Source organism: Dermochelys coriacea, chromosome 13 (genome assembly GCF_009764565.3).
Source record: "Dermochelys coriacea isolate rDerCor1 chromosome 13, rDerCor1.pri.v4, whole genome shotgun sequence".
Lineage (NCBI taxonomy): Eukaryota > Metazoa > Chordata > Testudines > Dermochelyidae > Dermochelys > Dermochelys coriacea.
Genome location: NC_050080.1, coordinates 12,198,110 through 12,262,155, shown reverse-complemented (window position 1 = coordinate 12,262,155; position 64,046 = coordinate 12,198,110). Strand labels below are relative to the sequence as shown.

General features: G+C 41.3%; 1 long non-coding RNA gene across 3 annotated transcripts; it reads right to left on the bottom strand.

Moving 5' to 3' along the window:
* Positions 1-4,209: 4,209 nt before the first annotated feature.
* LOC122456382 lies at positions 4,210-26,255 on the bottom strand. 3 transcript variants are annotated; one of them, XR_006275297.1, is made up of 3 exons: positions 23,158-26,255; positions 12,056-12,245; positions 4,210-4,364 (listed from the first exon to the last, which is right to left on the bottom strand). It is a non-coding gene; the product is annotated as an uncharacterized LOC122456382 (long non-coding RNA). The 3 variants fall into 3 exon arrangements; XR_006275298.1 differs by having other exon boundaries at positions 26,029-26,254; XR_006275296.1 differs by having other exon boundaries at positions 12,056-12,242; positions 26,029-26,247.
* Between the last annotated feature and the right edge of the window lie 37,791 nt (positions 26,256-64,046).

The window sequence follows — 64,046 nt, the reverse complement described above, 5'->3', positions numbered from 1 at the left end:
CAGCTATCCTCAGCCGCAGTAAAGAGTCTGAAATCAAAGCTTAGCTGCCAATTTGCTGAAGATGCGTGGGGCAGAAAAGAAACCAGTTCACTCCCTTTGGGGGGGGAGGGCATTGGCGCTGCACGGCTGACAGCAATAGACATTTGGGATGGGGTCCTTCTCCCACAGAAGTCAATAGGGAGTTTTGCCATTGGTGTCACTGGGAGCAATGTTAGGCCTCTGTATCTGTCAGCAGAGTTTGCCCAGCTGTCAGGGGAAAAGAAAATTGCTGGACTGTAATGAGGGGTCATTTTTCCCATCCCCCCCAAGTCCATTTTCAGACCATCCCCACATTTTAATGAATAAAAATTGCGATTTTTAAATCCATGCAGATCTGTTGTCCCTGCCAAGCCTGTTTTTCTTCTGGAAAGACAGATGGACGTACTCACATTATGGTGGTTGTTTTTTGCGTGCCATATATTTTCAGTGATGTTCATGAAACTAGAATTAGTGACACTAATAATGACAAATCAGAGGGCTAATGTTGTTTAACCCTGTTAAAGTGTGTTATTACATTTACATGTTCCCACAGAGTAAATGCTGTTTGGCTCAGACATATGTCTTGCTATCTGTTTATTTGTATGAATCAGAAATGAATCAGCAGTCAGTCTAAGAGAGTCCTGTCCTGATTTATTTGTCTCATATACCATTTTGGAAGGGGGAAAAGGGCTTTAGGATTGTCTTGTATCCACTGGAGGCATAAACATACTATGAAATTAATAAAAAGAAAAGGAGTACTTGTGGCACCTTAGAGACTAACAAATTTATTAGAGCATAAGCTTTCGTGAGCTACAGCTCACTTCATCGGATGAAGTGAGCTGTAGCTCACAAAAGCTTATGCGAAGTGAGCTGTAGCTCACGAAAGCTTATGCTCTAATAAATTTGTTAGTCTCTAAGGTGCCACCAGTCCTTCTTTTCTTTTTGCGAATACAGACTAACACGGCTGCTACTCTGAAACATGAAATTAATATTAAATCTAACATTGTCAAGGGTTGATATAAAGATGCTGAACTATATATAGATTTAGATGGCGTAGCTCTTGGTCAGAATGGGGTGACATTCATTCTTAGCCGGGGATCAGAACAAAGGCAATGCATCAATTAAGTCCTCATAATAGAACTTATATGGTACATAGACCTTGTGCTGCTGACTGAGTTGCAGCTGTTTGTTATCAGTTACTCATAAAAGTAGTCCCACTCAAGCAAATGGGACTTCTCTTATAAGTACTTGCCAACACAATGGTTGCATGGTCGATCACATAATATGTAAAAGTCCATTGGAAGAAGATAGATAATGACACACCCTTTCCCATGTGCACCCCCTGCACACATGTGGACATTTTTTGATAAATATTTTGTTTTCACCAACATTTTTTCTTTGAACATTTTCAGGTTTTCAGATAAAGGCAAAGGACTGCTTGAAGAGGGCTATCAAGGACAATTTGGATTATTAGCTCCCCTTCTCGAACCTATGTCGTCTTTCATGTTACTTGTAAAATATTGGAAAGAGGTGTGGGCATCTCAGGTGGTTTTTTTAAAAAAAGGAGTTCAATATGCTGCTCCAGAGATTTGAAAAGAAAATTATGTAACAGGAAAAAAACCCATCCCACTCCCCTACAGTGCTAAACATTCCAACAGCTACAGAAGGTGATTTAAATTCAGCTCAGCAGCTACTGTTCCAGCCTGGATGTTTTAAAGTCAGTTTATTTATATTTTAATTATGCAGTCTCCCATAAGGCACGGTCAAAGTCTTTAACACAATCGTTGGCATTAGCCATTTTCGTCATCTTCTTCCCTTTCCCCTTATCGAGTGTACTTTGTTTCCTGCAATGGTTTATAGAGACCATCTGCACCTCCTCCTGTGTTCTCTCAAGCATGGAGATAAGATTTCACCTTTGGATGTCTGGTTGAAGTCCAGCTGGCAGACTGGATGTGTTTGCTGGTTGTGGCTCAGTGCCTGTTGGATGCAAGCACTAATCTCACATGGTAGTGATGGGAGAACCCATGTGAGAGCCACCCTTCAAATTTAGCCAGAACTCTGTGGTTCTAGGGCCAATATTTTCAAACGTGGCTGTCTAAAATTAGGCCCCTAGATCCGTATTTAGGAGACTAAATAAATGGCCTGATTTTTCGAAGGTGCTGAAAACTTGCAGCTCCCACGGATGTAGAAATCTGTGGCAAGACTCACCTCCCACTCAGGAAAGCTGGTACACACCCTCCCCTTAGCCAGCTACAAAGCCCACATTCAAATTGCTCTCTTGGTTTTCAAAGCTCTTTATACCAGCCATGGCCAAACTGTGGCTCGTGACTCTTACAATTAAAGTGCGACTTGCGGAGCCTCCCACGTCCCCCACATAATTCTCTTCCTTCCAGACTGCGGGCGGGGGGACGGACTCAGGGCTTCTGCCCTGTAGTGGGGTGGTGGGACTAGGGGCTTCGTTCCTGCGGGGGGAGGAGGGGAGTCTAAAGGCTTTAGCCCCATGCCCCAGCAAGTGCCACCATGTGGTGCCTTGTGCGTGTCTTGAGGTTCTTGAACTTCTGAACATTACTAAATGTGGTTTGGAGGGTCAGTAAGTTTGGCCACTCCTGCTTTATACATTGGATGTAACCAGCTTCTGTGTTCTCAAAATTGCTTACTCCCTTGCTAAATCAGTCCATTCAACACCATGCTTTCACGCATGGAGACAAAGCCCAGCTGTCTTATTAACTGACAACAGTGCAGTTCCTTTCCTTGATCCCTTTCTAACAAACAGAGCGAGTGCCCATAATAGTGTTTGACCTCATCAAAAGCAAGAGGGGCCTGCCAGAGTCACTCCTCTACCTCATCAGCCCATCTAGTCAGATAGCCTGACTCTGGGGCAGTGGACAATACCCAGATGCTTCTGAGGAACAGCAAGGATAAAAGCCTAACCCATAATGTTTCCAGCCAATTATGCAAAGGGGTGGAGTGGAGAGTTCCTTCTTGACCTCTGAAGCGATCAGCTCCTTTTGCTCTGAAACATGAGATTTGACCCAGGCATCTGCAGATTTCCCTCTTGTGAATGGCTCCATAGCTATAATTTCCAGGAAAAGTCATTGCTAAATCATAGAATATCAGAGTTGGAAGGGACCTCAGGAGATCATCTAATCCAACCCCCTGCTCAAAGCAGGACCAATCCCCAATTTTTTTCCCCCAGATCCCTAAATGGCCCCCTCAAGGATTGAACTCACAACCCTGGGTTTAGCAGGCCAATGCTCAAACCACTGAGCTATCCCTCCCCCCATCTGCATTAGAGATGGGCCCAAACCAACCCCCCCCCAGGCTTTTGGGGAAGTTTTGGCTCCAGATCTGAATATTACAGTTGGCCCCTATCATGACAATGGTCAAAGCCTAAAGAATAGATCCCAGTACTCTCAGACTACTGGGAGGTTCCAATCTAGGTCTGACTTTCACAGCTAAGAGCTCTCTTTTATCCATCCAAAGCCTCCTCTGCATCTCCAAGGTCTACCTCTATCATCCTTGCCACATTCGTCAGCACTGTCACAGCCCTCCTTTTGGGGCTCAGGTTGATACTGTCTGAGTTACTCTGGGTGGCTCTGGATAGTCACAAGGAGCTCCTCCTCTCCTTGGACAAGGTCCCCGGCAGAGTGGCACTCAAACAAGACTTAAACTGGGATCCTTGTGAAGCAGCTCAGATCTTGGATGATCTCTCTGGTAAGGGCACAGTAAGTTACTGGGTATTGTAGCTCCAGCATCAAGATTGCAAAAGATTCCTTGGATACTGCCCAGGGCACAATAGATCCTCTATCTCCCCAGACTTTTGGGGACAGACCTTTTATTTTGAATAGATTCCCTCTGTTTCCATTCCCTTATTTATCTGGACCTCGTGCTTTAACACAGGAATAGCAGATGGGCACATAAAACAAAGAGAAACCTGAGTCCCTGACCTCTTTCTCCAACTCACAGTCTGTATAGGAAAAAAAAATCTAGCAAACAGAGAAAGCACTTTTACAGATTGTTTCTTTGGCTTTTCTACCACATCAAATAGGCAGAGCAAAGATGAGCAATTTCTTTTGCTGCATGGGATGACAGAAAAAAAATCAGGATAAAAATATTCACAGAAGAAAGAAAGAAAGAAAGAAAGAAAGAAAGAAAGAAAGAAAGAAAGAAAGAAAGAAAGAAAGAAAGAAAAAGAAAAAACTCAGCATGAAAGGTGTTTCTTTGGCTGCTTGGGGAGATGCAGGCAAAGATCAGAGGTGGGTTTTCATTGTACAGTCTTCATGTTGGGTTTTTGAAAGCCGTTTTGTCTAAGTAGATCTCGGGCCCTGTTTGAAGATGACGTGTCTCTAAAAGGAGAAGAAAGAAAGAAGAATGCAGCCTTTCTAAATGCTTCCTGCATCTCCAAAGACTAGAACGTTTTTGCAGCATCTCCCAAGAATGCGAAAAAACACACAAACCCAAACAAAAGCCCTCCTTTGGTTTCGTACGTCTGATTGTCCCCTCACCCTGGTTCAAAGCTGATTTCCCTTTCTCGCCATTAGCTGCTGTGCTTTTACAGAGTCTCGGCTGCAAGCACATCACATTACGCCCGCTAGGACTGATCCCTCCTAAGGACACCACCAGCCTCAGAGATGGAGACCAGACTTTTTTATTTTTTTCATCGTCGTACACTGAACACGACAGGAAGCAGTAACATGGCGGAGGAGTAAGAGTTATTTATGATGTCCTCATATTCAAAGGTACTAAGTACTCATTGACATCAGTGGCTAGTGGGCATGCTCAGCACCTCTGAATAGCAGATGGTTAGTATTTAGCATTAGTCTAGACAGCTTGTGTCCTCTCAGAGTGGTCTCTCTCACTGAGTCTTCAGATGAGCTGCAGCAGCGAGCCGTGCGCTTGCACTCTTCCTTAGCTCCCATCTACTCTGTGGCTTCCTGTTAGTATCCTGACTTGTTCTTCAGCTCTCAGCATGGCTCAGCCTCTCCCTTTGTTAGCTCATGATACACTGGGCAAGGCTGCTGTTGGCATACCTCTTCCGTGCCCTGGTAGGTCACATGATGGGATTAGTCTTTTCTGAATCATCTGAAAAAAAGTTTTAGTCGTGGTGTGTGTGTGTTTGTTTATGAGAGACAGAGAGATGTAAAAGTGTCTTACTCCATGTAATCACTTCCTACAGTGCACACAATCTTATCTGGATGCATTGGGAACAGTATTCCCAACTTCATGACTTTATTGTGAGTCTCACAATCTCTGGTGTTTTTATTAAAGTCCCATCTTCTGGGCTCATGTGATTAGCTCAGAATTTTAGATTTCTTTTGAAAGGAAAAAAGCAAATGTCTAGCCCTCACAGGTATGGAGAAAAGCTAGAAAAATATGAAAAAATGTCACCAAACGAAAGTGTCCCTTTTTTCACAGTAAGATTTCTAATTCTTCAACCAACCTGAAATCTAAATGAGATATTTGCGGCCCAGCTCAGCCCTCAGAACTGGATGTACAGATCACATTGAGTCATTGCGAGTTACATGGGTGGGTCTGAAGGCAGTTTGGAACCTTTAAAACCAGCATTTGTGATTGCATTATATGTGGAAGCAATAATAATACATAAGTTACCATAACAATACCTCAATATTGTGCATACATAAATATCTAACATATCATAGGAAAAAGGAATACTGTATCCCAGCTGGGTGAAAAACATTTCTCTCTGGAAGGATGGTCCATTTAAGCAGATGATGAATGAATGAAAATGCTGCAGGAGGAAATCTTTGCCTGGGTGAAGGTCTTGGCATATTATTTATTGAAATTCCATTGCAATGTAACCTCATTCAGACCTGCGAGTAAGCGACTGAGCACTGGGTTGGCTATACTCTAGAATACAGCCCAACACCTGCTGGGGTGACTGGGATGCTTTCGGGCCATGGAATAAGGTAGCATGCAATTTCATTATTATTATTAATCATGTTTATTACGATAGTGCCTAAGGGCCAGCCAAGAATGGGAGCCCATTGTGCTAGTTGCTCTACAGACAGAGTAGCAAACAGTCTCTACATAAGAACAGCCATAGTTGATCAGAATAATGGTCCATCTAGCCCAATATCCTGTCTTCTGACAGTGGCCAATGCCAGGTGCTTCAGAGGGAATGAGCAGAATAGGGCAATAATTGAGTGATCCATCCCCTGCCACCCACTCCCAGTTTCTGGCAGTGAGAGGCTAGGAACACCCTGAGCATGGAGTTGCATCTCTGACCATCCTGGCTAATAGTCACTGATGGCTTGAACTTATCTAATTCTTTTTGAACCCTGTTATAGTTTTGGCCTTCACAATATCCCCTGGCTGTGTGTTTGACAGGTTGACTGAGTGTTGTGTGAGGAAGTACTTCCTTTTGTTTGTTTTAAATCTGCTACCTCTCTGCCTTGAAGAGCTTACCGTCTAAATAGACAAGACAGACACAGGGTGGGGGGAAAGTGGGATAAGATCTAAGCAAAGTGAACAATGTGATAGCAGCAACCTTTGTGTTAGTGCCATGATTTTAGCAGGAGATCAACCAAATGCAGAGGGGACATTGAAGGGAAGGGGGCCGAGAACAACAGTGCAGGGGAGAAGAAGGTAAGAGGGACAGGTGTGAAGGGAAGTTGAGTTGAGGAGACTGGGAGGGAGAGAGGGAGAAGGTGGGAGGAAACAGCCACTCAGAACAGGGCAGAGCAAGTCCAGTCAGAACTGTAGACAATTCTCTGAGAGCTTGTCTTCACCACAGACCAAACTCAGACTCAACTGCCAGTTTTTCCCTTAATCTGCCCCAAGTTCCACATCTATATTTCTCTGTCAGTGGTACATGGCAAAGGTCATCCTGAGCTATAGGGAAGACTGCAAGGGAGCTGTTAACATGCATTGCTACCCTGAGGTAACTGCATTGGTAATGAGAGCCATGGGCAGTCACAACGATCGAGTCATGTTGGTCTGCCAATCCCTTCCCTTAAGCCCTCTGACTGGAAATGGACTATCAGTCTGTGTCTGCATAGTTCCCTGCAGTTGGCAGTTTCTCCAGCTTCAAACAAAGCTCCATGTTGTTGTAGCTGAGACCCCAGCTGAAAGTGGAGAAATTGAGGCAAATAAGGAGGATTTCATGTGTGATTCCTACCCAAAGGTGAGAAAAGCCCAAGTTATGTGTGCAGCAGCCACGAGGATGCTGCCTATAATAAAGGATCCTTTTCTGAAAGTGGCCATGAATACTGGGGAACAAGGGACTTTGACTTGCAGCCCACATACAGGTAGGGCAGAGAGTGGAATCTGTTCCTGGGGAAGGAACACAGGGTTATCCCAAAGCAGGGAGATGGTTTCCACATCTACACAGGGGTAGAGGGCATGCCAGGAAATGAATTCCACAGGCCTAGACTATATCCTTCCATGAGCCCCAGGCTGGGCAGATGTGTGCCACGAGACCCTGGAAATGTGAGTTCAGAGCAGCATAGTGAGTTGTGGCACTTTGAATCTTGGGATATGTGCCCAGACAGCTGCCTGGTTTGTCACAGCTAGATATGGCACCATGGCAGACAGAGGTCGTGACAGTACAGTAATGTAATTGTGCTATCATGGGTTAGGTTACCATGGGGTAACTTACCCCATGCTTAGCATTATGCAGTGAAGGCATGGCTTGAATGTCCGCAGGTCCCCGCTTCAGCAGTTTCTGCAGCCGCTCCTATCAGTGCGTGACTTTGGCTGGTTCCTCTCTGCAGTTTTTCCCCAAGGCCACAGGGCTGGGCTATGTAAGTGGGCAGTGGGAGGGAAAGGAGAGGCACCACCTGGGTCCTAGCTTCCCCAAAGTAGGGTGGGGAGGAATCTCTGCTGCACTGTTCTGAGTGTGGAAGCGTGGGGGAGCGGTGGCCCTGGCTGAGTGCCATTTTACCCCCTCTGTTCTTCCCTCCCTCTCTTTCTCCCAGGGTTTCTACTGGCTGGAGCACCCTAATGATTCTGGGGCTGCTCTAGTTCATGGCCTTCTCTCCCCTGGCCCAAGCTGCCCTATAGCACATACACCATGGGGATAGCCTCTGTAGCCAGCATCTGTTGGAACTGGTGAACATAAAGAGTTCTTGCCCTATGCCCGGATCTGAATGTCAGCTACCCCCTTTTTTTTTTTCTTCCTGTGCTGGCATGTCCATGATTAATCCCTGGTCATGCATAAAATACTTCTTTACAAAAGACTATTGGCCCTGCTGACAGGTTTTTTCTAAGTTAGACTCTTTGTTGTTGTCAAACTTTTTGCTGCCTTAATCCCACAAGACATTTTGTTTAGAAGTCAGGTATCTAGAAACAATGCAGTCCCTTTTCCCTTCAAAGAATTCTTCCCTCTCCGCTGACTATAATGAGATAAACTGCTCTTAATGCAGAGCGGAGCAGAATACTCAGTTGCTTGAGACAAACTTGATATGAAAACCTTGCCCTACTTTAATCACCACATCTCCATTATCTTTGTTCCTCTGGCTGACAAAATATCAGGTCTCAAGTATCCTGGGTTTGTACTTATAGAGTTCTCAGCCCTTTTATTTATTCCCAGAAGAACTGGGACATTGGGCCAGATTTTTCTTAGGCTATTTTACTGCTGTTACAAAAAGAACTGAAGTTGTTTTTCTTCTGTTTGCTTTGATAGATACATTCAGCAGCCAGAGCCTTTGTGCAGGAAATGCAGGAACTCTGACAGTCAAAGTATTTTATTTTTGTATTATCATTTGTTATACAGAAGTGTTGAAAGGCCACAACCAAGATCAGGGCCCTGTTCTGTTAGGCTCTGTACATATACATTATAAAAGACTGTCCCTGCTTCAAACTGCCCACAATCTAAACCAATAAGACAAACAATGGGTGGAATAAGGGGATACAACATATAAGCAGAAGATGGGAAATCAAGGCACACAGAGACTAAATGAGTTGCTGACGATCCCCCAGGAAGTCTGTGATAGAGCGAGGAATTGAATCCAGGTTTTCTGAGTTCAGCCTAGGGCTTTACCCACAATACTAGCATTTCTCCTGAGCAAATCCTTAGACTGTTGAGTGTGATTGTATATTTTTTCTTTTCCTTTCCAGTAGTTGCAAGTTACCTCTTCACTTCAAACTTTGCAGAGTGACTGGAAGGACAGAAACTCAATGGAAAGAACTCAATAGTTCAGCTCATGCAAAGTGTCCAGCAAATATAAGTAAAGGGGGACAAAGAATGCATTGTGCAGATACTATTTTGAAAGGAAATACTGGAATTTAATGAGAACAGCAGATAGGTGCATCATGCGGAGAATAAGTTAAGTGAGCTAGGAATAGCATGGGCTGTTGAGGTTCAGGAGTTAGCATGAAATCCAAGTTAACAGGCGGGGGGGTTCTGTGGCACTCAAGGGGAAGTAATCCTCTTTTGTGGGTTAGCAGCAGTGCTTCTCCTCAGCCATTGCTGCAGTTACAGGACTGTCTCCATACCCTTACAACTTCTCTGCCACCTCCAGGGTGGGAGGGTTCTCATGGTGGATGCGAGTAATGGTAGATCCACAGAACACCCCGCTCCTGGTCCCCCACACAAATCCCTGAGTCCTGGGATAGAGGGAGGGACTCACTGCGGATCGGAGCTCCACAGGGCAGAGAGGTTGCAGACCCCGTGGTAGCATGCCAGCTTCTTGCCCCCGTCCTCTGCAGTGGAACACTACCAGTTCCACCACCTCTTAGGTCTGCTCTGCTCATGTACATCTGCAGAAGATTTGCCTCTATGGAGAGAAGCCAGAGCAACAGGGTTATCTGCAGATGCGGTCAAATTAAACTTCATTCTACAGACCTTACTCATGTAAAATTCCCCACTGTAGTGAATCAGTACAGACTGCAGCATCAGCTCATTAATGTTTCTTCCCTTGTGTTGAAATCATCCCAGCTAGGACTTGCACCACAGGCTTCTGTTTAGTTTGTTGGTGCTGATGTAAGTATGTGGGTGGTAGCCTGCAATGAGAGGTGCATGTGCTCCATAGCTGGGAAAATATGGTCAGTTTTATATAAGTGCTTAGCACTTTGGGCACTCAAATTTAAAAATTTTGGTCTAAACGATTTGCCGCAGATCACGCAGACAATGGAAGAATGAGATGGCTGATCATGGGGTTAAGCCTTGCAACTGGGATTCCAAAGGTCCAGGTTTCATTGCCAGCTCTGCTGCAATCTGCCTGCGTGAGACGGAAGTCAGAGGGCCTGGCTTCTGAACTTATCTTCAGTTCATTAGACCAGCATGATTTAGCCATTAAGGCCTAGTGTACTCAACTTCACATTCAAAAATATTTGACTCACCACCATTGTAATTTTCAGCAGTGTGGTTAGAATGTATTCTCTTTCTAGTACTACTACACTTTAACCCAACCCACATCACAGTCTAAGGACTAGACCCCAAGTGTCCTATGGCTAGCCCCATCTATTGAGCTAACCCTGTAATATCACCTGGAAAGTGGTCTCTATGTCACAGTAGAGCAAACGGTAAAGAAAACAAGTTATCAGTGGGGCCTCAGGAGACCAACCACCATGAATCTTTGCTTCGTTCCAGAAGTGTTTTGGAAGCAATTACTTCATTTTGCTCTTTATTCATGGGATTCACTTAAGCGATGACATTACAGCTCAGTCCATTAAGTAAATGGGTTATATATTGTCTCAAAGTTTCAGTGAAGTAATGTTGCATCCTACACAGATATCATTGTCAGCAGTAAAACTCAGGGAGATGTCCTCATTTGTTTAGAGAGGATTACCTCTGCCAAGAACTTAAATATGACACATCAGTCTCTAGGTCCTTTATAATACTCAAGCAGGATTTTCAAAAAGCAAGTGTTATTTTCACAAAAATTCCTGGCAGTCATACAGTTTATTATGAGAGGGAGAGGGAAAAAAAATTGACATGTCATTTCCTAAATGAATTTATATTCTCATTTCCTTTCGAAAATGAATCTGTGCTCCATCTAGCTCTTTTCCATTAGTTTGCAGGGGCAAAGTTTGCAGAGCACAATTGAAATATACAGTTATAGCACAGGCCAGTGTGCCATATATGGCCTTCATAACAAGATCCTCCCCTACCCCCACTGCCAGTAGCACACATAATGGTTTTATTTTCCACCAGCTTATTTAAAACCATACAGTAGGTCTTAAAAGTCAGCAGCAGCTCAGAAAATAAGCCCAGGCACATGATCAGAATTCTGGTCAACCTGCACCAAATAATTCTGAAGGCTGCAGAAGCCTCCATGTTGTTACAAGCTGATTTGCTGAGAAGTCACTGTTGAACTGTATTATACCTTGTTTTTTCTCTAGTTTTTTACAGTATCTCAGTAGCTCTGGGAATGTCAGATGTGCTAACAGACTGGAAGAGGATATTTGAAGGATGCTATGAGATTTTGGGGAACATAATCTTGATAACTGCCATAGAATGGTGTCAGTCAGAGGTGGGATTGTCCCACCTTGTATTTAGCTTGAACACTCTGGTTTCCTTTTCCAGGCCTGAAGAGAGCTCCAGGAAGCTCAAAAGCTTGTCCCTTCCACCAACAGAAGTTAGTTCAGTAAAAGATACTACTTCACCCACCTGGTCTCTCTCATATCCTGGGTCCAACACAGCAACAACACCACTTTAAATATAAATGGGAAGATAAAGTACCGTTTACTTATATTACAGCAGATCTGGGGCTCTTCCTGATCCAGTTAAAATCTCACTAGAGCTGTCCTGATCCACATGTTAGTCGTTGCATGAGAAAGCAGCACAATTGGCATCATTATCAGGGTCCCTCAGTCACAACAGAGCATCAGTGCAAGTGTGAAACATTTTAACTGACAGGGTGTTGGGTCTGCAGGTCCTTCAAACACTGTATGATGTCAATGGAACTATTATGATTTCACCCAGGCTAGAGACTCTGGCTGCAAATTCTCTCATTCCCTGAACAGCAGGGGAGGTCTAGACTGGAGCTGCGGAGTGTTTTCCCCCCCTCCCCTGCCAGTTTCACCAAGCATGAAAGCAATTCAGAAAGCACGCGAGAGGCACGTTGGCTCTTACCTGCTAGGCTGTCTTTTCTTGGCATTTCTGAATGACTCCATTAGATTTACCATGAAGAGACAGTGCAGAGCATTGAGCTTCAGAAAATATAATGGTGTGGGAATGTGTGCAGGAGGCAAGGGCACTGTGGAAACCGAATATATCTGTGTATCAGAATCTCTTCTTGTGGGATGGCAGGGAGACAACCCTGCTAGAAAAAGAGAATACTTTTAGGAATCTTTTATTTTGAGGGGTATAAGAATGGTGCAGTCTGCCAGCTTCTGTGAACGATAAGTCCTTGGAATATCTCTAGTATTCCTGTTAGTTTATGAGTCTATCCCAAAAGGAGGAGAGGCCAGAGAGAGCAAGAAGAACTGTGCAGTGATTCAAGCCACCTTAGCCAGTCTGCGGAAAGCTGCCATGGCATCAGCACACCTGACTTCTGTAAGTTCATTTCCCCTGAAATGGGCTGATTTTAGTGTAAACAATAAACATTATGACAAAATCCTGCCTTTAATCAACCTTGAGGTAAAAGTTGGCTGAAAATACCAAAACCAACCCAAATAATAAAACCACAACCAAAACTGGAGAAAGGCTCTGGGAGTGTCAGCTTGATTGTGGAAGATACAGCGTCTCACAAACACAGGCTTGTTTTGTTCACATTTTATTTTCAACTTTTCTAAAAAAAGAAAAAGAAAAACAAAAACAACCAACTCCCCCCAAAAAAACATGGTAAAGAGATGTAAAAACAAAACTAAGGGGCAGATTTCTAGTACTGAAATGTCAAACTTAAGGAATAATAAACTCAAAGAAGATCAAACCATCAAATCTCCTGCTGCCCATGTTTTTTAACAGAGTAACTTAACACGGAGTATTTCTCTCTCTTTTGAGACACAATCATAACAAAGGGAGAGATCAAAGATTTCTTCTTTCCAGCTTGCTCTGGGTGCTCTTCCAGTCCAGTCCAGTCCAGTCACTTCTGTTATATATAAAAAAAATCTCTAGCAAGGGAAGGTTACAAAGAATGCCTGATTCTTTTAATTATACCTCCTACCCTGATATGTTTAACATATTTGCGTCAGTTGTTACTGTTGGAAGCAGCTGCTATTGTATTGGCGAATATTTGCTTTTCTCTTTGGAGTGTGCACAAACTCTAGTTTCATAATGATGCGTGGCAACAAGCTCAGTGCTGGAAAACACAGAAATAAACATAGAAACTACTGTTCTACAGGACTGCATAGCGACCAGAGACAAAGATTTTTTTTCTTTTCTCTCCTAATGACTCACACCTTCCAAAAGCAAATAATCTAAAGTCCAAGCACCGTGCCTTTTCTCTTAGAAATTCCTCCTCTAGTTCCCCTGTCCAACTGACTACCTTGGTAAAAGTAATCTGTGTCCTTGCCCCTTTTGTTCTCCACCTCTCCCTTGGATTGAAGTGACTTGATCTCTTTGACAAGTGAAGGGGAAAACTCCAAAGGTTTGGCTTGGTTTATTTAAAGCTTATCTGAACTTTTATAGGTCCCTCCTCCTTCATAATCCTTCACCAAGCTCACTTTTCCCCCTTCCCTCAATAGACTTGCCCACAAAGGGAAATTTCCTGGCATAATGTAGTGCCCATCTTTAAAAAAGGGAAGAAGGAGGATCCTGGGAACTACAGGCCGGTCAGCCTCACCTCAGTCCCTGGAAAAATCATGGAGCAGGTCCTCAAAGAATCAATCCTGAAGCACTTAGAGGAGAGGAAAGTGATCAGGAACAGTCAGCATGGATTCACCAAGGGAAGGTCATGCCTGACTAATCTAATCGCCTTTTATGATGAGATTACTGGTTCTGTGGATGAAGGGAAAGCAGTGGATGTATTGTTTCTTGACTTTAGCAAAGCTTTTGACACGGTCTCCCACAGCATTCTTGTCAGCAAGTTAAGGAAGTATGGGCTGGATGAATGCACTATAAGGTGGGTAGAAAGCTGGCTAGATTGTCGGGCTCAACGGGTAGTGATCAATGGCTCCATGTCTAGTTGGCAGCCGGTGTCAAGTGGAGTGCCCCAGGGGTCGGTCCTGGGGCCCGTTTTGTTCAATATCTTCATAAATGATCTGGAGGATGGTGTGGATTGCACTCTCAGCAAATTTGCGGATGATACTAAACTGGGAGGAGTGGTAGATACGCTGGAGGGGAGGGATAGGATACAGAAGGACCTAGACAAATTGGAGGATTGGGCCAAAAGAAATCTAATGAGGTTCAATAAGGATAAGTGCAGGGTCCTGCACTTAGGATGGAAGAATCCAATGCACCGCTACAGACTAGGGACCGAATGGCTCGGCAGCAGTTCTGCGGAAAAGGACCTAGGGGTGACAGTGGACGAGAAGCTGGATATGAGTCAGCAGTGTGCCCTTGTTGCCAAGAAGGCCAATGGCATTTTGGGATGTATAAGTAGGGGCATAGCGAGCAGATCGAGGGACGTGATCGTTCCCCTCTATTCGACACTGATGAGGCCTCATCTGGAGTACTGTGTCCAGTTTTGGGCCCCACACTACAGGAAGGATGTGGATAAATTGGAAAGAGTACAACGAAGGGCAACGAAAATGATTAGGGGTCTAGAGCACATGACTTATGAGGAGAGGCTGAGGGAGCTGGGATTGTTTAGTCTGCAGAAGAGAAGAATGAGGGGGGATTTGATAGCTGCTTTCAACTACCTGAAAGGGGGTTTCAAAGAGGATGGCTCTAGACTGTTCTCAATGGTAGCAGATGACAGAACGAGGAGTAATGGTCTCAAGTTGCAATGGGGGAGGTTTAGATTGGATATTAGGAAAAACTTTTTCACTAAGAGGGTGGTGAAACACTGGAATGCGTTACCTAGGGAGGTGGTAGAATCTCCTTCCTTAGAGGTTTTTAAGGTCAGGCTTGACAAAGCCCTGGCTGGGATGATTTAACTGGGACTTGGTCCTGCTTTGAGCAGGGGGTTGGACTAGATGACCTTCTGGGGTCCCTTCCAACCCTGATATTCTATGATTCTATATCTATATTGGAATAATTATTCTGCTGTTGTTACATCGGTTTAACCATCATGGAATATATATCCAGTATAGGTATGCTGGGAAATTCTCCTGTGTAGACAAGCTCTAAGTCTGTCCAGTAAGGGTTGGGAAGAGGCAATCAAACTCCCCACTCAAACTGACAAAAAAAAATATTCTGTTGGCCTGATGCAGTTTTCATCTTCTCTGAACTGTTTTGCCTATTACTAATGTTAACCCTGTTAGCATCAGCATGGGACAGCAAAGCCATTTTCTCTTTAGTGTTTACATGAGCAAACACTTGGGATAGATTTGGTTCCACTGAAGCTAATAGGAAAACTCCTACTGACTTCAATTGGACTAGGCATGTGACCCCATATGCTATAAAAATGCATGTGACTAACTGACTCAAGTTACCATAATAACCTGAGTCAGTATACAAGAGAAAAAAGACCTGTCTAGGTAAATATATACCTCTTCTGCATGTAAAATCCTCTGGATAAGAAACATGGTGTCCTGTAGTTTTTCTGTTTCACATCTGGCCATTACAAGAGTAGTTTACGCCCTCCCCCCCCCCGCCCCATAAAGCTATGCAGGTTTACTACATTTAACTGCAACATATATGCATTGGCAGGCAGTGGAGGGGCAACAATCACTTTAGTTTATAGATGCATGGTGGTTTTCAAATATATTTTCACCTGGGACCCAAAATCTATCCGTGATAACTTAGCAGGACTGACCCGAACCCCCAAAAACCTAAGGCTGGTTTGGGGGGATTACTGTTAGGTAATGGTGGAGAAAGCTGGTGAGCAATGATGGATAGAGCATAGGTAAAGCTGTGTTGGTGCTAAGATGGTGAGTTCTGATGCTGGAGCTGGTGCTGGCACAATCTGTGACTTTGGCAGTTATGCTTTCTGCCTCAGTTTCCCCATTTCTAAAAGAGGAATGATTAGTGGCTTGGAGGGTTGTTGTGAGGATTAATTAGTTAATGATTTTTAAAGTGCTCTGAACTACACAGAGGTTAAGTATTATAATTAGGAGCAAATTCTAATCTCGATTACACGGGTATAAATCTGGAACAACTCCACTGCAGGTAAACTGCTATAAAAGAGATCAGAATCAGGCCCATGTGAACGTTAGTAGATTCCCTACTGAGTTACATCTACAACTGTAATGAAATAATGAATCATGACAGCTTGTCATTTTAGTAGGAGATATAGGGAATATGCCCTTTAAAAAAACCAAAACAGGAAGAAAAATGGGGGTCAGGGAAGTGTTTTCTTTGGCTCTGAAGTACAGACTCGGGGAGAAACTGTTCTCACCAATGTAGGGGCTCTTTAAATACTTATGGGGTCTGGCATTTAACATAACCTTTCTTGTCTAATTTATATAAAAGAACCACATGTTATCTTAAATTGCAATCTAGTATGAGGATGTGCTGATTTTAATAGGGTTACATTCAACACAATATAACAAGAGAAGGAGTGCACTCCCTGGCCAATACAGCACACTCTCATGGATAATGTAAATAAGACTGAGTAACTTTGACCACCAGATAAGTACAGTTCTGGTAGACAGGCAGACAGACACATGATAAAGAGAACTTGGAGAGATTGATTCTTCAGTGACAGGTGTGGCATTTTCACAGTCAGTGATACTGGGAACCCATCCTCCCACTATTCCATCTTAAATTTACTCATCAACCATTCCCTTGGAAGTATGAGTCTGCTACTTGGCTCGCAGGATGGTTTGCAGGCCTCGTCCAATGAGAACCGGAGATGGTTCAGCAGTAACAAAACTCTTTTTTTATAGTAGGATGTCATGCCGGTACCAGCTGCCTTGCTGCTTCCTTTCTGTCCTCTGCTGACTGAACCACGGCACAAGGCCGTGCACCACCATTTTGTCTTCCAGCAGGAGTTAGTAATGATTGCCCGGTAGCTAGGAAAGGAATCAGGGTGCGCTAGCAGGTGTGCAGAGCCACGTTGGCAACCTGGAGTCTAAAATCAGGACTGTAAAATATATATTAGAGCCACAACGAACCTCCCTCCAGGATATTGCAACACACACAAGTTCATAAGCAGGGAGGCAGTGGAGGGGAAGAGAGAGGAGTGAAAGGCCCAGATCAGCCATGATAAAAATGAAGGCTGAGTTATCTCTGGGAACTGTATGTACACTGATTTTCCCTGGGACCAGGAGCGCTAGGACTACAAGCTGGCAGTCCCAGTGGAAAGGCCGTGTCCCATAATGTCAGTGGCCACCGTAAAATTGTACTACAGACACTTCCAGGAGGACCTGTGCTGGAACACATATTATCTGGCAAATCTTCAGGGGAAATGCACTGAATCATTGTGAGATCTTGGGCAAGTCACTTAGGGCCAGGTTTTTCAAAGTCTTTAGGTGTTGCTGTGCTCAGCATTGCAATGTTTAGCTGATTCTAGAGCTGAAATCTCCTTTTCAAAAGGCAACATTCCATTCCTAGCATGGCTCTAATTGCACTGAGGATAGGGCCCAAATGAAAACCCTTCAAGAACAATTAAATGTAGCATGTAGATTTATAGCAATTGATAAAGCTAATTTCTAGGAATATTGGATTTAACAAATTAGTTTACACAAATTCAGCCTGGTTTTAAGAATGTCAGTGGGTGTAACTGTGTGACTTGGATACATGGGATCTGATCTTTGGCAGAGGCACAAGGGCAGGTAGGGAAAGAGTGGGAAGATGTCTCTATATGAACTTTCTTCTTCCCCTGTGCTGGGCACTGTTGGTGGTCAGTTCAGTCCTTAGCATTACCGAGCAGCCTGAAGACTTTGCACTTTATGACTGCTAAACTATGCCAGCAGCAATGATCCCCTAGGAATTGTTCTGCCCGCTAGTGATCGCCGGAGGGGGAGGTGCTCTGGCCAGGCCCCCTTCCACTCCAGGCCTTCCCTCTGATACTTCCCTATGCTGAGGGCTTCTGTAGCAGGTGATCTAGAGCCAGTCATCCTGGCTTTATGCCACCCAGAAATTCCCCTATGCCAGGGGGCATCCCCAGCTGCCCCATTAAGGCAGCTTTCAGCTGCCTGAGAGGCACAAAGCAGCTGGCAAGAGTGGCTAAGGAATTGACCTCTAATTATCATGACTACTTAAGCAAATCAGGGAAGTATTTTCCAATTGCCTTGATGATTAATTTGTGTGTACCATAACCCAAGTTGCATGTGCAACCAGAACGTGGGTACACAAATTAATCACAGATGTCAGTGGCCAGCCCCATTTTTTTAAAAATAAGTCAAGACCTGAATCTCAAAGGTTTAGACTTTTTCAGATACCCTCATTATGAAGTTATGAGAAAACATTCATAGATGGATGATTTTCTTTTGCCCTAGACAGCTGTCAGGAACAGCAAGATGGCTCAGGGCAAAATCTGATGCAGGTGCAAGTGGTGACTTATGCCAATAAGTTAAAACAATGGATTAGAGACCCTAAGGAAGAAACATGCAAACAATTGCTGAAGATCTTCATATTTTGCTTAGTTTGCCTTGTAAAATGTAGGGAGTCTCTTGCCACAAATTCAATCAACTCTTCTACACAACTTTTAAAGTCCCCAAAATGTACTAATCACTTTGCTCTGATTGTTTAATTAACCCCAGCCAATAGCAGCACGGACCAAAGCTTGGCTCTCGAGGTAAAAATACTAACCCTCTAGCAGGTTACAGCATTGCAGTGGTTATTGTTATGGGAGCATTACACTGCAGTAGCTTTTTAGTAGGTTACTGGTAATTTAAATGTACTGACACTACCATCACCAATTAACATTTTAGAAACTGGAAGCCCAGTAATTGCATCAAATCGCCAGAGCAAGTATGAGAAATTCAACCAGACATTTTAAAAATCATATAGAAAATATCCACTATTTATAACAATATTTTATCATGAAAAAGGACATACACAGAATTTTTATTATACCCTATCAACTCTCCTAGCAGAGTCTTAGCTAAGTGGCTATTATTATTTATTAGGGACGGATGAAAACTTTCCATCTAAACTGAGGAGTTTTCCTGGAGCGCTCATTCTAAATAATTTAAAAACATATGCTCAGTTTACTATTATTTTTATGACAGCCCCTAAAAATTTAGCCTTTGTTTTTCACACTAGTCACCGGCTATGTGACTTTGCTTACAGCTCTCTCCTCTTCCCAGATCTCGTCCTGAGCCTTTGATGCAACAACTTCAGAACAGAGACTGTTCGCTCATCAGGTAACATTTTACACAAAGGATGTATCTTTATTTAATAGTCCAAGTCTTCTATCAATTTGCGTAGCCAGTGGTGGTGACTAACAGAACTGTAGTTCATTGGCACCTATTGATATCCTTTTTTTTCTTTTTCACCTTTTTACAAAAAAGAAATCATTCTGTAAAACAACAGAATGAAATAATGCAGTGTTTATTTGGAGATTCCTGTAACATTCATGTACTACTGGTAAATCAGATCTGTAGCCATTGCCAGACACTCCACTAGTGCCTATAATCCTTTAAAGTCTTCCACCATGCTGTTTATCTATTGTTTACAGTAGATCAGGAAACAGGAGATAGAGTCAAGTCTATGAATTGTGGGAAAACAATGAATGCTTCCTGAAAGCTGCAATGTTCCAAAAATCATCTACTGTCTGTCAATTTTACGCTCTTGAACAGGAAATTCTACTCTGATCAGTTCCACTTTTTTTTAAAAAATCACAGTCATAACACTGTGTAGCCTGCCAAGAGTAACCTTGAGTAATCACCCAGCAAAGAAAATTAATGGGGTAGGAGTCTTCTAAATTAAAATAAACTCTATTTTCATAACAGTTTGGAAGCTTAAATCTTTTATTTTAAAAACAAGTGAAGGTCATTCAGTCAATGACACTAAAACAAGGAGGTATTTCCCTTTTTAAAAAACCTACTTCAGAGTTTGGTAGCAATGATCAAAACCCTGTTGCACTAACACACTGTAAAATGTAGGGCAAGTTTTCAGCTGGCTCCAGTCTTCAAATTTTTTGGTCCTGCAAGAATGCACACATAAGTGTTCACACCCACAAGAATGCATATATAAGGGTTTTTGCAAGCAAATCAGGTCTGGTGGTCACTTTTTTGTTCACAAGTCCTTGTTTGCAAGTGCAAAATACTTTTTTATGCATTATGGTGGACACAGAAGTGCATGGTTTCAAGTTTGGCTCTCTGCATTTCTGGATCATTACCTTTACTGGTGGTTCTCCCTTTGGTGACCATGATTAACCAAGAATTGTGTGGGATTGTTGAGAGGGGATGGCCCCCGACCCCTCTATTTTCTGGAGAAGATTTTTGTGAAATTGTTGGAGACCATTTTGCCTTGCTTTACAGCTCCATACTCAGAGCCCATCCTTCTGGATAAGGAAAACATGAAATACTAGGAGTGAAGTCCTGGTCGCACTGGAGTCAGTGGGAGTTTTCTCATTGATTTTAATGGTATTAGGATTTCACCCTAGACCCCTTCTTTTCTGAGGAGTTACCATGAGGGGCCAATTAAGGTAGTTCCATTTACTCCAGGGTTGGGTTCATGTTCTGAATCCCGCAGAGTGGTTCAGAGATGCTGCTGAAGGTTCACTAGTTCATCCTAACCCTAACTCCAAGTGTTCAAAGAGTGCTCTCTCTCTCTCTCTCTCTCTCTCTCTCTTTATATATATAACCTTTAAAGTCTTTTCCCTGGGACCCTATCATTGGTGCTTCCCCAGCGTTCTCCCCTCATGTCCTTACTCAGTCCCTTTGTATTACTTCATAATACCCAAGCCATACAGTTGATGCATAGATTGAATTAGAAAGCGGGCCTTTGTCTGATCTGTAAACATACTTCTTGTGTTATGTTTCTCCCCTTAATGTATTCCAGGCAATGCCTGAGTAGTTAAAATCTTCAGTTCCTACCACTCTCTCCTTTTTACACGCCTGTTTTATTTGTACAGTCATTTTACGGTCCAGTTGTTCTTTCTGGTCAGGTGGCCTATAAAATATTTCTATTACTAGTTTACTCTCTGAAACATCCCCAACTGCAGCCCATAATGACAGAGTAGCTCCTTTCCAGCATCTCTCAGATACCCACTTTCAAAGACTAATAAACCCCCTTCTTTCTCAAGCACCTCTCTCCCTTTCCAGGCCCTCAAGCTAAACAATTTCTACTCTTTACCGTTAATACTGCTATTATCTTCCAAGGAAATTTCAGTTGCATCCATAGCCATTTTCCAATGTGCAGTACGTACGCATTCAGCTAAGCTTCTTACAGTCATACAGAGACACAAAACAATGATCCAAATCCCTCCATGTTAGTGCCTATGAATCTACAAGTATAGCCTCTTACTAACTACTTGTTTGGAGGACAGGCTTTGACTTCATCTGGACTGGTCCTTGTTAGTGCCCTTTCATGGTTCTCTAGAGCTCCTCCTTCCAGCTCCTCACCCCTTCCAATATGTCTGAAATGGAAATATCCAGAGTGTGGAGGATTTTTCCCCTGTACTAGATTACTACTAATGCATCCCAGAAGTATATTTAATTAGCTTCTTCACATCTGTCTGTAAGAGCAAAATCTGTTTTACCAAAGGATCTTTGCCAGATAATTTGAAATGGAACTGGTTGGTTTTTGTTGTCCTGCATACAGCCTGCAAAGTTTCTTTCACTACTAAGAACTCTGCCTGACTATAGAAACAGCAGCCATTTTGTTCTCCAAATTGCTGCATCCAGTGTGGAGGATGGACACAAACACACACACTTCTTGTTCCTAGAGACTTTATTTTTGTGCTTTCTTGGTGTCCTTTTTCTTAGACTAAAATAAAATTAATATTCAACCGTTTGTTTTGCTTTTTGTGAATGGAGCTATAATGATTTTTAACTGAAGATCCAGCCTTTTGGATCTGAGATACTTACCCTGCTTGTACTTTGTTCAGATGTACTTCCTCTAGCCTACATGCAAGCCTCGGAGGAAACGTACCCTGGCTTGAGACTTTCCGATTAGCCATTCTAATGAACAAAAATTTCATCATCAATCAAACAGCAATGGTTTTAACTAACTCAGCCAGCCTGACTTACACAGCACACCACTCCAGAATTTAAACATGCACTGAAAACCCTATCTCGTGTGTTTCTTCCTTTGTCCACAGGCAACAAATGGGAGAAAACACACAGACATGCAGACACTAACAATTGTAGCCATGAGTCACAGCAAATATACTTGCACTGTGTGGAAGGAGACAGACAGGACAGGTTATGAATAGTGTTGTATTCATTCCCATATGCCAAGGGGTTACTAGTATGCATTTAAACACAAAGCTAAGGGTTGAGTGCCACCTCTCCATTAGATGTAAATTAAGACAATGAATTTTTTGTCATGCAGTGCCTTGCTGTGATTATAAAATGTTATTTTTTAAGAAAATATGTATCTTAATAATTAAGAGATGAGGTTGGTAAGAAGCGAGAGCCATGGTTACAATTAGTCCAAGTTACAGCTCTTAGCAAACCCCTGATTAGGGTCACTGCTCTGAATTCCTATTAGCAAAAATATATCACTTATTTTTCTCCTCTGAAAATTATCTTGCAATCAGATCCAACCCGCGGCCCTGTGAGGCAAATGTAGAGTCCCACTGAAGTCCATAGGGTTCCTCACAGTCTGGTGTCAGGGTGGGCCAATCTCTGATATTTTGTGCAATGAAAACTGAAACTAAAAAGCAGCTTTAGCTAGGAGAGCCTGTCCTGGGTGGAGGAAGACAAGGGGCCTGGCTGCACATGAAAGCACAGTTTGATATTTATAGCAGGTTTCTAGAAGTGAGAAGAGAGGGGCTGATCATGCTCTCCTTGAAAGCCATGAGGCATTTTTACATTTGGAATAGAGAAATGCATGTCATGTGCCCCTATACTCCCTGGACATTGTCAGAACTGGAGAGAGACTCCAAACTCCTACTCCTCCTGGGGAAGTTTGGAACCAGCTCCAGATCTGAGCCTTTATTCCCTCACTCCTTTTGTGAAGCCTCCAAGTGCTGCTCTCCCCATGATGGTGTTGAAATACGTTTTGGGGCCTGGAGTAAGTGGGAACCTTTCCATTGACTTCAATGGGCGCTGAATCCAGCCCATATACTGTACCTGCTATCGTGGGAATTTAGTGCTTTACATACTTTGATAGGGTTCAAGACCAAAAGGGACCATTACATCATCTAGTTTAACCTCCATTAAATTCCATCCAGTTGTGTGCCACATGCAGAAAACAGGACAGACCAAGGTGCCACCAATAGCTGCAATGGCAGGGAATAGATTAGGTGAGGCACGCCCAGATGATCCTAGCAAATGATCTTCATACTGCAGAAGAAGGCAAAACCCTCCCAAGGTCTCCGCCAATCTGACCTGGGGGAAATTCTTTCCTGACCCCAACTCTGGCCATCAGCTGGACCCTGACCATGTGAGCAAGACCTACCAGCCAGGCATCTGAGAAAGAGGATTCTTTGTATCACCTCACCACACTGGTGCAGCCTGTCTAGTGTCCTGTTTTCAGCTGTGGGCATCTCTGATGCTTCAGAAGAAGGGGAACCCCACTCCCTCAGAATCCACCTGGCCAATTTTGCATTGGTGAAAAAAGATCCTTCCTGACCCCTTCAGGCAACTGTCTGAAGCATGGAATTTGATTATAGTCATTGTCTTAATGCAAAACTGAAGTATTTTGAGCATGTTGAGGGCAATGCAGGCCATCCTGTTCTCCCCCAGCCCATAAAGGAAGGGAATGAACAGGAGCATTCACAGATGCACAAACTCCATGGCCAGAAGGAACCACCATGACCATCCAAGAGCACTCACCCATCCCCCCGAACACACAGGAAGAATTTCTCTCAGAAGCTAGATTACAGTTTGTCTTTTAGAAAGATAGCTTATCACATTTTAAACACTCAACAAGACAGCCGCTGAGGCCCCACCGCCCATGATAAGCCGGTCTAATGTTTAATTACCCTCACTGCTAGGAAATGGTGTCTTATTTCAAGGTTGAATTTATCTAACTTCAACTTCCAGCCATTGCTTCTGGTTACACCTTTGTCTATAAGACTGAACCACCCCACACCCCCAGACCCATTCTATCAGATACCTTGTTCATGCGTAAGTACCTATAAACAATGATCAACTTCTCATCCTTCTCTTCGATAAACTGATTAGATTGAGGTCCCTAAGCCTCACATCATAAAGCTTGTTGTCTAGCCCTTGGATCATTTTGTGGCCCTCCTTTGAACTCTCTCCAATATTTCCACATCCTTCTTGAAATGTGGACACCAGAAATGGACATAGTATTCTAGTAGCAGCCTTACCTATGCAGTGTACAGAGCCAAGATAATTTCCCTAATTGTATTTGATAGTTCCCTTTTTATACATCCAACAACCAATTAGTATATTTTGCCACAGCCTTGCGCTCACGTGGAGGTGATTAGATATGACAATCCCTCATTCCTTCTCTGAGTCACTGCTTTCCACGACAGAGTCACTCATCCTCTAGTTATAACCTGCATTCTTTGTTCCCAGGTGTATTACCTTGCATTTGGCTGTACCAAAAATGCATTCTGTTGGATTGTGACCTTTCAACCAGGTGTTTTAACTTGCACTTGTCAGCTAGAACCCAGCAGAGCAGAGGTGCACAAGACAATAAACTAATCTACATTCACAAAGAAAAGATTCAGGTTTGGTTGAAGACTGAAGACCATTCTTATTGAACTGGAATTGGTTCATTCCTCTTACAAGAGGAAGTGAGGCCTTGTGATTAAAACACAGGACTAGGAGTCAGGAGTTATAGAATTCTTGTCCCTGCCACCGATTTCCTAGGTGACGTTGGCCAAGTCACTTTACCTCTCCATCCCTCAGTTTCCACATCTGTAAAATGGGTCTAAAGATACCAACCAAATTCATAGAGCCGTTGTGAGGCTAAATTTACTGATGTTTGTAAAATGCATTGAGATCCCCAGATAAAAATGCAAATGCTTATTAATTAATTATTATTATTATTATTTCTTATTACCCCACTGGCAATATTCTGACATAAAACATTTTCTGTTTTATTTTGTGCAAGCGGAAAGCAGGATCCAATGTTATTTGCATCTAGAGAAAATAAGTCAATGTGTGGCACAGTGAGCCAATGACACTATTTTTCCATTTCTCTACACTGAGGACCAGGTAAAATAAGTGTGAGGGTTGATCTCTCATCTGCCTTACAAACACTGCCCAGTTTGGCACAAGGCCAGCATGACTAGCGATGTCGAGTACATTGAGAGAGGTCAGTCTGAGACAGTGACAGCAGGGGGTGTTGCAGTCCAGAACTGAGGGGCCTTGGCAGAGCTGTGTGATGGACAGCTTTAGCCCACTCCATGTTTGTGCTATTTGTCCTTCACTTTTGTGAGCAACACAATGAACCAAAAACGGTGTTAAGTACATAGATGGGGCCAGATTCAGAGTTGGTATAGGCAGGTGTAATTCTATGGCATTACCCCAGGTCTGAATTTGGCCCATAAAGTATAAAGTGTGTAGACACACGTACACTAGGTAAATCAATAGAAAGGGGCAGAAGACAGGAAAATTATATTGGCAGCAGTGTTTGCAAACACTCTTCATCTTCCAGCACACTGATGAATTGATGATTTTCGCTGAAAAGAAAAGATCCCCATGGCTTTAAAGAAAGCCATTTGCTGAGGCACAAAGGAAACAATTAAGCATTTAATTCAGTTTGACCTGATCTGTCATTACAACTCTTTGTTTTCCCATTTCTTTCATTTGCTTTGACCTTTAGGATGCGGTCCTACGTGTGCTTTTTGCACAGGTCACCACAAACAGATCCTGTTTCCCAATGATAACATGAATGCAGAATATTAATGTAGCCCTCTTCCATTGTGTCCTGGTCCCCGCTCCAACTCTACCTCCTCCCAAGCCTCCCCCTGCCTGCAAGCTCATTTGCACAAAAGAACACAAAGTACCCACTCAGCAGCCCACCTTGAACAAAACACTCCAGGACTCTTGAAACAGCAGAAGTGCTAATCAAGCAGGGCCCTGTGCTGTGTGCTCCTGCAGCAGTTGCTTGGCATAGAAATGGGCTGTCTGGCCGCAGCTATGAGGTAACGTCTGGCTTTTTTGCCAAGCTGCAGAACTAGTCAGACACTCCCTGGAACAACATTTCTTCAGGAAAAAAAAAAAGTTAGGCAAGAAATGATCTAGAAGCTTCCTTGCATCTTTCTTTCTGCCTTTTTTTTAAAGTTATATAACCAAATTACTTAGCATGCAAAGGGTTTCATCAGCTGCTTCCGAGTTTGTGCAATAATCTGATTAAACGGAGTCTTAACACTCACCAGACAAACTGGAAATACTGAAAGGAAGAAGAATACACATACCTCTTTCTTTTCTCCTTAATGCAGTTTAAGCTAGCATGTATTTTTGGAAGCAAACTGAAATAGAGCAATACAAATACAAACAGGGCAAAGCTAACCTGTGTCTGCAGCATCCCTTTTCATAGCCATTAGGTAGTCTAATGAACCAGCTAGAGGAACTCTTCATTACACTGCAGCAGCCTTTCCCCCTGCCTTTAGAAATTTGTTATGTAATTTTCCTTTGGGATGTGCAGTGTTTCTGCTTCAGTCTAGTCTACTCTTTGTAGTATCATTGGCAGGTTGTTGGGTTTTTTTCCTGAATGAAAAAAAACCCTCCCATATAGCTCATTTTTCTCTAGTGAAGGTTAAGAAATAATCTAAGCTGAAGAGAGCTATCTGTTTATTTAGAGTTTCAAGCTGTGGCTTACAAAACCATGCGGGCTTGTATGGGAAAAAAAAAACAACTTTACCATAAAGAAGGTAGGCTGTGCTCAATGAAACACCCATCAAAGGGTTAATTTCTAAGAGCCAGCAGCTTTGAAAAACTGCAAGGTAGTGTGTGCTGTCCTCAGAATAAGACAAGCCAATAACATTTTGTTCTGATGATGTAATGGTTCAAACGTGGTGTGCCATTGGCTGAGGAGGTAGTCACTTGGTTTTATACTGGAGAGTTTGGTTAGTGGAGTCTGTGGAATAGACCATAAATTTCTCTGTGCCAAGGGCATCTCACTTAAATTCTCTACTGTCCTTCACTCTGGGCACGTTTAGCCAGTGGCAGTTTGTTCCGAAGACAGGGCTTGTGTTTTATTGGTAATGTTTTGCCACTCTGTATTCTGCTGTCTGGGCAGTGTTTCTCTGAAACCAGCCTGAACTGGAATTTCTTCTCCAGCTTGCTCATGTAGTTGAAATGAACTCTTAAAAAGTAGTTGTTTCTCTGACTTACCTCTGCACTCTGAATAACTGTTGTTTTAGGTAACAAATCCCCTCCTCTCACCCAGCTTCTGTTAATTTGCTGGATTTTCTTTTAGCTGATACTTCACTCAGGGATGGCTGGTGATATCTTAAATCAATGGTTTTCAACCTGTGGTCTTCGGATCCCGGGAGCTCCACAGATTATGTCTAAAATTTGCAAAGGCATCCATATCTCCATTTAAAATTTTGTAGGGGTCCACACATGAAAAAAGGTTGAAAATCATTGGCTTAAATGAACTTCTGCAGCTGGTCCTGTTGTGAGGCAGCCCATTGAAACTGGCACGAATGTCACTCATCCTTGGATGTTGGGGATGTTTTTCTACAGCTCTTGCCTCCCCTGGGTTATTATGCACAGGAATGTATGTGCATCAGTACAATCCCCTAGTGCTGACGGGCTGCACTGGTGTAATAAGCATCTTGCACCGGTCTGGTTTATCTTGATTTCAAACTGGATTAAATCACACCAGTGCAAACCACTTTATACAAGTTTAGTTCCACTGGGTGAGATTCTCACCTTGCCCTGGGCCCCGTATGCCAAAAAAGAGAGACTGGAGTGGCATAAAGGGGCTCTAAAAGGCTAGTTCAACCAGGGAAGAAATCTTTTAGAGCAGGAACTGAAGAAGACATTCACCCACTGTCTGCTGAGAACTCTCATGCAAACTCTGGCATAGAGCATATGACAGTTATGGGGCTGGAGGTGGAAGGGATGTGGTAAGGGGAAAGATGAGGTGGAGCTGCAATCCACAGAGCTCTGGAAATTCTGAGCAGTGCAGATTGCCCCAATCTCCCCAGGGCTGTCAAAGTTATTTTGTGGGCTGCTTCAGGCCCCAGAACAGCCAACAATCAGGAGTACAGCTCTGTGAAGGATAGAAGTTCCATTTCACAAAGATTTTCAGTTGTCAAAATTTGGCTTTGTTTGCAATTGTAACAAAAATCGAAACATTCAAAAATCTCCATAAGGAAAATTCTGAAATAAATTTCATGTCAGGTGGATTAAAACATTTCATTTTGATCCAGACTTTTTTATTTTACATTATAATGTACAATTTTCATACAAAATAAAAGAATTCAAAATTAAAAGTCATTTCAAATGAAACTTTGAAATGGTTCATTCCAACCATTCTGGAACTTTTTTCTCCCTGGGAAATGTTGTTTTCTTCTGAAACAAAATTCTGGAATTGCATATTCTGATGGACTATGGGCCCATCAAAGTTTCCTCACAGCTCTACTTGGGAGCATGCAAAGGTGGCTTAAAGGTAAAGCCATTTTAACTACCATTCCCCCTGGACAGCATTCTGTGTTGCAACTCTAAAAGGTGCAACACAAGATACTGTCATGGAGTAGCGTATCCAATGGCAACGCAGGTGTAAAAGCAATCCTGAGTGATGGTACCTGGGATGATAACCCATGACAATAAGAGGAGTGGGGAGACAAGCATGAATAATAGTATTACTGCATTGCCAAAGCATGGTGGGTTCCTTGGTCAATCCAACATCATGGGCAAAGAGGGCTGCTGAAGAGGTCTTTCCTCCTGCCATGGGATGGTAAGGGCGAGTTAGTGAAAGACACTCAGTCTTACTGGGGTTATTGCTTTATGACAGTTTATGGAAATAATGTTATTTGAACTATTTCCCTCATGTAAAAATGGTTACATATTGTACTTGCAACTTAATGATAAACAATCCAACCTAAAGGAAATAACTCTAAAAAGATGTTTGTAGGGAGTTTACAGCTCAACATTTACCTGGCCTTTCCGTAAACCACTGGCTACATGAGGACCTGCTTCATTATTTATTTTCACTGGCTTTTCGCTAGTGCTCATAACCATAGAATCAAAGTTCCGTGCAGTCATTAATGAGATTATCCTTGCAGCACCCCCAGGAAAGGAGGGAAATATTAGTATCCCATTTTAACAGATGGGGAACTGAGCACAGGGAGATACAGACTCCAATTCATCCCAGTGCTGATCCAGGTAGCCCAGGCAGGGATGTGTGGGTTATACTTAATCCCCTTTACTCCCTGGTGTGGCCATGTAATCCAAATCACTGTCTAACCCTAAGAGTTTTATCTGACCTATGTGGAGTGTGTGGCTCAGTGAATCATCAGTGAATTACCCTATTGCCTTCTTATTGCCTAAGAGCTGTGAGTTATGATTTTCTTCATGCAAGTTAGAGATGAGTTTTTTTTCTAACACAGTGAACTAAATGCGTTACCCCTTCTACTTATGCAGAGGTATTAAAATGAAACTATTGTACAATCACACTAAATTTAACCTAAACATTATTTTAATGTTATATTTATGAATCTGCGACAATCCATCTTATGATGTTACAGTGTAATAACAATGAAATCCATTCTTAGTGATCCTATAGTTATCTTTCCAAACAACAAAACATATTTCTTTTTCACACTTTTCTTTCTATTAAGAATACTGTATGTATTAGCTTTGTGAAATTACTACAGGAATGAATAAGGAGTTGCTCCTTATAAAGAATTCAGACCCTGCTAGGCAGGTTATTTGTTGCATGGTTTAGAGAAAGGCATATCACTTGATGAAATTCTTCAACATTAATTCCATGAATATTTGCTCAAATAAAATAACTGACAGCTGTAGATAGGGTTCCTTTTGTACTTGTTTCTCACAGGAAGTCTTTTCATTGACTTCAAAAGGTTTTGGATCAGGCCTGCATTCTATCAAACAAGTTCCCTAGCATGGACTTTCATGGAAGCAGGCCATTTTAAGCAAATGTTTGAGAATATTCATGGAAGGGGAACTGTGAATCACAGGTATTTCCATCGGAAACCTGTTTCTTTGACCAATTCTCAGCCATTTGGGGAAAGAAACAATACAATGTGACCTGGCAGACCAATGAAAACTAATGGAGATAGTTCAAACTTGAATGAACTTCTCACTGATGATTTCCCAAGCAATAACTATTCATGGAATGTATTTGATGAATATCTACAAGTAAAGAATAAAAGTAAGGAAATATCAGTCTGATCATGGACAATATGTGAATAGAAAATGAGATTAAATTAATCAATTGAAGAATTCGCTATGAATTATTCACTCTGATCTACCTCCATCTACACATTTGTACATTTTATATACATCTGTACATTTTATATGTCGCCCACTGTGTAGGGGTTATAGATTTCCTGGTCCTCCACTAGAGAAGACCACGATTTGTTGCAGAGGGGAGGTTAATAAATGTAGGGACTTCCTGGTTATGGAGTTTGTTCTCTAGTTGCTGCTTAAAACATGGCTTTTGGTGTTTATGTCCTCACAGTACCTGGTGTCAGAAGTGAGTGAAGCGCTCTTTCTAAAGAAAGAGTAAAGAAAAGGAAAGAGACTTCCAGAGTGGTGAGTGTGAACAGTGGAAAATCAGGGAGGAGACCTGTGAAAGATGCAGGAGGAAGGCGGGGAGCCCTGTCTCACACAGCAATGGAGCCCATAGCAGAAGTCGCTCTGTTAGAGAAGTTTGATTGTGGCAACTCAGATCCAATCTGGCCTTGCTGAAAGCAGAGACTTGAGCAATTCCAGTTGGCTTCTGGCTTAATAGAGAAAGTACAAGAATACCTCGTAAATGCCCTGATATTTTCCGGTTTCAGAGTAGCAGCCATGTTAGTCTGTATTCGCAAAAAGAAAAGGAGTACTTGTGGCACCTTAGAGACTAACAAATTTATTAGAGCATAAGCTTTCGTGAGCTACAGCTCACTTCATCGGATGCATTTGGTGGAAAACCCATTTGGTTTTTCCACCAAATGCATCCGATGAAGTGAGCTGTAGCTCACGAAAGCTTATGCTCTAATAAATTTGTTAGTCTCTAAGGTGCCACAAGTACTCCTTTTCTGATATTTTCCATGGGTGATGTTGATGCTGATATTCTGGAGCTGATATCCTGGATGCCCTACCCCTCACTGATGAGGAAAGGCACGAATACACGTAAGTAAAAGAGGCATTTGATGCCCAATTCATAGGCAGACAGAATATTATATAGAAAAGGGCCAAATTTAATAGGAGGTGCCAGAAAAAGGAAAAAGTGGAGACCTTTATTATAATTCATAGTCTTGCTGAACATTGCCATTATGAAATGTTAAAGGAAGAACTAATAATAGACAGGATAGTTATTGGTATAAGAGACACCAATATATCAGCACAGCTTCAGTTATACCCAAATCTCACACTAGGAAAAGTTATAGTGAAAGTGAGAATGCAAGAAACCATAAAGAATCAGCAGTGTGAGTGACATGCTAGTGGCATAGGGGAGACTGCATCAGAGAATACTGACACAGTAGGAGAAAAAGACACAAATGTGAAAGGAGCAGTCAGACCAAATTGACAACATAAGAGCAGTGCACAAATAGAGAGCGGGATACCAAGAAACCTTAATAGGAGGGAAGCTTGGAAAAGCTGTGGGAGATGTGGCAAGACACCAAGCTACAGCTGGCAACAATGTCCAGCAAAAGAGGCAGAATGTAGGAGATGCCACAAAATGGGACATTTTGCAGTAGCGTGCAGGTCACCAAGAGTAGTGAAATAATCCAAGTGGGAGTGTTATCAGATGAGAATGAGTCCATACTTTTAGGGACTATGTCCACAGTAGAACAGATGCACCTTGGTACAAAAGCATGAATCTTAATGGTTGAAACCTTAAATTTAAAGCTGATCCTGGAGCAGCAGTCACTGCAGTTCCAAAAAATTATTACAGTAAAAATTTGTTATCTGGCATGTTGGAGGAATGGGGATGCTGGTTAATCAAAAAGTCCAGTTAACTAAGAATTATACTTACCAATAGAATACCAATTTTCAAAGAATTAGAATACAATAAAATGAATAAAGTATAAAATAGTATACAGGTACTCACTAATCCAGTAGTAGTACTGCACTGCTGAGTGGTTGGTTTACTGAAGCACTTAGGCGTATACAGGTAAAGTTTTCTATACACTAGGTTATCTTACGACTAGGGCTGTCGATTAATCACAGTTAACTCATGCAATTAACTAAAAAAATTAAACACAATTAAAAAAATTGATCGTGATTAATCACAGTTTTAATCACACTGTTAAACAATAGAATACCAATTGAAATGTATTAAATATTTTGGATGATTTTCTACATTTTCATATACATTGTATTCTGTGTTGTAATTGAAATCAAAGTGTATATTATTTTTATAACAAATATTTGCACTGTAAAATGATAAACAAAAGATATAGTATTTTTCAATTCGCCTCATACAAGTACTGTAGTGCAATCTCTTTGTCGTGAAAGCGCAACTTACAAATGTAGATTTTTTTTGTTTTATAACTCCACTCAGAAACAAAACAATGTAAAACTTCAGAGCCTTCAAGTCCATTCAGTCCTATTCTTGTTCAGCCAATTGCTAAGACAAACACATTTGTTTACATTTATAGGAGATAATGCTTCTAATTTACGATGTCACCAAAAAGTGAGAACAGGCATTTGCATGGCACTTTTGTAGCTGGCATTGCAAGGTATTTACGTGCCAGCTATGCTAAACATTCATATGCCCCTTCATGCTTTGGCCACCATTCCAGAGGACATGCTTCCATGCTGATGATGCTCGTTAAATAAATAATACGTTAATTAAATTTGTGACTGAACTCCTTGGGGAGAATTGCATGTCCTCTGCTCTGTTTTACCTGCATTCTGCCATATATTTCATGTTATAGCAGTCTCGGATGATGACCCAGCACATATTCTTCATTTTAAGAACACTTTCACTGAAGACTTGACAAAATGCAAAGTACCAATGTGAGATTTCTAAAGATAGCTACAGCACTTGATCCAAGGGGCTTGAAATGCCTTCTAAAATCTGAGAGGGACGAGGTGTGGAGAAAAGCACACCAGCATGGGTTCAACTCACACCTAGACGTGGGTGTAAGGGCTTATACTGTGGATGATGGGGGCACAATACACTGCAAGCTGCCAGTGTAGACATACACTTAGGAGTTTTAGAAAGTTTTACTTCAAGTGATTTGGCTCAAGGTTACACACAAAGTCTGTTCCAGAGCAATGAATTGAACCCAGGTGTTCTGAGCCCTAGGCTAGTACCCTAAGCACTGAACCATACTTCCTTTCTAAGGTATACAGAGCTATTTGGTGAGTTCATTTGGGACAACTCAGGTGAATGAAATTACTCACATATGCAAACGTCTGTAGGATCATGCCCTTATTTAAAATTTACATGAGGCTGCTCTGTATTTCAGGGCATAAAACTTCCACTCCACAGGATGAAAAGTGTCAATTTTAAGTGTTAATTATATTTTCATATCAGAATGTAAACTCCAGTTTGTGAGAACATGGGTGTCCTTAAAATAAGTGGTAATAAAAAATTGAAAACAGCTAGTATTCTTGAATCAATTTTCACATCTTATAACTTTAAAAAATAATTTTTTTTCTGCCTCATTTGCCAACTTTATATAGCTTTATGCTTGCCTTGTTATTTTATCAAACGTATGTAAGTCTGCCATTTTCAGTGTTTCTTTCAAATAAAAATAAATAAACTAACAAAAAAAAACCCTAAATGAAAAAACAGAAGTAAAGTCTTATCAGTATATTAAACTTTGTGGGCATGGGGATATCCGAGAATATGTATAATTTATTTCATGAACCACAGAGGGAACTGTAAAGACTCAACCTATAATTGTGAAGATAATATCCTTCCATTGTTATTAATGGCTGTTGTCTGCGGAGTGTACAGTACTTATAATTTTCATAGCTCATTCGTGTCATAAATGAGACACAAATTAATCCCACAGCAGACAAACACCCTGGAGGTACCAGATTTATCAGAATATCTGACGCTGCTCTTTGGAAAGGCTAAAAATTGAACCTTTTAAAATTATTTATTTATTGGGTTCCAAATTTTGAATTCCAAATGAGGCTCTTACCAAGTTCTTTAAAACTGATGGGCGATACAAAGTGAAAAGGTGCTGACTACACAGTTGGAGGTTCTAGGTAATATCTTCTAAAGATATTCACTTCTAATTCCTAAAACTACTGACTTCTTATTTTAAGCTTCTTCAAACTCCTCCAAATCCCAGAGGTCTGTAGCAGTCTTCCAAACCCCTGGCAGTACATTTACTTTCTTCTGAGTTAACTACTAGACCTAATTAAACAACACTGTCTCATCTGAGTAGATGATTTTCTTACAGTCTGAATACAAATTAAAATTCCAGTTCTGTTAACATTCAGGTCAGTTAATCAGAGTAAACCTCTTTAAAAACTAGAAGACTAAAGTGATTTCAAAGTCAATCACACTTGTAACTCGTTTTTAAGGATGTCGTTTGTAATAGCCTCTATTTGTACCCTTAAAAACAAAAGCAGGAAGTACTTATATCAGCCTAATTTGATGAAAGAAAAAGAAGGAATTGTTCATAAAGGGACATTAAGAGCCTTGTTTTCAAAAGGTCAGGCATGCAGTTCTCTTATAGCAAATATAGTTGAAAAATGCATGTGCAATTAATAAAACTTCATCTGCAAATTGAGCATTTGTTCATATATGGACCGGCTAGTCGTATAAATTATTATTTGCACGTGGAGATAATCACAAGTTCAGTATTACCAGCTCTTGCAATTTTATTGTAACTCCAGTGATTCTGGGGTATTTGGGGGGTTTTTTTTAACCTATCTCATGACAATATGATGAGAGGCTTCCAACTCATGAATTTTCCCTTATTCAAAATGATCACCATCTCCTATTATTGTCTGCGGGGCCAAAGCCAGCAAGATGGCCTCCATTTTCCTACAGTCTATCAGTCCAGCAATCTTCCTAAAGTTGGCTGCTTCCTGCCATTGTTTTCAGGGAGATTGAAACCAGGCTTCCAGGCAAAATGGCTGCCACTCTATAGTTCAGAGGGCCAGTCAGGACACAGGGACTGCGAAGAGCAACAGAGACACTGTGAAAGTTGGTTGGAAAGAGTGAGGGGGAGCAGGAGGTAGATTTAGGGGGTACAGGGGAAGGTGGGGGCAAGAGAAAGGAGTAGGTGGGGTCAGAGCAGGGGGGAGGCAGGGCAAGGGTGGGGAAGGAAGTGGAGGGGGGATCCAGAGCTAGGGAAGAGATGAGGGTCTGGAGCAGTGGCTTGTAGGATAGGTGAGAAGGGCTGCCCAGTCTTGGGCAGAGAAGTCAGGGGGCTGGGAAGTGTTGTTTCTTGCAAAAGGTGAAACCAATATTCTTGTTAATTCAACATTATAGCTCATATGAGTGATCGATACATTGTAAGTTTGTGCACAGAAACACTGTCGTTACAGGTTATTTTTCGAATATCACAAATACTTTCCACCGTCATTTTTGTCTAAGACTCTCTCTCCTGACATATTCCTCTGTACCCTGTTCAGCTAAAGCAAGAGTTAATGTAAAGTTCTTTACTACCTATATCTGTAACTCATCAATCCTAAAAAATAACAAGGTAAGGTCTATGTGTGAGTGTGAATTATGATGTATTAATTAGGTCAGAGGTTTTCAAACTATTTAACATCCAGCCCTTCTTTTATCAAGAAAATAAACTATGAGGGCCGGGACAGAACTGCTCTGGTGGTTGGGGGCATAATGAATTGCTGGGCTAGAGGGCAGGCAGATGCGGTGTTGGGGCTGGGGACGACACACAATTAATTAGTTTCAGAGTAGCAGCCGTGTTAGTCTGTATTCGCAAAAAGAAAAGGAGTACTTGTGGCACCTTAGAGACTAACAAATTTATTAGAGCATAAGCTTTCGTGAGCTACAGCTCATTTCATCGGATGCATTTGCATTTGCATTAATTAATTAATGCATTTGCATTAATTAGTGTGAATGTCGGGACTTGGGAAGAAGCTGGAAGCTTTGCATAATCAGGAAGCCAGAGAGAGCTCATGTGGGGGGGGGGCAGAATCACCATATTCTCTAAATAGAGAGGGGCTGGCAACACTTATTCTCTCACTCATACATGGGGAAGGGCCAGAGCAGGGGTGAGTTCAACAATGAAAAGACCGGCAAAAAAAGGCAACAGCTAAAAAAAAACCAAAAAATCTCATGGCTTTGAGGCCAATCTCATGATTTTTTGGCATCTGACTCCTGATTGTTGAACTTTTGAGACTGGCAATACGCTTATAGCAATTTATAACAATGAGCCATCCAGTGCTCTACGTATGCGTTCCGTCTTTAGATTAGATTGAGAGTCTTTAGATGGTTATTTACTTTCACATAACACATGAACCAGGGTCACCCAATGAAATAAATAGGCAGCAGGTTTAAAACAAACATAAGGAAGTACTTCTTCACAAAATGCACAGTCAACCTGTGGAATTCATTGCCAGGGGATGTTGTGAAGGCCAAAAGTATAACTGGGTTAAAAAAAGTTCAGGGAAGATAGGTCCAGCAATGGCTATTTGCCAACATGGTTCGGGACGCTACCCCTGCTCTGGATGTCCCTAAACCTCTAACTGCTAGAAGCTGGGATTGGACAATGGGGGTTGAATCATTTGATAAATTGCCCTGTTCTGTTCAATCCTTCTGAAGCATCTGGCACTGGCCACTGTCAGAAGACAGGATACTGGGCTAGATGGACCAGTGGTCTTACCCATTATGGCCATTCTTATATTTTTGTTTAATATTCAGTTTGGATTTTCCAAAAAAAAAAAAATCAGTGCACAAATATGCATCCCTGCCCAGTATTTTTAGAAACCGCTATCTATCTTCTAAAAGTACAACATTATTTTCAGCTTTATCTTCATTTTACTCTCCTTGAGAATTACCCCTCTGCTGGGGGACTGTTCAACCCCTTGTCTTTAACTCCAAACCTTTGGAAATACAGTACACATATTGCTGGTATTCAGTCATGAACCTAAGGCTGATTAGATTTTAAGTTATAGAATGTGAATCTATTCCAATACATAGACCAAGCTCTCTAATTGAAAAATGGGCTTATATACACTGTTCTATATTTCCATTCTGTTGAGCCATGTGAATAGTGGCTAAAAAATGGACTGCAAATATTTGTTTGAATTTGAAAACTAATTTTGATTTGATCCTTCCCTTTTGTGCTCTCTTTCCACAAATGTTTGTGCTCACTGTTATTCAAATCACCTTGCAGACATAGAAATTCCAATTCAGACACTAAGACACAAGGTATGAAATCCTGGCTCCATTGAGGACAATGGCAAAACTCCCATTGCCTTCATTAGGGCCAGGATTTCAGCCCTCGGCTATTTCTCCCTCAGCCTGTCATATTGACATAGGAAATCATGACCAAAATGCCAGGATTATCAGCTCTGCTTGAAAAGCGAAATGAGAACTTTAATTTCTAACTGGACAGTCAGCAAAGATAGGCAAGACGAGAGCTTGATTTAAGGTGAAATCTATAGGAAAAAGACCTGTATGCCTCATCACTCTCATTTTTTCACCTCCCTCCTGTTCCTATTTAGGATGTTCTCATAAAAAAGTACTACAGTATCCTACAGAAATGGTCCTTAAAAATTCAGCTGACAATAGTGATGTTATAGTATCTTTGGATTCTTACTGTAGGATACCCTAATATTTGTGTATGTTACAATTACTTCCATTTCTCAAATACTGCTAATGTGGGAAAATACCTGAGAAATTTAATATGAACAGTAACAGAAAAATGCAGCTGAGGATTTCTATTTCATGGATTCAGAATTGTCAATGCACTCCACACAATCATATGGTTTTGCTTACGCTACTCCTACTCTACTTTCAGCTTGTTGGCTATGCCCCAGGGTACAGTTTGTGTGTGCGACTAGACAGGTTCATAGCTAGGCTTTTATCATGGTTCGTACCATGCATGTGATTTTTTTTTATTTGTTCCTACTTGTAATTTTATCACTTAGTTATTATTTTATAGTGGTTTTTATTGTGTTCTTTACTGCAGGAGTGTTGTGTGTATTAGAGTTAGCTGTTGGATAGCAGGCCCCAAATGCAGTAGGCTGCCAGTGAAATACAGGGGTATAGGTGGCCATAGGAAGTGGGTATTTTACTTCTGTGCAGAAAACAAGTTCATTCATCGTGATGGGGGAACCGCGGAAAGTGCAGCTGTTTGGGCCAGATAAGTAGCTGAAAGTGCTGAGGCCAATATTTCCAGAAGTGACGAGTGATTGTGGGTGCCCAACTTGACCCGCCTTAAAAGGAGTTGATTTTCAAAAAGAGTTCAAGTGTTTGATATTTGGCAGCTGTCAGGGTCCCCTCCCCACTCTGAACTCTAGGGTGCAGATGTGGGTACCCGCATGAAAGACTCCCTAAGCTTAGTTCTACCAGCTTAGGTTAAAAACTGCCCCAAGTCACAAATCTTTCCTTGTCCTTGGATGGGTACTGTTGCCACCACCATGTGCGGTAGACAAAGATTCAAGAGAAGGACCACTTGGAGTTCCTGTTTCCCTAAAATATCCCCCCAAGCTCCTTCACCCCCTTTCCTGGGGAGGCTTGAGAATAATCTACCAACCAAATAGGTAAACCAGATTCTTAAAAAACAGAACTTTATTATAAAGGAAAAAAAGTAAAAAGCACCTCTGTAAAATCAGGATGGAAGGTAACTTTACAAGGCAATCAGATTCAAAACACAGAAGATTCCCCTCTAGGCAAAACTTTAAAGTTACAAAAAAACAGGGATAAACCTCCCTCTTAGCACAGGGAAAATTCACAAGCTAAAAACAAAAGACAACCTAATGTGCCTTGTCTTATTTACTTATTCTTTTTGCAATATTGAGACTCATTTTAGGATGATTTTAGGAGAAGGAGTTTTCTGACCTGATGAGTCTCTGCTTCCCCAGAGAACACACAAACAAAGAGCCCAAACAAAGCCTCTCCTCCCCCCCACCCCAGATTTGAAAGTATCTTCTTTCCCCATTGGTCCTTTTGGTCAGGTGCCAACCAGGTTATTTGAGCTTCTTAACCCCTTACAGGTAAGGAGGAATTCTAGACTACTCTTAGCTGTATGGCTATGACAGCAGCCAAAAACCGAAGTGCCCCATATTATTAATCACCTTTGAAACTCTTGGCCTTATGGTTCATTCAAAGCATGGTCAGATTACTAGAACGATTGTTATTTGTATAGTCCTGGAGGTGTGCATGATGCTTTGTTGACAGATAAAAGGTAGAGTACCCTAAAGAGCTTACTTACAAATCAAATGGTCAACTTAGGTTGGTTCTTTTATTCTAATAAATTCTTTCATTTCCAATCATTTACAACCTAGAGTTGCAGCAAGCTGTCTACAACCAAGGTACACTCAACTAAAAACCCTTCCTGTACGTTAGCCCCCTGTCTCAGTAGGAATCCTTGAACACGGTCACTTTTGGATCCCCAAGAGCAGCCACTCTACCATTTGACCCAAGGGAGAGTCCCATTTATTGTCCCTACTACCATTGCTGATATGCTTCTACCAGGCCACCAGACATTAGCAAGAGTAGCATTTTTAGAGCACTTGGAGAGCTTACGACAATTAGTTCTCTCTAGATGCAAAGTCTAATTATCAAAGAATTCTTGTGGGTGACACAATCATTCTGTACAGGATCCCATCAAGTCTGTCATGTCCCTATTCTTTACTGAGTTTATCTAGATGCTTCACCCAGGTCTAACAGCCAGCATGCTGCTAACATCCTCAGTGAGCATTCCCCTCCTCTGCCGCACTAGCAGTTGAAATCAGCTTGATGTACCGGCGGGTCAACAGGAGACAAACATGGCATATTAGTTTTTAAGCTTCTTAGATAAAATGTCCCAGTGAACTCTGGCAAAAGAGGACTCCGAGTGGGACCCTGCAGTTAGGAGAGGGAAAGTAATGGATGCTTGGTGTTTTTATTTGAAGGAAATCAATTTTATTACTGGATATCAGGTGGCACGCTCACAGCTGGTGGAATGGGCAGCCAAAGGTCACTATTTTCCTTTTAAGCAAATCAATGTGTTAATTAGGTTTCTGTTGGGATTCTGCAGCTGCTAATGGAGGTGGGGGCCAATGGAGGATCATTAATCTTTAGTTTAAACACTGCAGTTTGTTAATCGGGGTGAGATTGTGCTGTTGGTAGATTGGGAAGGCAACAGATGAAAAGTATTTTTTAGATTTGTTGCTTTAAACTATCCCCACTGCAATAAACATATTTAAAAATTCAGAAGCAAGTGAACAGTTACTACTCCCTTAGGACCAGAATACAGGACAGTCTTTTCTTTACAGAGACAGCTGTCTTCCTAGCTTCCAAACCTGGGTAACTCAGAAGTGATGGAGAATATATTGCCTTTAGGAATGTTCTTATTTTCCATTTCCTGGGCCTGTTCTTGCTCTTATTTAAGTTAGCAGCAAAGCTGCATTTGCTCAAATCAGCACGTGGTTAGGCCTATCCCATGTTTCCTTGATAATGACACACATCCATGCTTTATTTCAACTTTCAGTTTTTAAAGTTATCCTGATTAATCTGTGTGATTTCACACTGATATTTGGGCCATTCAGTACAGCCCAGGAGCTTTTTACACTTATCTCCTGTACAGACCATGTTCGTCTGCATCACAGAGACCTGCCTAGCAGGTTGTAAATTAAAATCTAGATTTTCAGATACATTAGGGGCATAAATATGTGCCTTGTTTGCACATGCAAGTGGGTGATTTGTGCACACCATAGGGTATTGTGCATATGCACATGTATTTATCAGATTTATCAGATTTCCACATCAAATACAGATGTACTAATGATTTGCTTACTAATTTGGAATTTTACATTGGCCACTGCTGGAAGACAGGATACTGGGCTAGATGGATCTTTGGTCTGATCCAGTATTACTGTTCTTATGTTCACCTCTTTAACTTCTTCTTCTTCTTTTTTTTTTTAATAAACTAAATAGATTGAGCTCCTTGAGTCTATTGCTATAAGGGAGATTTTCTAATTCTTTAATCATGGTTCTCTTCTGAACCCTCTCCAATTTATCAACATCTTTCTTGAAATGTTGGCACCAGAACTAGACAGAATATTCCAGCAGCAGTCGCATCAGTGACAAATACAGAGGTAAAATAACTTTCTATTCCCATGTTTATGTATCCGAGGATTGCATTAGCCCTTTTGGCCTAGGAGCTTATGTTCACCATGACTCCCAAATATTTTTCAGGATCACAGCTTCCCAGTATATATTATGGTGTACATTCTTTATTCCTAGGTGTATAGATTTACATTTAGCCATATTAAAACACATGTTGTTTGTTTGTGTCCAGCTTACCAAGCGATCCAGATCACTCTTACCCCTGTCTTCATTATTTACCACTCCCCCAATTTTGTATCATCTGAAAACTTTACAAATAATGATTTTGTTTTCTCCCAGGTCATGGATTAAAATGTTAAATAGCGTAGGGCCAAGAACTGGTCCCTATGGGACCCAACTAGAAACATACCCACTCCATGATAATTCTCTGTTTACTGTTATGTTTTGAGATTATCAGTTAGCTGGTTTTAATCCATTTAATGTGTGCCATGTTTATATCATATCGTCAGAGCTTCTTAATCAAAATGTTGTGTGATACCAAGTCAAACACCTTACAGAAGTCTAAGTGTATTACATCAAAACTATTATCTTTATAAAACAAATTTGTAATCTCAGCAAAAAAAGCATCAAGTTAGTTTTATAGGATCTATTTTTCATAAATCCATATTGATTGGCTCTAATTATATTACCGGACTTTTAATTATTTGATTAATCAAGTCCCATATCAGCCACTCCATTATTTTGCCCAGGATCGATGTCTGGCTGACAGGCCTATGATTACCTGGGCCATGTTTACCCTTTTAAAATATTGGCACAACATTAGCTTCCTTCCAGACTTCTCCAATTTCCCCTGTGTTCCAAGACTTATAAAAAATCAACATTAATGGTCCAGCAAGCTTCTTAGCCAGTTCTTTTAAAACTCTTGAATGCAAGTTATCCAGACCTGATGATTTAAAAACTTTAGTAGACTTTAGTAGCTGCTGTTTAACATCCTCCTGAGATGCTAGTGGAATGGAAAGAATATTATCATATGATAATGATATGATATGACTACATAAGCTTTTCTAATTCTGAAGGAAAAGCTGACACACTTTTGTGAGTGTTGCTAAAATGTAATTACAGCTCGGGCCAGGCTGGGAGGAAGCAGCCTTCTTATTTATTTTTCTAAATAAGCATATCACATGATGGATAAGCTGTCAAGAAAAATCAAATTGCAGGGGACATAACTTCAAGGAAATAACTTACTGTCTCTCTCCACTGGATCCCCTGTAATTCTTTTTAAAAATATTAAAAATTAACAAGGTTTGTAGCCATTACCAGAAATTACATTATGTTAATAATAATAATTTCTATAGCACATTTCATCCCTCAGGAACCTGAAATGCAGAAAACTAATATACATAAACAGAGAGCTTCATAAAAAAGAGTTATTTATACCAATCTTCACGGGGTGTAAATAAGAGATGCTCCCATTGACAACACTTATTTGATTAAAAATAGCCAAATATCTGAAAACAATAAAACCTTTCCAAATATTCACCTTTTGTTTTGTCTGGGGAGAATTTCCAAGGGACCCGAGAACCTGAAAGCTTTCAGCAACCCTCACAGAACCAGGCACTGTAGGAAATTAATGTGGTACAGAAATACAAGCTACTTCTAGAAATACAGCCTGATGTCTAGCCACAAAGTAATTAAGGTTCTGACCAGATGAGTGGCACTTGCTCTAAAATAATCATAACTATATAATAAGAGCCATGACCCATCTCTGAAGTGAAGCAATAGCAGTAAACAACCTCCTGAAGAGGGAAATAAAGGGAGGTAGTGGGGGAGGAGAACAGGCACTCCTAGTCAGAATGCTACAAAACATTTTGTCTTATGGCTCTATTCAGAAAAAAAGTATATCTGAGTCATGTTCTTTCCACTAGTAAGTGTGTGTGTGTGTGCATGCATGTGTGTGACATTAGATGCGCCTTCCATTAGTGATTCATAGAGAAAAATGTCAGTTTTACAAAACTATGCACCAGCAGATAAGAAGGATTTAGGTAAGAAATCCTCTGACTATGGAGAATTTCTTCTCTCGTCAATCATGTCTTTCAGCTGCCCTACCTACTGTACTTACATGACTCCATTACCATACTATCTGAGCGCTTCACAATCTCTAATGTATTTATCCTCACAACACCTTTGTGAGATAGCACAGTGCTATTATCCCCATTTTACAGATGGGTAACTGAGGCACAGAGAGGATTAGGGCTTTTCTACAGAGGGAATTCATAGAGAAGCCAGTGCAAAATAACTAGGGTGTGAATTTAAAGCACAATACCTATACCACACTAACTACCTGTGTAAACATTCTTATTCTGTACTAAGTGTTTTTGGTGTGGTTTAAATTAATCCTCTTCTGAAGCTATTCTGACTACCCCAAGATCACAAAGGAAGTCTGTGGGGCTATGTCTACACTGCAATTAAAAACCTGTGACTGGCCCATGCCAGCTGACTCGGACTAAGGTGCTGTTTAACTGTGATGTAGATGTTCAGGTTCAGGGACCCTGTGAGGTCAGAGTAATTAGCTCCTTAACCTGAGCCCTGCGTCAGCTGGCATGGGCCAGCCACATAAGAACATAAGAACGGCCATACTCGGTCAGACCAAAGGTCCATCTAGCCCAGTATCCTGTCTTCCAACAATGGCCGATGCCAGGTGCCCCAGAGGGAATGACCAGAACAGGTAATCACCAAGTGATCCATCCCTTGTTGCCCATTCCCAGCTTCTGGCAACAGAGGCAAGGGACACCATCTCTGCCCACCCTGGCTAATAGCCATTGATGGACCTATCCTCCATGAACTTACCTAGTTCTTTTTAAAATTCTGTTATAGTCTACGATTATAAATCTGTGTACACAGAGTCAATCCCATATCTCTCTCTAAAAGGGAATAGAACCGTGGTTCTAAACTAGGGGCACCGCTTGTTCAGGGAAAGCCCTTGGCGGGCCGGGCCAGTTTGTTTACCTTCCACGTCCGCAGGTTTGGCCGATCGCAGCTCCCAGTGGCCGTGTTTCGCCATTCTCGGCCAATGGGGGCTTGGCGTGTGCCGAGGGATGTGCTGGCCGCCCTTCCTGCAGCCCCCATTGGCCTGGAGCGGTGAACCACAGCCCGTGGGAGCCGCGATGGGCTGAACCTGCGGATGCGTCAGGTAAACAAACCGGCCTGGCCCGCCAGGGGCTTTCCCTGAACAAGCGGTGCCCCTAGTTTGGAACCACTGTTCTGTTCCCTTTTAGAGAGAGGTATGGGATTGACTCTGTGTACACAAATTTGCAGAGGGACAATAGAGTTAAGATCTGTTATTTCTCACCTCTAGATACTATTTATTTATTTTTAAAACATTTTTGCTGTTAACAAGCATGTTACCTCTGGAGACACAAATCCACAGTTTGAGAACTGCAAAACTAAGCATCTCTGATGGTATCTTCTAGACTGAGCATTGAGTCCTATTGGGTAGGTAGAAAGATCAACCTAAATAATATGTACAGAAGCCTGTGGAACCCCATAACATTGAGTCCCCAATCCATGAACTATTGGAACTCATTTACAAAACTTTTCTTAAACATTACATGAATATATCGTCTCATACTATAGAATTAGAATTTATAATCCCTATTCCATGAGGAGATATCTTTGAGCTATAATGTATCTTAATTAAAACTATCTTTAGATAGGTTTTTTCCTCAAAAAGCATTTTATCAAAAAAATCAGATTTAAATTAAAAAAAATCCGATTTAAATAAAAAAAAAACAATTTTTTTTATTTAAAAAAACACCATTGATTTTTATCCACCCTGATTCAAATCACGACAGCAGCAGATAGGCCATGGGCAGGCAAAGACATCTGACTAGAAAGCAGGGCACTGGTGGCCTATACAAGCTATGAGTACGGAGCAAATGGAGACAGCCGCAGGAAACTAAGGTATGTTTCGGCACCATGACAAACAGATATTTGGAATGGGGGAATGAAATTCTCAGTAGGGGTGAGGAAAGGGTTTGCTGGAGATGCCTTTGAGTGGAAGGTGTGTAGAGCAGTATCTGCACAAGGTCAGGTTTCAGAGTAGCAGCCCTGTTAGTCTGTATTCACAAAAAGAAAAGGAGTACGTGTGGCACCTTAGAGACTAACAAATGAAGTGAGCTGTAGCTCACGTAAGCTTATGCTCAAGTAAATTTGTTAGTCTCTAAGGTGCCACAAGTCCTCCTGTTCTTTTTGCACAAGGTCAATTTACAAGTGTTGTGAATGTGTTAGATCAGTGGTTCTCAAAACTGGTCTGCTGCTTGTTCAGGGAAAGCCCCTGGCGGGCCGGGCTGGTTTGTTTACCTGCTGCTTCCGCAGGTTCGGCCCATCGCGGCTCCCACTGGCCGCTCCAGGCCAATATGCTGGCCAGCCTTATTGCAGCCCCCATTGGGCTGGAGCAGCTAACCGTGGCCAGTGGGAGCCGCGATGGGCCGAACTTGCAGACGCAGCACGTAAACAAACTGGCCCAGCCCGCCAGGGGCTTTCCCTGAACAAGCAGCAGACCGGCTTTGAGAACCATTGTGTTAGATTTCTTGATAGTTAAGTTGACCCTCCCTTGCTTCGTTGTCATGGATCAGCAGGATATACCATACAGAGTGCTGCCCAAAACTTGGCAGCGAGCATCTCACAGATCTTTAACCACTGAGCCAAACTACCCCTTCATTCCATTTATCTTTTGGAAAATGTTATTTCTAAAATTATTCTTATTGTAACTCTTTAAGAAAAACTATACAAATTCTATGAAAATATATATATAAATTTATCATGGGTCTCTTTCAAGTTTAATTTGGCCTAAAATGTAGGCTTTGAAATAATTAACTTTTACAAATCTTATGTTTCCATGATATTTTGTTTTAAATTCCAGTGGAAAAAGTTAAAAAAGCAAAACACAAAACAAAACAACCTTGCCCAGTAGTGCTTGTTCAACGAGAACTAATTCTCAGGCCTGAGAGTCTTGGTCAGTGAAACTGAAAACTACAGCTGGGTAAAAGCTGCAATGAATTATCTGCTAGCATTCTTCTAAATGTACGTCCCTTTCATCTTTTCTTCTACAAACCTTTCAGCATGTGAGTTTATCAACAATAATTTCTGTTGACCGAGTGCAACTTAAAGCATATTGCAGAATATTTGTAAAGCAAGATTCCAAGAACTACTATCAACAGAAACTTACCAAATGACCTATGTGTCCAATTAGAACTGCTTGAACTTTGATGGTCTAAACCATCTGTTGTGATTCATGTGTTATGCCCAAGTGGAGCCTCCTGGAAGTCAATGGGGCTACTGTGTAAATTTAATAGTCTGCCTGTGTGGATTCACAGTTCAGAACCAGGGCCTCTTGTCCAATAAAAGAGTTGCAAACCAAGAATTGCTCCCAGAAATTATTCAGCAAATAACTTTATATAGTAAATAAACTTGAGAAAATTGCTATCCGTTCCCAGTCAGTGTATAAGCTAAAAAAATAGATGAGTTTCACTGAGAGCAAGATTGTCCTTTGTCCTTACAAGGCTGTGCATGGGAATAGGGAGTTTAAGCATCCATCTACTCTTCTTTATGGCCTGCCTAGAGTAAGGCTCCAGGCCAGGAAGAAGAAAAGGCTCTGTGGACCTGGTACTCCACCTTAGATGCTATAAACAAAGGAACGGGGCTAGCACTAGTTGGAAAACAGATTTTTCTCTGTTGAAAATTTCAATGAAAATAGATTTATGTCAGAAATATTCATGAAACAAAATGAGTTTTAGGCAAAGAATTGAAATAAAAAATATTTTGGCCAATATTATGCTCCCATTCTCCTCTATAGGCACTCTTTGATCAGACTACATCTCCCATGATGTAGCACTGTCTCCCCTCTTGGTAAAAGGAAATGGTGCATTATGGCAGTTGCATGGCTGCAGTAAATTATGGGAGATAATGTTTGGCTGTGGAGCCCGACTGACAGAGGAGAGTGGAAACTCGAGAAACACATCTACAGCTCCCATGATGAAGCACAATGGAATTTCAGAATCAAAATATTTAAGTTTTTGGGCTTTTGGTTTCCCAGTTAAAAATAGAACATTTTCAAGGAAAGCAGATGCTTCTGCAACAAAAATAATTTACTTCAACCTTTCAACTGTTTTTTTTTTAATGGAAAAATGTTGACCAGCCCGAGATGGGCCATTACCTTTGTGTTCTATTCCTGTAGAAAAAGCAGTAGAAAGACAGTAGTAGTATATAAGATATAATGCAGCTCCAATTCTTTTTTTATAGTAGAAAGGACATTTTGCTTTTCTAGGACTTCTTTCCTTGGAAACCTAACAGCAACAATTTGCGTAAGGAAGCTGGAAAACACATTTTAAAAAATCACTGTAGTTATCTCTCTGCAAAATGTGACACCTTCCTGATCAGTGCTGGGAAACATATATGCAAGTCACCCAGTAACAATTTTGATTGACTTGAAGCACAATTTAAAAAGTGGGGGTGGCAAAATCTCAGTTATGAGAATCATTCTTTAATATTCACGGAACAGTAACAATCAAGAGGGTCAGCAAAAGATCAGGGCTCCTGTGTGTTATGGGCACTGTACAAACCCAAAGGTAGGAACAGTACCTCCTTCAAAGGGCTTACAATTTAGATTATGCTAGAGATAGGAGGTCTGAAACCTCCAAGAACATAAACAGGAAACAACTGAGCATTTCACTGGGACTTTCAAGCATTTCAGGTTTTTAACTGAATGAAAATGTTTATCTCAGCCAGTGTGTATTTTTAGGGTTTTTTAAAAATAAACTTCAGCGGTAGAAAACTTCAGACTGATTAAAAAAAAACCCATATTCCAAGTCCTGTTTAATAAACCACCCCAACAGAGGGAGTATTCTTCTGTAAACCTTGTTTGGCACAGTAAGACTCTGTAGCAAGCGCTGAACAGGCAAATCCCACGGCGGGGGAGAGACAGCACTTTTTGACCCAAACAATGTCTAGACAGCCTGAAAACAGATAAATTAACAGGCAAGCAGCAGCAGCATCACTCAGCAGCAAAGCGGTGGATATTTGTCACCTCAATGATGGGTTAAATGAAGATTCAAGGCCCTGGTATAGTCTTTATGAAACTCAGTGTGCTCCAGCTGTCTCCCTCCCTCCTCCTGAGCTATTTACAGTGTTAACAGCCCCATGCAGAAAGTTCACATTCACTGACATGGTAAACATTTCCCATCTTTTATGGGCTGCCCTAATGAGGCAGCAGGATCAGAACAAATTAGTGGCAGGATTTCCATTCCCCCCTCCACCGTCCTCTCCTAAAAATACATAAACAAGCATCGCTTATTACTTACATAGTTTGATTTTGTTTTCTATACAGAACACAATGATTCATGGCAAATGAATGGAGATCTGTTCAGAGTAACAATGTAACTATACTTGAAATGCAATCACCACTTGAGGATTCTGCATATACATTACAGCTTGGGATCTCTGTCAACACCCCCACTCCCCACCCCCATGTTTTGGAACGTATAGGAGAACATGAAAAATAGGCTCATCTGTTGAAACAAGTACAAATGGTTTCAAGTGACACTGTTAGGAGAAAATGCATGTTATTTCATTTGCTCTGTTTACTGAAAATTATACGTACAGAAATGTCCTTAATGAGATGCAAACCTTGTCATTTGTATTTATTGTTGCATTAACGAAGTTCTAGGAGCTGCGATGACATTATGTTTAACTTATAGAAAATAAATAATTTGTTACATCTATGCTGTCAGAGTGAAACAAGCCAGACTGTGATTAAAAGCAGTTATTAAACCAGAGGCTGACTTTCAAAGCTGCTGTGAAAACAGCAAAAGAAGCAATTTTCTTAAGTGCATTTCAAGTGACTGAATACAAACTGAACTTATGGAGGAATGCACTATAGAAATACTATTTAAAGTGTGTGGATGATGATACTTCATAACATAGGAGCCCTGATTCAGCACAAATTTAATCAGGTTTTGTTGCCAACCTTGAAAATTTATTTAAAATTGGGAGAGATTATGTTTTTACGTGTCAGTAGTACAATTCTCACATGTAACAGCAGGGAAGGTTTACATACGTGAAGCTTCTTACGTGCATAGACAAAGGGGAAAAAAGGGAAGGGAACTTTTTTCTTTATACAATAGGCATGCCTAGGCCCAGCCTATACATAGGAAATATTCCGTGCATCTTCAGTGTGGCAGAAGTTGTAAACATGTTGTATAATCAAAGCACTGGGCTGTGACCCATTTGTTAGCAGCGTTGGAAAAAATACATCAAAGTCAGTGATAGTCCCTTTAGACATGCCTCAGCAGATATCCATCTGGTAATAATCTCAGATTATGAAGTACTGATGATTTATAAAGGTACTAAAGAGCATTTTTAAAATGGATCTCCATTTAATTTCTGTAATGATCAAACGAAGTATCAGTAAAGAGAAGGGAGAAAAGCAAATTAACATTACCTTGTTTGATGTCAGAAAGGATGGACGTGGTTAATATGTAAACAAGGGCTATGGTCCCTACCCTACAATAAGCAGTGTATGGGCAGATTCCCATGCTTGGGAGGAACCCTGTTGAAGCCAGCGGGACTTGATTTCGGTAGAGGAATCTGTTTCTGGAGTTCATTGAAGGATTGGTGCCTTGGTTTGCATAAATATGAAATTAGGATTTTATGTGCTTAGATCCTGATCCAGGAAAACTCTTAAACATAGGCTGAACTTTAAGCACCTAGATAATCCATTTATTATTATAATTTGTATTGAGGTATTATTTATATTGGTAAGCACATAGGAACCCCAGACATGGAGCAGGACTCCACTGTAAAAGGTGCTGTAGAAATACAGAACAGAAAGACAATCCCTGTTCCAAAGAATTTACAATCTAAATAATTTCCCATTAATTTACATGGGCCTGAACGCCTGATTAAAGTTAAGCACAAGCTTAAACGCTATGCTGGATTAGGTCCCAAATGCAAAGTTTACATTTTCTCTTTAGGTGACTTGTTTGTATTTGTCAACTCACTTTGGCTCCTTTCAATCCACAGTGGTTCTACAGAGCTCTTTCGGATTTTTGGGAGGATTCATTATTATTATTGTTATTCTATACCATCTGTGGTATACCCATTTCAATTCCCCCTCTGCTATTATGTTGCTCCTTTGGAAGGAGCAAACTTATCAAACTTATGTGGATACCGAATCATTTTTATTCAGCATCAAAAGGTGTCCTCCCTGTTCCTGTTTTTTTTTTAACTGAAGGCTTCATTAGTGCAAAATGGCATCTTTGCACTCAGACATGGTTGTGGGCAAATCATCTTCATTTCTTTGTTAAATCTGATTGATTTACTTTGTCTACAAAATGAAGAGTAAAAGTTCTAGTTCTAAAAAGTTATTTAACAAATAATGGAGGCTCCTTCAGTCTTCAGACCTGATAGAAAAGCACATCTTGGATGTTTGTGCAACTAGGCTGCTGAAAGGATGGTAATAATAATTTCTTTATAATACATACGATTTTATTGTGCTTTCCCCCACAGATTTCAAAGCACTTTATGAAGGAAGAAAAGTAGCTTCATCCCCATTTTGCAGATGAAGAAAATGAAGCATAAAAGGGTTAAGTGATCTATCCAAGGTCACTCAGCAGGTTGGTAGCAGAGCAGGGTATACAATCCATCTCCCCTGACTCCCAATCCAGTGCCCTAGCCACTGGCTCATGCTGCATCCTTGAAATACTCTAAAATTGGCTAGTATTGGGCTCTGTCATGACATCCTTCAAGCACGTGGGGTTACTCAAGGACTACTAGGTAAGGGTTGCAGGGTCTGGCTTAATATTAGAAGGGAATCATCAGGAATTCTGTGTGTCTTTTTAGCTACACACTTCTCCATAAAAAAACAAGCAGGTGTCAAAATTACTACACTCAGCATGTGATGGAGGAACCACAAAAAGTCTAAAGGTACCGTTTGGGACAGTACCCAAATATTTAGACAAGTGTCACCTATAACTGGGCAAATTCTGGGGTGGAAAATGCCTGTGATTGTTCATTTGAACTTTCAAATGAATTTATTTCGACACTCACACCCCCCTTCTGTGTTTGCCATCTGTGACAATTCCAGTCAGCAAGCTGTGTTGGTAGGAAGACTGGTAAGACACACATTTTAACTCAAATGGCACATTTGAATTTTACACTTGAATATGTAATTTGCACTGTGTTGGTTCATTAGATAAGCCAGCCAATTGGGAACGGAAACAGTGTGGCATGACTTAGGCAACTGAACAACATGCACTTGCCTGGCTGCATCAGGCACAATACACAAACATCGAGGATAAAAATTCATGGCATAAACCACCATTAATGGGCGGTTAGTGATAAGCCCCTGATTCATCCCTGTGCCAGTGAGGAGCCTGGCAAAATGGAGTGGAGTATTTTATGCTTCCCAATCGTGGGGTTGGTGGGAGCCTAATCAGTGCCTGGCACTGGATAGAGTTTCCCTGAGGGCTGCCCTATATTGTTCTGCTGCCCACAGCCCCTGTGGATCTTGGGGCAGCCAGGCAATAGCCAGAAAGTAGGTCTGGGAAGGTCCCTGACCCATCTCCAGCATGGAGTGTTCTCTGCGCTGAGGGGTCTTTTGGAGGGCTGTGGGGGAGAGGGTGGAGTTGGGGTGGAGTCAGATCTGTGCTCAATGTGGAAACCCCTCTGTGCTGGGGGTATGCTATAGAGGATGGTCATGGGAGGAAGTAGACATAAATGACCGCTTTGCAGGCACAGGGAAAGCATGATTTGGGCCCAAAATATCCATATTATACACTAATAATAAGGACCCCATTATGCACCCCATGCTCATGCTTGTGATCACTTACACGTATAGTCCCATCAACGTCACCAACGTGAGGAAGGTTTCCAAGATCGGGTCTTAAAACTGCAGGGTTTAAAAGAGAAGGATTCATCATAAGTAGCTGGGTCCAATTGGTGCCTGGTGCCTTAGAGAGCTGGGGCAGATCAAAGGAGAGCCTGCTTCTGCAGCACTCTCATCTTATTGCATGGTCTGCCATTTTCCACTGCTCCGGTCAAAGCCAGCCTGCTTCATGTCAGTCCTGCTTTAACTATAAAAGGAGGAAGAAGAAAGGATCGAAGAAGGGTTCTGAAGAGGAAAAGAATGCAGGCGGGGGGCAGGAGGCAGGGGAGGAGATGAGGAGTAGAGAAAAGGAATTGGAGGAGATCTGGGATTATGCTGTGTAAAAAAAAAAGCAGAGAATAGAAACTTTCATAGCAAGTGAAGGAAAAAAATCTGTCTCCTATGGCAAAACTTCAGTGAAATGCTATTAAGGATAAATCTTTTATTGTATTGTCCTGCAGGCAGCCTCATAAAAACTGTACTCTCAGCACAAATAAGTCCTCCCAGTAAAAAAGAAAAATCCCTGCTTTCAGGCCTGGCTACAAGTAATGAATGCAGAGATGCCCTGGATGGAATATTCAGTGGCAGTAGCAAGGAGAATGGGTCCAAACAGTTCATGCTGAAATAAGACCATCCTCTGATAGAACATGCACATCAGACCTACTCAGCACTTACTTCCCACTGGCAGGAGACAGACCGCAGTGCATATAAAGGACTGAGCCCAGGGAGAGCCTTTAGTATGTAATGCAAATAACTCCTTTTGCTGCATAATTGGTTGGCATCCCTTTAAGTTTGTCGTCTCAGTGTGAGACAGGGAAAATCATGGGCCAAATTAGCCTCAGTGGACTTGTAGGAGAGGTGAATTTGACCTCAGGTCGATAGCACAGGGAGAAAGGGTTTTTAAAAAATCAAGAAGAAAAGCTTTAAAAAAATGTTGGCCCATTTGTTCCCTTCACATTCCCTCCCACCGGCATTAGCCTGGAACAGCTAGTCTTTAAATCATGATGAGAGGACTTCCATAACTTAGCCAGAGGTTATGGGTCTATTACAGGAGTGGGTGGGCAAGGGTCTGTGGCCTGCAATGTGCAGGAGGTCAGACTAGAAGGTCCCTTCTGGCCTATGAGTCTATGAGGAGAACATTGTCACCAGCTGTCTTGGGGGAGAAAAGAGAAGAGAGACTAGTTATCCTAGTTACTGTACAGTTACCAAGTTGCCCTAGTTATCTGTACAGCCAAACTTCAGTCCTCAGTTTTAACAAGGCCATGCATCTTTCCATGCTTACTTGGTCCAAGACAAGATTTCCCAGTTCATTAAACTACTGGTATATTTTTGTTATCAAAACTTAACACTTATTTTCTTATCTCAGTGATGTCTTATCTCCCCAGCTCACTACTCTGTATTGAAAGCCAGATTTTAACAGAGTTTAGGGGAACCACAATCTGACTATTTTCCATGTGCAAATGACCAGAATTGTCCATTTGCATGGATAATTATTCAGTTTGCATGCAAAATCATGGCTGTTGCACGCACATCCATTGTAAACTGTTCACCCATTTTGCATGTAAAATTGCATGTTTGCTCTTTCTGAAAGCCCTAGAAAGGAAAGCTCAGCCTCGAACAGAAAAGCACAAAAAAGATGGCAGGCAGTTGTGTCCCTAGTACCACAGCCTCAGCATTTTCTGCAACAGCAAACATAGTAGCTGATGTAAGTAAAAGAATCATTAGGTTGTTGATGCTACCTACTTCAAGTATCCTGGAAGAAATATTCAGCTAACCATTTCACCTTATTTTTATTGCTCTCTTTTTAAATTCTTTTCTCTATCTGCCATTCTCATCTTCTTCCTGCTGTTGAATTCTGCTGTACAGTACAATGCCCATAGTTTAACATCAACTAATTGTGTTAGTTTGGTTACCAGACAGTCCAATCAAACTTCTTCAGTTACCCACTAAATCCATTGATATTTTCCTTCCTGATTCTGTTACCCCATTCTCCAAAGGGCCATTTGTCAAAATCACATACTTTGAAGGATGTCCTTAAAAAACACCCTGACACCCATGCAGGTTTTATCACCTCCTTATGTCTCAATGGATAGTTCCACAGAGAGAGGATACAATATTCTTTGTAGTGGTGCCCCTCTCATTGCTGGAATTGGTAAGGTTCCTGACATATAGAAACAGCATAGATTCACAGAAAAAGAGAAAAAGTATGGTGAATCATTATGCCTGCTTCCTTTATAATTCTCCGTTTCCTTTGGCACTCTGCATTAGATGCCTCTTGCTGCCACCCAGTATTGCCTCTAGGCTTCAATTGCCCTTCACTGTCACTTGTTTCATATGTTTTAAATAAACTGTTCTAAGGATAGGTGCTGCACTCTTATCTTTTGAATGTGTGAGGAGTTTTCCAGGATCAATTTTTATCCATTCCCTCATAGTTCCAAAACCTTCAATTATTTAGGTCAGTATGTTCTCTCTCTCTCTCTCTCTCTCTTGCTCTCTTACAGTTAGAATAAGACCAATTTTCTACTGTTTCTTGCTCTTAAAAATTAAACCTTTCAGACCTGAGATAATATTGGTTTACTACACTGAATTACTTAAAGAACAATTTAGCTTTTTCTAAGGAATAAGGACCACACTCACTACTTTATCTAAGGTTTCATTAGTGTCTTGCACTGCAAAACAGCCTTCTCTTGTGGGATGTTATGAGATCATTAACAATGCTTGCTATCATCTTGTTTCTACTTTCACTGCCTTTGGAAATGTTCAACTTCAAAGTCACAGGCAATGCTGTAAACAAACACATTTATTTACCTACAACACTATCAAAAATCCATTTTACTATTAAAAGGGAAAATGTTTATTTTAAATCCAATTTGTTGGTCACTGATTTATGCTCCTTGCTTACTTTTTGCATTTCTCTCACCTCGGAGAAGGAAAACAATGGTATCAGTTCACTCGTGCAGCTAGTCAGTTTCACTTTCAGATACCAATACTGCAGTAGACTGCACTGGAACAGAGCAAAGGAGACTTTACCTGCACCAAGGTTCTCTCCCATGGATAATGTTCAGTCCAAAATAGGTTACGGACTGGAGCTGGGTTTAAACGTATTTTTCTTCTTTAAACATGCCAAATGCTGGTGTGAAAGACACAGTGGGATTCCTGGTAAATTTTCTGCCTGCAACTCAATGGGGATTGTAGGTGGTTGGTTTAAATGACTGCTCAAGGTGTATAATATGGTTGAAATTCTGCTGTCCTTATAGCCTGCAAAGATCCAAATGGCAACATCTGGCCCTGTTTGAGCTAGAGCGAATCAAGCAGAACTTTAATTAAAAAGCAGTCTTCAAACTCAAGAATAAACTGGAACTGAGTAACGTGCTTTGGCAGGCATGAGCAGGCCATAATATGCTATAATTGTATACGGTTTCCTGCAAAAAGAAGGACATTTCCAGGTAATTTCTGACTGGGGTTTACAAACTGTGTGTTTCTGGCATAAAAGCAAACCCCAAATTTGATTTTAATTATGTTTAAAACTACGTGACACAGTAAAAGTAGAGGAAACTGCATTCATTGCAGCCTGTCAAGTAAGGTAAAAGGAGAAAGAATGGCTAGGGTGTAATATTACTGTTGAACTTGTTTTAGAAGACATGATGCTGGCAAAAGGGAATTCACCACTAAGAAAAATGTAGGACAGCTCCTGCTCTCTTGGTCATCAGGGAGGCTCCTCTAAGCTCACTTTGTAAAGCTGATGCCAGCCAAGGATCATAGCTCAAGACTTGCTGGCAGCCCTAACCATGATGTGCACACAGGGGGCCAGATTCTGATCTTCCTCTCAGCCAGCCAGCTGAAGATTCTCCCGCTGTGTGAGACTCCTGAAGAACTCCATGTAAACCCGCACAGATGAAGTCATCTGCAGCACACAACAATGAGCTTTGTGGATGCAACAAAACTTACAAACAATGATGCATATTCTAATGCACCCTCTACTGTCATTGTTTCTATTAACTATTTACATAGATACAGGCATTTCTCTTGTCTGGAGCACTCTTACGACAGATTCAACAGGACGGAGTGTGGAATAGCTATCCCCTTAACAAGCCCCCACTCAGGCACTGGAAAATCGGGCACATCAGGGTGTGGCCATGGCATGCGAGTGTAGCCAAACCCCAGCTGCTCTCCAAGGATCTCCAATTGCAGAAACAGCGCCTTGATGCCATTGGTAGCTGGGAACTCTTTAGTAGTGGAACACCCAGCCAGCTACAGGCTCAGGATGGAGCTAAGGTGTCATCAAACCACCTTTCCTGCCCCACATCTCAGACCTGGAGATAACATAACTCAGCTGGACCTAAGGATCAGGCCCAGGCAGTGCAGGCATGGGATGAGAGATGCTACTAACTGGATATATCTAACTGGAGCCACAGTCAGATCTGAGGCTATGTCTACACTATGGAACTTACAGTGGCACAGCTGTGCCACTGTAAGGTCTCCTGTATAGCTGCTCTTTGCTGACAGGCGAGTGCTCTCCCGCTGGAATAATAAACCCCCACACACACCTCAACGAGCAGTGTTAGCTATGTCGGCAGGAGACTGTTTTTTGCTGACATAGCACAGTCCACACCAGCACTTTTGTTGGTCAGAGGGTTGTTTTTTCACACCCCTGACCAATAAAAGTTTTACTGACAAAAGTGCTGGTATGACAAAGCCTTAGTTACACTAATGCAAACCCAGAGTAACCCCACTGAAGCCAGCCCAGGCCGAAAGTGACATCAGAAAGTGGCCCAGCATGGTTTGGCCACGTATTGGCAGATACTATATTTGGCACGTGGATATTTGGAATGCTGATGTCTCTGTTGTGTATTCCTTTCAGTTCTTGAGTTGAACTTTAGAGTTATATAGTATCATTCTCTTTACTCCAACCCCTCCCATTGGTTTTCTGTTGCAGTCCTCAGGCATGAGAAGCCACCATGTTACAACATCAGAGCAGGAAGGGGTCTATTGCTTTAGAGAAGGTCATGGAAAAAAGAACTTTGCAGAGACTGAAAAAAAGTGTGTGCAGAAAACCCCACATGAACAAGTTACCAAAGGCTCCCCAGGATCAAAACAGATCAAGACAGTGGAAGAAAATAAGACACTGTTCTGCAAATCTTCTTTCATGTGAATAGATTTCTAATCTTGGCATGAAGATGACCTAATCAGATGGTTGCTGTCTGGTAAAGAGATTTAGACTTCGCTTTAGCTCTTTTTTCTTCTGGAGATTTTCTTCCTTCCTTTCTGCTCCAGTCATCTCCGAGGCTACATTAGGTATGTCATTCAGAAAGGTGTTCATTCTTATATTTTTCATAACCTGTCCTGTGGGGGTAAGCAAACAATTGGGCCCCATTAAACAGCTCCTTTTGCCTCGATAATATCATCCCATTTTCTGGGAGGGGTGTTCTGACACCAGAATTCAGTCAGCAGTGGGGTCTGCCAATTGCAGTCTCAGAAAAGAGCTCTCTGCAGAATGAAAGGAGCCATTTCTAACAAGTAGCAGAAATCAATGCTTTGCCACTCTGAGAAGCATCTGGGTGGGTTTTTTGTTGTTTTTGTTTTTTTCCTCCCCGAGTCACCTGTTCTTCTTCCTGCTAGGAAACATTTGCAGAAGGCCTCCTTCCAGATGTCATGCCGTAATGGGAATGCAATACTACGCCTCAGCAGGACTGGAGCTGACTGGAGCACATTTTGAGGAAGGATGAATATCTTTTTGCATTTCCCCCACTGCCCACACATTGGCTAATTAAGTCAGCGGCAAATACCATTCTGGGGTAATAGACTAGTCTGTCTAGCCACAAAGGAATACCAGACCTAACCCAGCAAGCATTGTTCGTGGACTCCTACTGACTTCAAAGTCCCAATGATGGAGTGATTGCTGGATTGCACTTTTATTCACTGTGCACCATATTTTCAAAAATGTTAGGCATAGAACGGCATGTACAAAAAGTGTACACTATTGCTGGTCTACACTGCAGGTGCAGTTATGACAATCGTAAATTGGCTGCTTTATCTATGCAGTCATGGATCTTGCACAATCAAATTAGGCAGTTGCTTTTCTAACTTCTTTCATGCATTGTTGGTATATTTAAAGAAAATCAACTTCTCATTAGTTTCTCTCTTTTTAATTACAGAATAAGATGGCTAGGAGCTTAAAAGAACAAGGAGCTTAAAAATACCTGAAGCTTCAATACAATCTGAGGAAACTGAAAAGCTTTAAGCTGCACTCTTATCTACATACAACTCCTAGATTCTGTTTTATTATGGGTCAATAAAGCATCTAGCACAATAACCCAGACTGGAGGCATGATCCAGCTTCCATTGAAGCTACTGAGAGTTTTGTCATTGATTTCAGTGTGAAGACGGTCAGAGCCTGGGGACTCAAGACACCATCGCAATGAAAACAATAAATAGTAATGAAGCAAGTTCTTCATTTGAAAAAGCTGCAGGCTCAGTCCCCACATTTGCACTCAGGAAGTTTTCAGATGGATAGAAGCTGGTTTCAAGAATGTTTATTTTAGTCACTGCCGAAGTCCGTTTCCAGCATGGAAGCAGTGACAGAACACAAACTGGGGACTGGCTTTCACAGATTAAAATTAGTATTTGATGAAATCTGTTAGTAGAAGAATCTTTTCAGCTCCATTAGAATTAATTCACTGAGAAACTGCAGTTTCAACTGAAAACACAGAATCGCGTGGAGTGGAATATCCTCTGAAAATTAAAGCAGAAGTATTTTTTTCCTACTTAAAACTAAAGTGGATTAATGGAGGCATTTGGAAAAGATCAAAAACACCCTGAAATAATGGATATATAAATTTGCAGACTAACCCTTTCTTGAATACTAGAGGGAATAAAAATGTGGAGAACATTTACTGAGGAAAGATAATACTGAAAAGCCACAGAAGTTCAACCAATCTTCAATATTTTATCAGAGGAAACGTGGAGCTTGCCTAATAAATTATTGATGCCAGATTTTCAAAAATTTACATGCACAACTGTACACCTAATTTGCATATGCAATTACCATGACTGGGCAAGAATCAGATAATTGTATGCAAATATGTCTATTTAGCTATTTGTACGTGCTAGTCAATTTGCATCTCCAGCGGCAGTAACAGTGCATGCAGATTGAGTAAACATTTTGTACATACAAAGGTGGATCCAAAAGCATATGAAAATATGCCATTTAAAATAAAAAGCAGAAAGAAAAGAAATAGCAAAGGATGAAGAATTAAATATAAATAATACTCAGCACACACACAAGTACGAACACACATCTATACACACACATACATCACTGTGAAGAAATATATATATATGTATTTGTATTTTGAGATCCTAAGTGGCACTTAAATGATACATAACCTGTCGTCCTCTACCCAGGGCTAAATTTCATGCTGAGTGCATTTTAACACTTGCAAAAGTTGCTGGGTTGCAATACCTAGAGACTGACACCCTTCACAGAACAGGTACAATATAGCCTGAGCCATGATTGCAGAAGCTTTCTTACTTGTCCACACCTATGTGCTTTTAACCCTGATCTGGGGGCACCACATCTAGGGAGAAGAGGATAGGTCAGTCTCTGTGGTCTCACTCAGTCCAAAGATGGTTGCAATTGCCAGCAAAGGTGCCAATCAGTGTCAAATGTGGTAGTGGTTTCTGTGATGTGTGGAGAGATGCCCAACAGGAAATGGATTGACATGTCCAAGCCCACAAACTCATATTTTGACATTTTAAACCTATTTTTTTCAACAGTGTCAATCTGAATGGATGACTGGAGTTGAACTTAATCCCTATCTCACTTCAAATACTTAGACTTCTACTTTGGAGTTGACTAAGGTAACCTCATTTCCTTTCTCCATTCGATTTATTTGTGCTCAGATACCAGTATAGCAAGCCTGGTGATAGATAGATAGATAGATAAATAGATTGATAGATGAACTGCATCCTTGAACTTCGAATCTGTGTTATATTTTGAAAGCAGTCAGATTTTTTACTTAGCTGTTAGCAGATTAATGAGATGCACAGACTGACATTTTATTTGAAATTTTCCAGGCAGAGAAACATAAAGTGCTCAGCGTGAAGAGCAGACTGAGTTGCGATGACAGCAAGCCCCCTCAATCACTCCAGGCTTCGGAACGCTCACAGATACAAAACAATGAGCACAAGTTGAAGAACAGAATAAAGCTGTTGATTAAATTTTGATCCAATCTCTTTTGTGTGTGTGCATGTACTGGAGGACTCCACACTTGTGCTGCACTCAGACAGCAGTCATCCAGCAAAGATCATCGACTGCACGGTGCCATCAATATCAGGCTTCACAATACTCATCACTTAGAGCAGCTGTTAGAGGCATACAATCCATACAGGTCTTAATGATCCAGAGACAAGCTGAGATCAAAATACCCAGACTGGCCTTAGGGGCACTTGAAACACATGGTTGCATGGGGTAGCAAGGGGCACAGACATATTGAAACTCTCCCATCTCTAACCTTATATGGGGCTCTTACAGTCTGGCTTCGCTTGGGGCATCAGGAGTTTTAAGGCTGACCATGCCAGTACCATTATATCTGCAAGTACACTGAATACCCCCACCATGAGGCCATTTCTGGAAGTACTGTCTCATGACCACATACAAATAGTATTTCTGGTGCTGATCTTCAGTGCATGAGGAACTGCTTTGCAATATGCTATTTCTGAGAATGCTGTTGAGAATACTGAAGCAAATACAGCGGCTAGGAACAAGGGGATGGTGTTGGAAGCCAAATATGCATCCTACTCTGTAGGTCTCCAAACAGCTTGTATTCAGGGAATCCTGTTTTTCCAATCCCATTGGCCCATATCTCCCTTCATATTTTGTTGAAATCCTGAGTTCTTTTTTTTTTAAAGGAAACTTTATGTACAGAAGTGTTAATTTCATTTGCACACTTTATTAGTAGGACTGCAGTCCAGATGCACTATTTTATAGACCATCATCATAAAGCTAATGCAGATATCCCTTTTCACTTGTGCCTGATATCCTAATCTACTATTTTTTTCAGACGAATGCATAGTTTTAAAATTTGTGATTCATTTTACACTCCATTTCAGTGCACATGTGAACTCTTTTCTTTTACATGTTTGGCTAGATAGACACATATTTGGAGTTGGGAAGGAATTTTCCTCCAGGTCATATTGGCAGAGACCCTGGGGGGGTTTCACCTTCCTCTGCAACATGGGGAATGGGTCACTTGAAGATTTAAACTACTCTAAATGGTGGATTCTCTGTTACTTGAAGTCTTTAAATCATGATTTGAGGACTTCAATGACTCAACCAGAGGTTAGGTGTCTATTACAGAAAAGGGTGGGTGAGGTTCTGTGGCCTGCAACATGCAAAAGGTCAGTATAGATAACCATGATGGTCCCTTCCGGCCTTAAAGTCTATGAGTCTAAGAGATCAGACAGTGAAGCCTTCTGCAAAAGAACTCAATATCCTCCCACTTGCCAAGAATGATTGCCCACGTACAAAACTGAAATAACTTGAATACTTTTTTATTTGCATATTGGTCATACACCTCGGTGAAATTCAGATCTCATTTAACTAAAGAATCAACTTGCCCTGTTTCTTAGGTGCTTTCATATACAACAATTGGGTTAGTTTTATAATGTATGAACTGATGTATGGAAATATTAAATACATTGATGAATCTATGGTCAAGGAAAGGGGTTTGCTCATGCAAGTGTGCCCCTGTCCCTATATACACTAATGAGCACCAAAATGTGCCTCAGGAGAACAATAGCTCTATTCCCATTATTTTAAATGTTGAATGAACCCCCAAGACCAGGCTCTGATAGAGCCTGGTTCAAAGCCAACTGAAGACTTCCGTTGGCTTAGGAGGGCTTTAGATCCGGCCCATAAAATTTAGTTCTAGGAGCAGGATGAATAGTATAAGAAGTTCCTTAAAAAGTAGAACATTTCTGTAGTCAAGATGCAAATGATTTGTTGGAGGTCAGAAGAGTCTAACGACAATCAACTCGGCTGTCATCTCTTGGAATGATGACAGGATTTTGACAGACAACAGGATCATGCATCTAACTAGCAAAGAAAAAAAAGCAACATAAAAGTAGAAATCAGCAGGAAAATAAGAATTACCTTATATCGGGGAACAGGAATAAAGAGCTCATATGCAGCGTGAAGATTTACTGGTTGAGAAGGATGGAAAAGGAAGATACTGTATATACATATATTATTGGGGAATAGCTGTTAAATCATTCTAACCCCCCACACATGTAATGGCTTTCTTCCGAAAAGTACTCAGGAACATGCTGTACCTGCACCATGCGTCATCAATACATTTTGTGTCAAATAAACCCTGATGATCCCTGATGAGGGATAACGGGGCTAATCGTTAGCTAGTGTAAACTGTCATAGTTCAGTGGAATTGGTTCAATAGAACATCGTTCAATGGATTTGGTTAGCCACTGAACTTGGCTTGTTAATCTACTTGCTGCTAGTGAATATAGTCAGATTGCAAGTTTAGGCCTCTCGTTCACCAAGACTTACACTCGGAATTGCACAGCTCCATATTTTACATAATTTTGTTCAAAAGAAAGTTTTCACAGACAGAAATCTGTTGTCTCTCCAAAAAAAAAAAAAAAGTTATTGTTGCAAACAAGGAAAATATCCAACCTCGAACAAATTTATGGTTTTGCAACAAAAAAGTTGTACAAGAGGTTCTGGTCACATTTCACCTGGATGAGACTTGCGAATGCTCATGAATGTTGGTCAAACTACCATTTTCATGAGCAAACACATGCACAGCAAAACTGGGTGTTTTTTATAGCTATGCTTGAATTTGGAGCACAACTTCTGAAGTACATAGGGCACCTGTGTCACGAATGCTTCAGAGACATCAGGCAACAGTGAAAGCTTGTCCCAAATGGCAAGTTAAATGTATTTTTCTCTTTAAAAGATAACGTTCAGGAGCTCAGTGGATTTTTGAGACTGTAGGTGGTATAGAACATTTTTTGTGCTTTTTATATTTCCTCATTTTCTTTTATCCCAATTCAAACAAATGTTTAAAAATGAAAAAAATATCATTTCATATGAAACCTGCCCAACACCTCTGAACACCCATCCACACACACTTTCCACCCCAAATTGGGGGAAACTAACAATGTTTGCAAACCACAGCACTGTCCATTCTGCTTGTATGTTATATTTCTTCTCCACACCCCTTGTCTCTCATCTTTGTAGATGGCAAGCTCTTTGAGACAGGGACTGTCTTCACGTTGTGTTTACACAAACTTGAATACAATAGGGTGCTGGTCTCAGCTGAGGTCTGTAAGCCCCACCTTATCACAAATAATAAATCCAATAGCATACAGAACACTGGTGGTGATTTTATTTAATAAAATACTGTGAACAGGGAAAAAGGAAGAGAGGTAGAGAAAGAGATCAATTTTCCTTCCCCACTTCAATAAGTGAATGTGGGTAAAACAAAACCAAAGCCCAATACCACAGTAGGACATTCATATCTCAACTTTTGAGTCCTATCAGCAAAAGAATCTGGAATTTGGGGAGTTAACAGGTGTAATCTTGGGATGGAGCAACTGAAGAAACTACTTGGTCTCTTTTGAACAATAAAGATAGCTTCTTTCCACACAATTACAAAAAGGTATCTCCCGATATTCCTTAGACCTGTCTAAGAGGCTTCAGCATCCTACATCTTCCATAAACAATGCAAATCACTGTTCCTGTGGCTTGGTTTTTTTGCC